Source organism: Takifugu flavidus, chromosome 10 (assembly GCF_003711565.1).
Source record: "Takifugu flavidus isolate HTHZ2018 chromosome 10, ASM371156v2, whole genome shotgun sequence".
NCBI classification, from domain to species: domain Eukaryota; kingdom Metazoa; phylum Chordata; class Actinopteri; order Tetraodontiformes; family Tetraodontidae; genus Takifugu; species Takifugu flavidus.
Window position 1 is genome coordinate 13435191 of NC_079529.1, and position 70759 is coordinate 13505949.

At 43.6% G+C, this 70759-nt stretch overlaps 4 protein-coding genes across 8 annotated transcripts in view; 1 reads left to right on the forward strand and 3 right to left on the reverse strand.

Moving 5' to 3' along the window:
• Window positions 1-659: 659 nt before the first annotated feature.
• Window positions 660-13995, reverse strand: mtmr11 (myotubularin related protein 11). 2 transcript variants are annotated; one of them, XM_057044425.1, is made up of 17 exons: window positions 13977-13995; window positions 10953-11022; window positions 9596-9732; window positions 9419-9488; window positions 8996-9135; window positions 8732-8816; window positions 7020-7167; window positions 6773-6860; window positions 6573-6661; window positions 5996-6123; window positions 5296-5374; window positions 5087-5157; window positions 4369-4541; window positions 4083-4253; window positions 3575-3793; window positions 3074-3391; window positions 660-2070 (listed from the first exon to the last, which is right to left on the reverse strand). In XM_057044425.1, exons 1-17 carry the CDS (start codon window positions 13977-13979, stop codon window positions 1720-1722), a joined length of 2340 nt encoding a protein of 779 aa, XP_056900405.1. In that variant the 5' UTR covers window positions 13980-13995; the 3' UTR covers window positions 660-1719. The 2 variants fall into 2 exon arrangements, with proteins under 2 accessions (XP_056900405.1, XP_056900404.1); XM_057044424.1 differs by lacking the exon at window positions 13977-13995 and adding an exon at window positions 12920-13450.
• A 344-nt stretch (window positions 13996-14339) lies between these two features.
• On the reverse strand, window positions 14340-32381 carry otud7b (OTU deubiquitinase 7B). Of its 3 annotated transcripts, none has more exons than XM_057044422.1 (12): window positions 32176-32381; window positions 25493-25699; window positions 24602-24772; window positions 24233-24463; window positions 23709-23810; window positions 22626-22753; window positions 21866-21972; window positions 21631-21758; window positions 20740-20889; window positions 19295-19409; window positions 18860-18938; window positions 14340-18434 (listed from the first exon to the last, which is right to left on the reverse strand). In XM_057044422.1, exons 2-12 carry the CDS (start codon window positions 25575-25577, stop codon window positions 16950-16952), a joined length of 2781 nt encoding a protein of 926 aa, XP_056900402.1. In that variant the 5' UTR covers window positions 25578-25699; window positions 32176-32381; the 3' UTR covers window positions 14340-16949. The 3 variants fall into 3 exon arrangements, with proteins under 3 accessions (XP_056900402.1, XP_056900401.1, XP_056900403.1); XM_057044421.1 differs by having other exon boundaries at window positions 19295-19412; XM_057044423.1 differs by lacking the exon at window positions 25493-25699 and having other exon boundaries at window positions 19295-19412; window positions 32176-32371.
• Window positions 32382-32714: 333 nt separating this feature from the next.
• Window positions 32715-35193, reverse strand: rbm8a (RNA binding motif protein 8A). Of its 2 annotated transcripts, none has more exons than XM_057044427.1 (6): window positions 35043-35193; window positions 34575-34634; window positions 34426-34503; window positions 33849-33985; window positions 33207-33343; window positions 32715-33125 (listed from the first exon to the last, which is right to left on the reverse strand). In XM_057044427.1, exons 1-6 carry the CDS (start codon window positions 35101-35103, stop codon window positions 33077-33079), a joined length of 522 nt encoding a protein of 173 aa, XP_056900407.1. In that variant the 5' UTR covers window positions 35104-35193; the 3' UTR covers window positions 32715-33076. The 2 variants fall into 2 exon arrangements, with proteins under 2 accessions (XP_056900407.1, XP_056900406.1); XM_057044426.1 differs by having other exon boundaries at window positions 35037-35155.
• Window positions 35194-64045: 28852 nt separating this feature from the next.
• ntrk1 (neurotrophic tyrosine kinase, receptor, type 1) overlaps window positions 64046-70759 on the forward strand; it is a 17324-nt gene continuing 10610 nt past the window's right edge. The window contains exons 1-5 of the mRNA XM_057045370.1: window positions 64046-64451; window positions 67580-67654; window positions 67777-67848; window positions 69445-69513; window positions 70054-70208. Coding sequence (XP_056901350.1) covers window positions 64255-64451; window positions 67580-67654; window positions 67777-67848; window positions 69445-69513; window positions 70054-70208 — 568 coding nt within the window. The 5' untranslated portion in view covers window positions 64046-64254. The remainder of the gene's footprint in view (window positions 64452-67579; window positions 67655-67776; window positions 67849-69444; window positions 69514-70053; window positions 70209-70759) is intronic.

The window sequence follows — 70759 nt, forward strand, 5'->3', positions numbered from 1 at the left end:
ATCGAGGGCCTGTCTGACTATCCCTGCCCCATGTGCAAGTCCATCCGCCAGCTCGGGGGCTTCGGACCGTCGTCCTCCGGGTACTTGAATGGGTCCTACAGCATCCTGCAGCAGCTCACAGAGACGGAACACGGCAGTGGGTGGGGATAGAACCGCAGCCCTTTTGTTGAAGCCTTTATTTATGGGCCTCATTGGCATTTCATGCTCTTTCTCCACCATCATGGCGGCACGCTGACGTGGACCATCTCCGATTGCTGCACCTTTTTGGCCTCTTGTGTCTTGCGCTTATGGACTCCAACACGGGAACGCATGACCACAACATCCTCTAATGGTCTTAGTGCTACAACATTGCTCTGTGGTATTTTTTCCTCAAACATTTTTCAGTGTAGGGAAAGAGAAAATACACGTATATATGATTTTATATGCTTCTGCGTGGATACAGGTCATTCTGAAGCTGGAGAGGCCAGATCAGAACATTTGCATTTTGCACTCGACTGTTTAGAATATTTTATTGTGACTACTGTAATGTCCTGAGGGTTGGATTTCCCCTTCTTCTCTTGTTAAGTGCCACAACTCTATTTAATTGTCCTAGATCATGTGTAAATATTTATTTTGCAAGAAAATAAAGTGGATGAGCCGCGTGTAAGAATTTCCTAGCGTTTGAGTTCACAATCAACACCTTTATTGATCAGAATCAGACATGGTTATGTAAAAATGTACATCTAGTGAAGCGTGTGTACCAAAAACATTCAATTATTCACTGATAAAGACCAAAAAGATGAGATCAAATGAGATGGTTTGGGAAAAATGATCAGGACAACCTTATTTTTCTCTCCTCCATCATGGATGTTCAATACAAAATGATCCTAGTGGATCTAATTTGGCCCACATGACAGGAAGGAGAGCCAGTCTGAATTTAACCACCTTTTCAGCCGTCAAATACTTTCAAGGCCTTGAAAACCAGCAGGAGACCGAACGAGACATCATCTTCCACCTCCTTATGGTTTCCCAGTCCAAAAGTGGAACGGATACTTTTTCCAGTCTCATCACCAGTAACAGGAAATAGGTCAGAAATCAGGCTTGGCTGGACGGCGCCAAAACACAGATCACACCGAAATGATCTCAATTATTGTTATTGCTGCAGCGAGTCAGGCCGCATCCTGACACACACAAGTTAACATAACACTGAAATGAATACTGTCGGCTTCTGGCTACGACAGCAGTACCAAAATAGCAGACATGCCCTAAATTCCACCATCAACTCACTGCCCGCACCTTCTGGAGCTCAAAACAACCTTGATCCACATTCTCTTTTCAATACACAAAAACGACACAAGTCTAGTTCTGAAGCAGCTAGCTGAATAAAGTGTGCATGTTGCCGTGACAACCATCTTATCACCGCGCGTTAAACGGCCGTCTGGAAGGATGACATTTAAGCATCGGCCAAATCTTGAGAGACCTCTTAAGTTATTTTAGAATGCATTACATCATTGTTACATCAAAGATATACATGAATTTCTAATATTGCAAACACAGAGAAGAGTTAAAACATCTGTAATATGATGATGGGCAGCAGCAGGAACAGCTGGTGGCCATGAAGTAGCTCAGGTACTCTTCTGACCAGGACCAAGACCAGGACGAGACCTAAGGAAGGACCCAGAGAGCCTGGGCAGCTTGGCCTGGTTGGTTGCTGGGTGACGGTGCTGGTGGTGGCGAGACTCACGGTGCTGCCGATGAGTGTCCGAAGAGAAAGGTGTGCTTTTTGCTGCCGCTTTTGTCTTTCTGGGTGGATGTGTATGGAGGGCTCTTGGAGTTCTGGAAGCTGGTGGACGTCAGAGAGGCCGCAGGTCTGGGCGCAGGCACGCCCGCAGTTCTTGGCGCTCTGAAGAGGAAGGTGCCGTCGCCGGTGTTTTGGTTCAGGTTGTCATCGGACTGCTTGTGCTCACCATTCTTGGAGGACAGAGATGAGTTTCTAGAAACCTGCGCCAGTTTATCTTTCAGCTGCTGCAACTCTTGAGTCAGTTGTTCCATGGGGTGGGGGTGGTTTGCAGAGACAGGGTGGGAGAAAGCCTGAAGACAGGGTGAAGGAGGATTAACTAATTAACCCATTAAAGATTTTGGGAGCCACAAGAAAACCAGCACAGCTGGGAGCCTTGTAATTCAGGAGACATGTTTTAAAGTCTATTCTGGATCTCATGGGCAGCAAATGTCCTTTAACAGAGGAGAAATATGATCATGTCAGGACTCTTTACTGGATAAACTGGAGGTCTGTTTGGAAATGATGAAGAACATTAAAGTAACAAAGGTAAATAAAATGTAAATGAAAAAAAAAGTGCTCACAGAGACAAGATATGAATTAAGGGAGTCAAATTTTAAAATAAGTGAAAGGAATCTATCAGATAAATATGATCTGAGTCAGCTTCACATTGGCCCTTTCATCCCAGAACCAGCATATAAACCAGTCTACTGTCTGAGAGGCTCATAAATAGTTTTAACAAGTCGTCTCTGAAACGTGTTTGCTGCACACTGGAACGCATAACCTGCAGCTAAACCAGAATGTGTCTGACCTATGATGTTAAGATGACTGGAGGAGTTATTTATCAGGATGACAAGGTAGCCGGCGGCCATCAGCACAGTCTAGGTGAAGCTAGCTGAGCCCCAGCCACAAACTTGTCTTGGCTAACTGGTGCAGCTCCAGAAAAGTCCATAGTGTGGAGCCAAGCCTCCAACTCACTGAGCCTCGCCTCCAGATCCATGAATCAACTGCATCCATTACACTGATTGTATCATAAAAAAGAGGCTGGGGAACATTTCAAACACTAAACAAAAAGAAGCCATGCTAGTGCCAATGCTACAAGAGAGGTTTTTTTATGGTTATGTAATTTAAAAGTGTGCCAATATATAACAACAGCAACAAAAATAACCAAACAATTTCCTTAAAGTTAGCTCAGTGAGCACCAACCAACCACACAGAAACAGGAATTGACACACTACCGCTCTCCTTAAAGCCTTTCGAGGAAAAAACGATGTTACAATTCTAATGAAACCTTTTTCCCTTAGACTTTTGACATACCTGTGCATGGAGCGCCCCCCGCAGGTAGCACTCCCTCCACAGGCCCATGCAGGGCCCCATGAGGAGGGGAATTAAAGGTTCGTGAGGGTCAAGTTGTCCTTGATGGGCGGATCTTAGCACGAGACCTTGTGGCGACTCGGTTAGGTTCCACGCCTTCAGCAGCCTCTCCAGACCCGGCACATTCTCAGACGACGCCACCCTCCGGTGGCTCTTCTTGTAAACCCCCGAGCTGCTGCTGCGCCAGGGCAGTAGGTTGGCAGGACAGGAGAACGTACCATGAGAGAAAAGGAAGACGGAGCCTGTGATGCTGTCCAACAGCTGAAGGGCAGAAAAGTGAGAAGATGCCGTCGGTCAAAGCTTCCTAAAGTTCTCTTATGCTTTAGTCGAGTATAAATTTCAACACGACGTCTCAACAGGGAAATTTAGGGGCCGGTTTGATGGTCCTTGTTGTCATTTCCTGTGAACAAAAATATCTCGCGTGACAGGATGTGGCTGTCTCACCCTCAGCGTGTCCGGGTTGGTGTTCAGGTTGCCATTGAGTAGCGGCTGCAGTGGTGGGACTGGTGAAACCGGTTGGGTAAAATGATCCCGCCTGTGCTTGCTGTACTGCAGGGCCCAGTCCCAGACCGGTGGAAGCGGAGGGTCAGACAGATCCGCGAGAGCGTCTGGATGGAGCGTGTCTCTCCAGCCGTTCACTGGGGTGTATGACTGCCCGAGGTTCTGCACGGATCAGACAGTTGGGCATTTATCTTAGAGAGATTTTCTTCCTCTGAGCAACAATAAACTGATCCGCAAATTGAAAGCACGTTGATACGGTTGATCAAAGTGGGTTTCAGGAGGCCGGGTTAGGGTCAGACCAACCTGTCCTCCTTAGTTCACCCACTTTTATTACCGGTGTTGTTCCCTCAGCCACCACCTTCAGCTCCCAACCACAGGTGCTGGTCCCAGAGGTGGACTAACCAGGGTCACAAGGCTACGCTAACTGGCCTATTTGAAAAGACACCTTCACCTGTGACCGTTTGCATCTTTCGCGCTGACAGTTGGCCATGAAGCTCGAGAAGAGCGGCAGGTGAATGCTGTCATGCAGCGCCAAAAGGAAGTCGCCCGTCAGTTGGAAGTGAGAGGGATACTGGGACAACAGCTGCCAGACACAGTCCAGGAAGAGCAGGAAAACCGGAGCCTGCGGGAACAAAGGCAGATACAAGGCAGAATAAACAGACCGTGTGGAATTAAATCAGACTGAAAGCAACCAAATCACAATGAGACGCAGAGTTACAGGAAGCTCGAGCACTCGCCTCCTCCTTGTCGTTGTCGCGGTGGTAGTTCATGCGGCTGTAGAAGCGGTGACCCGCCATCACCCACTCCTTCTGCACCAGGCCCTGGAAGCCGTGCTGGGTCCGGCACTGCGGATCACACATCACCTGCACAAGGCTGGAAACCACGCAGCTCATGTCCCGATCGTCTGCTTCTATAGTGTCAAAGCAGCAGAAGGCGAGGGCTGTTCATCCAGATTAAGTCTTTTATGATTACAATACTTCATCTGATTATAATTTCTACAGCAATTAACACATGTGCAACTCACAATGACACAAAATCCCACAGAACTAGGAGCTCTCAAGCTAAACTAGCTTAACCACTCAGCTAAGGATGATATAACCATCACGCCACAGATGTGGTGACTTTGCAGAGGTCCAACTGCTGGGTTTCTGTGACGCAAAGCTACAAAACTGTCACGGATGTGTGAAGCCAGAGCGGACGTCCTGGCCACAACATGAAGCCAAGCAGTTTAGAACTGAAATACTTTGTAATTATCTAATAGCAACAGTTTCTTTGTATGTTATTCTTTATAAAATACTGATACTCGATTCCTTGACATCACACGTTCGACATCATTAGATGAGGATTTCACTGAAATGTTGAATCAAACTGTGTCGTAAAAGATGGGTTTAACGCCTTTGCCAGGGCAGCAGTTGAGAAGATGAGTCTGGGTCTGGTTCTGGTTCTGTGATTCACCTTGCAGCGCAACAGTCAGGTGACCTCCACGAAGAAGACAGGCGACCTCCGAAGCCTTTTTCAAACAGGACCTATCCACGGAGACACTTTAATCAGACACTCACATTTTGCTATTTATACTGAAAATATTGATGTAAAGTAAATATAAGTAAACAACAACAGTGGAGCTTATTTAACCCTATGTGGGGTTTTTAATAGACAAGCGTTACCTGATGTAATCCAGCCAGTGAGTGCTCTCCAGGGTGGACAGCCATTTGTCATCAGGCACGGACACCGAGGTGGAGATATCTACGAGGAAAAATGGGGTTTTGGGATGTGTCTTTAAAATAATGTTCTCTAGTGGTCATTTGTCTCAATGTCTTTTCATCCGACATTAATCAACAATTTCCCATAGCAAACAGATCTCAGGGGGAGGCGCTTCAGAATCACAGCGAAGTTAGTGGATCCCTGGAGTCTAATCTAACAATGGGAGAAACGGACAGACAGAGAGACAGAGAAAGACAGACAGGCAGAGAAAGAGAGAGAGATGGACAGAGACAGACAGACAGACAGAGAGAGAGAGAGAGGGAGAGACAAAGGTGGACAGAGAGAGAGAGGCAGAACAGAGAGGCAGAACAGAGAGAGACAGAGAGAGGCAGAGACAGAGAGAGAGAGGCAGACAGACAGACACAGATGAACAGAGAGAGAGAGAGGAGGGGAGAGCGTTTTCCTGAACAGGACAGATGTTGTGGACCACCCTGGACCTAACCCACCCAACTCTGGTTTGTGCTGCGTGTGAAAACGACAGAACTATCTGGGATCAGGGCTGAAGCAGCTGTATGAGGCCGGACGGTCTGAACTGCTTTAGTTTAGTCTCTGCAGTGTTTGCTCAGAGATTGTGGAGGGATGTGTCCACTGATTCAGTCCCACCTCCCAGGCAGAGCGCTCGCAGGCGGCTGTGTGCCAGCTGGATGTCTGTAGGTGAGGGCAGCTCGTCGCCCAGCTCCACCACCACACACAGAGACGACTGGCAGCCAAACAGGATCAGCTCCAAGTTCCTGCACGACAGAAACGCCTCTGTCAACACTGGATCACATGGCTGCATCACTTCAGCTTCATCTTTTTCTCCCTGCAGCTCCGATGATGAAAAGCTCAGCTGAGAAAAATGTGATTGTGAGACACATTTCATACGTTCTTTTATAAAGAAAGAGGTGTTCAGGGTTAAAGTAGAGCCTCTTTCAACAGTAGGTTGCTTCTAAACAGCACTGCGCAGTATTTAGGCAACAGTTAGTCCTTTTTAATTCTGTTTCACAACCATTACTGTATTTACAAACTCAATAAACAAATCAGATGTGCTGTTTTTTATTTTATTTGGGCTCTGGTTTTGTTAAAGCAAACCCTGAAATGATTAGGAGCCACTGATGTCCTGTGAAACCTACAACAGTTCACTCATATTTCCCTAAAAGTCCCAATGGAAACCTGCACACACACACACACACACACACACCTGATGTCATCTTTCTCATGATAGATGTTGTTCTGAAAACTGGCCATCCGCAGCAGATCACTGCCCCAGGGGTGTCTCCAACACCAGCGCTGCAACACAACACAACACACAATCTCTGACGTAACACAATACAGTGACCTTTTGGATCTAGATGATGAAACTGGAAACCAAAAATGTCTGTGGAAGCCCAAAATACTCACGGGGATGCGTCCTTCGTTAAAGTGTGCAAAGCTTTTCTTGAGCTCCGTGTCTAAAACCCTCTGTGGAATCACAATGAACCTCGAGAGGCTGTTGGGGAAGGATGCTCATTATTCTTTATGGTCTATTTTTAAATCGCTAACAGTCGGTTTTGCCTGAAAATGTCATTTTTCTTGATGCTTTGAGAAAAAACACAAACTCAACCCCTGCTGCTGTGCATATTTTACCAGTCTGAGGCTGCTGATTTACCTCGTGGACATCTCAAAGCGGTCATTGACTGAGCTGACTCTCCATCCCGTGGCCCCACATCTATCCAGCTCTTGTTCCCAGTCTGTGGCAGACTCAAACCAGTTCATGTGGGCTTCCCGGCGACGGTTGCTTAGAAACTGCTTCATTTCTGGTGAAGAAACATGATTCATACACATCAAACCTCAATGTGCGAATGCATTCTGATGCATACGCTTCTGGAGCCATTGGTAACGAAGGGAGTGTTTTCATCATTTCTGTGCAAATGTACTTGTCAAAATAAGACAGAATCAAATAAATTAGTGTGTGAAAATTGAGTAAAATATTGACCCTCAATCACTGTGTAATTAATGTTTGACAATATGCAAGTGGGACCAAGTCTAATCAAAAAAAGCAAAGTGCTGAGCCAGGGACACTTGACCTCTCAGATACATCTGAACCAAAGGACATCTAAGAAACGTGCCCCCTGCATTATTCATCCAACTACTGACAAATGTCATCCACAGCCTGGAGCAGCACATGGACTGAATGAGCAGAATCATATTACTCTTTAATAGACTGGACAGTCACACAGCTGGGATACACCTGCTCCTGCCCCAAGTGAGACTTAGTGGTGGATTCTGACCAAACCTGGGGACCTCGGAACCGTATCAAGCCCCAGATCTGGGGGTAAGAGTCCGCTGCACTGTTCACAGATTCTTGGTTAAAGAGATGAGCGAGCCTCAGATACACTGAGTGCAGGCTGCTTATGCCAAGCCTCTCTTCATCAAAAGACATGTTAAAAGCCTCAGCATCACGTTTAAAGCAAACCAGAGACAGCCCATCTGCTGCCCAATAACTCCAATCAGCAGCTGGGACAGGGAGGATGGACAGGGTTGACTGGAAACTTCAAGAAATCCTGATCCGAAGCACCTGGGACTGGGCCAGAGGTTCCCCCTCCAACACCACAATGACTCTACACACAGCTGAGGCCACACAGGGGTGTTTTGGGTACATTCTGCTCGTGGCCTCATGCCGATAATGAAGGATGGCTACAGGGTCTGAAAATCAACTGTTTCTTTTTCAGTGCATTTGTATAAAAATCTAAAACTGTTTATTAGTCATTCTGGGGTCATGAGTGTGGATGGATGAAAGAATATTTGCTCTTTTAAAAAGAAACTGGTAAAATAAGTCTCATCTGTAACGATAAACCCAGTTCTAAAGTGGCATATTTACACACTGGCTTCTGTAAATGTTCAAGAAAAGATTTATCTAAACCAGATGTGGGCTGGGCCCAAATCTGAGGGACCAAGGCCGAGGATTTCAAAATACATTTGTGACATCTGGCCAACTTCACAAAACCTATTTGTAGGTTGTTTTAAACCCTGCCAAGCAGACAGCAGAAGGTTTTATCCGTTCTAAAGATCTACACAGAAACCAATATGTTTCCTGTATAGTCTTTCTAAACATTATCAGATGGTTGACAGGCGGGAGGAAACAGAGACAGATGACATCAAGTCCAGCAATGGATAATTAATAAACAGCTTGGAGGACATTCTGTCCCTGGAGCGACTGGATCAGAAACAAAGGCAGATCTGATCTGATTCATTTGCACGGCGGCCTAGAATGCCTGAAATTAACACACACACACTAGAATGCCTGAAATTAACACACACACTAGAATGGCTGAAAATAACACACACAATTCATAAAGGAACCTGCGGCAGTCAACTCACCTACACTCCCAAGAGCGGCATTCTGGAAGGATAAAACGGAGCCCGGTTTGGGAGGCTGGTAGGTTCTGGCGATAGTGTAAGTTATCTGAAATCACATTGAAGATTAATGTAACTTCAATGCGTCACAAGGGGCAGATCTGTTAGGAACAGGTTAGCGTCTCTATACAACTGAGAAGGGCTTTAAATCTGCTCAAACAGCTGATAGCGACTAAATATAGATAACAAATAGAATCTAGAGAGAGAGAGAAAGAGGACGAAACTCACCTCTATGACCTGCGCGTCGGGAGTGAGGCGATCAAACAGGAAGCAGACGACTCGCAGGTCCCGACAGTAAAGTAAAAGCTCCTCTGGGGTAAATTTCAGGGAGGAGTTGGGGGTTACCACCTTGGTTCTGTTTGGGCCCACTGCAAAACAAGGAAGCCAGAACAACCACTCAAACCAGACACCGAACAGGCAGATGTGTGCGGGTCAGACATACTCTACACCAGCTGGCATCCACAAGGACTGCTGCACCGCTTAACAGAAAATATTAGAATCTTTCAAGACTTTAAGGTCCATTATCATTGATTTGATCTCAGGAGATGATCGAAGATAAACAAGTACAAGTCAATCTTCTTCACTAAGACCCCTAGAGTATATGGACCAGTCAGTAATTAATCAGAATATATTCTTTTAGGTTTTACTTACCAACCACAACCTTTTCTATGGAGGCCAAAGCCACATCATGATCACCTAAAAGCACTGGGTCGGCATTGTCCTGCATCAGAAGCACATAAACAAGAAAATGCTAAATAAAAGTTCTAACTGCTATAATCACAAATGATCTCATCTGTACATTAGCGGGGGTGCTCAGACGGGACTTACGTCGGGTTTTGGGCTGTCTTCGGGCACAAACGCCACTCTGAAGTGGGTGCACAAGAGGGTCCCGGCGAGCCAGCCTCGTCCTTCCCTTGCTGTCAGTTTCTTTCTCACCATGACAGCCCTCTGAAGGACACACTCGCCTGTAGTGCAGGCAAACCACACACACAGCTGCGGTTAAAGGACTGAAACATGTACAAGATGTTGGATCGTCACAGGGTTTAAGTTTCCACATGTCACATGTTTGGAAAAAGTTCCAAGTGCAGTCATGGACATGTAGGCCTCCGGTCCGGATACATAACAGGAAGTCTACAGAGAGAAAGCAACAACACCTTCAGAGGGAAGGCTTCTATGGTATCAGAGGCCAGATGTGGACTGGATATGGAGAAAACGGGCCATTTGTGTCCAACAAAAGAGCGACAGTGGCCCAGAACGCTGCTGAAGATCAGCTTTACATTGACCGGCATCTATGTCTTTGCATATCAAGTACCAGACAATGTCCTGTGAGTGGCAATATGTCCGTCCGTCCCCCGTCCACTCTCCCCATCTACCCAGCCTGACCATCACCTCATATGAGCATGGTCCTGCTCACGGTTTCTTCCTGTTAAAAGGACTTTTTCCCTGCCTGTTGCATGTTTGGAGGTCAGGGTCTTGGGTTTGGGTCTGACCATCTCGATTAGAACAGACTCTGTAAATAAAGATGAATGGATCTGAACCCAAGCATAAATCTGTCCAGATTGGTTGGCAATGAGGAAATATGTTGAAAAGCAGAGCCTGAATCACACGCTCTGACCTCCGGTCTGAGTTGTTTTTAATCACCATTTGTTCCTCATTTTTCACTCAGCAAGCGTGCAGGCTGAGTGGTTTCTGCACCGCTCATTTGCATTCATCATGTCCTCAATAGCAACCTTTGCAGCTGTTTAATAGTTACTATATTAATCATTTAATAACAAACCCCACATAAATCCTAAAAAAAAGTCAAAAAGGTCCTGTCAGAGGTCCAGCACTGAAGTACAAAGCAGCTGGTAATATAAAACGCTGCAGTGGATAAATATTGGAGTTCCTCTGGAGGGGGTCCTGTCCTCAGGCCCTGACATTGTGAATGAAGGGACATCGTAACCCCTCCTCCATTGAAAAGGTAGACAGCTCCACCAAAGGCTGCTGTTCATATCCCGACTCGTTTCCCTCCTGCGGGTCGTCTCAGTTTCTACAGCCCCGCGTTGGCCGGGTCATATGAGATTCCTCTGCATTCATGGGTGTGATTTTGTCTCTTGGTTGCGCATCTCTTCACCATCTACCCTGGACGTGGGTACGGTCAGGACGCCACACGTGTGCTGTGCATGTCAGGTGAAGGCAGCCTTACCTGGAAGGCAGCGTAGGCCAAACACATCTCGAGCCCGTGAGTTCCCCCCACTCTGGTTCAGCATCCTCTCCTGTTGGAGACAAACAGGCAGGCGAGTTAAAGCCAGCTTTCCGTCATCTTCCTGCTCCTTAACAAAGGAGTATCTTCGTTCTGTATTCATGGAGTCAAGAAACGAGCTGATTTAAATAAATAACTACGTTTATGACAAAGTAGCAGCAGTTTTGTCTCAGCGGGCTCATTGGAAAAGAGAAGGAAGCAAAGCCAAACCACACAATGTTCCATGATTCTTGTTTTCCATGTTGCTGCTCTTCCTGCTCTCCCTATAATGGTTAAATGTTACACGCACAAGCAGAACCAAGCCCCAACACACTTCTATAATCAGACTGCACACCCGCACATATGCTTCCAATCAACCCTGCTTGAGAGTTACACTTATCTGCCTGCAATCCCATAATAAGCCACGGCCTGTAATGTAAAAGACATGCAGGTAGCTGTGCTCTAAACTGAGAGAAATAAAGGTTTACAGCCTCGATTGCGGCTCTCAGTAGTGCTGACCTGCAGTGGAAGGATTGAAAAACTGCTGTAAGCGGCAAAAACTTCATCTGCAGGAATGTGGGACCAGAGAATCTACGCTCACCACTGTTCCCAGCTTTAGACTGGGAGAATCGTGCTAGCAGACTGAGCTTGAAAACCTGATTTGTGGTAAAAAAACCTGCGGAGCCTTTAACAAGGAGGACCTTTGTTCCACCAAGAAGGCTTAAACTGTTTTATAGGAGGGAGAGGCAGCGTCTGCCATTACTGGTTATTCTGAAATAACCGAAACAATATCCAGCATTGAAAGGTTTGGGATTATTTGCTTAAATGAAGGCACTGATATTAAACCAAAAAACTGAAGCATGTCGTTTTTACTGTTTAAACCATCTGATGGAAACATAGAAAACAGAAAACTGGTTGAAAAAAAGACAACCAAAGCTATACACCAAAGGTTGGTCTCCATCATTCTGAGATGGACAATCGGAGCAATGTGGAGAAAAGGGTCTCAGCTGGAGAGGCGAGGAAGACGCAACGCAGCTTCCCTGACTGCTGTGGCGATCTGAGCTTGGTGATTGGAGCCTTGCGTTTGAAGACCGGAGGGAGCAGAGAGGACAGGGAGAGAAGGTAGAGGTGGCAAAGGTCAAACAGGGGAGGTACGGTCGACCTGTGTGCTGGACAGTGAGGAGGATCTCTGAATCTCAGACTGGCCTCTCAGTCTTCTCTTGGCTCTCTCTTTGGCTACTGTTTCCATGGTGACTGCCAGACGTTTTGCAGCCCCCCCAGCAATCCTCAACAAAGGCAGATTACAGCATGGCTACTAAAAATAACCACAGAGACAAAATTCCAACACAGAATTGCAGCTTTCCCCATCGGAAGCAGCAGCTCTGCGCACGCTGGTTGTCCAGGGTGCACGGGATGACTTTGGTCCTTCAGAAAGTTAAAAACGCTAAATCATCACAAACTGTCCACAGTTGCACCATTTCCTCTGGAACAGAGCAGCCAGAAGCACAGATGAGAGGAGATAAGGATCAAAAGTGCAGCTTTGGCCTTTATGATGGAGCTTCCTGCTTCTCCATGGCGGCTGCCAGGATGGACACACTGTCACGACGAATGGCTCCCGCATCACAAACTGGGATCTATCTTTACCCCCTGATCAGTCCCGTTAAATCACCATTAAACGACCATTTAAATCCCACTGGGGCTGATATTTGAGTGGCATCAGGCACCAAAGCGCAGGGCGGAATATGAATGGCAAACTGGGCAGGGTGCTAATTTGCATCAACATCAGTTTAGAAATTGACACCTGATAACAAAGAAAACGCCGACACGGTCTTTCAATGTGTCCACACGTGTTGTAAAATAAGCGAATAAAGGATCAAATAAGTTGGCGCCCCCTCCACCGATGCTAGCATGGCTAGCCGGGGCCAGCTTACCTTCATGTCTGGGAGCATTTGTCTGACTTTGAAGGTGGTTTTAGATCCTGTCAGCATTTTTGAACCGCGGATAAACTCCAGTGAAAACGAAGGAAGGAAGAAACGAGCAAAAAAAAAAGAAGAAGATGGTTACAACACAAGCTAACGGGCGTTAAGGCTCCATTTCCAGACGGGGGCTTCGGTGAGGAAGAGGCGCCCGCAGCCCGGTCCAGCGGCGGCGAGAAGCGGCGACAACAGCGGTCCCAACAACACCCGAGAGCATCGGGGCCGAGCAGCCAGCAAGTCCCCCTCTTCTCATCGCTGTCGGCACCGACTGCACCCGCCTGCTGGTCCCCCGGACCCCGGCAGGACGCACGGAAAGAAGCCGCAGGGCTGCGCCGGTTGCTATAGCGGAATTCTGCTTCTTCTTCTTCTTGACAGATGTTTGTTCTTTCCTTCACCGCTGGAACATATTTACCCCAAAAAAAGTGCAGCGGTGGAGCTTCTTAAAGGGCCACGACAACGGAGGGAGGAGAGAGGGGGGCGAGCACGCGTACGTGGCCCTGCCTGGAGGGGACATTTATTACACTTTAGAAACGCAACATAGCCTTCAATTTTTTTCTTCTATGATACTCGGGAGGCTAGAGAGCTGCAGGATTGTGTTTAATACTCAAAACTTTTGTTTATGCCGAACAAAGTGAGGGGAATGTCATTTTTTCGTCTCTTATTTACAGAGCTATAGTCCCGGGAAGTGGAAAAATGTCCTGCAAGCCTCAGGAGGACTTCGTTTTGGACACGCATACAAAGAAGTGGAACTTAAATTAAGCCCTAGGCTGATTCAGAAGTGAGTTATAGGCGTTCTTAAGGATGTTACTCTGAGATATGAGTTGATGTGGAGGCCTGGAGGGCCAAAGACATTTATGAACATGGTGAGAGGATGCAGAGGACAGGACAGGGTGGACAGACGTGACCCCAGAGGGCAACAGCAGAAAAGACATTTACATTATAGGTGTAAGTCCACCAATAAGCACAGGACTGGAATTTCAGCAGCCACAGCAACATTACCTGCAGCACTCACCATGGAGACGGCCTCTTTGATCCTCTCTCATCCAGAGATCTATAACTTTCTTTTTCCTCGACGGAATCCGGGAATGTCTGGATAATCCTCAGTGACAGCGTTCCGGGCTGCAAAGATGCAGAACTGACGTGGACTCCGATGGAGAACATCAGTATTTTTTAACCCCATGGGAACCTTTTCAATATTACATAAGGGTGTCCGGTTTCTCCGGTACCTTCGGGCCCAGCGCTCTGGGAGAGCTGCAGTTGTTCAGAACACAGAAAATGACAGATCATTTACACTGAGAACACATCAAAACTGTGCCCAATTCTCTATAAAGTCACTCCAAACACATTCTGTAGTGATGAAAGACACGTGACACTCTTGAAATACAATAAGAATTTATTCAAACTGTGCAAAAAATATGATAACAGCCCAACACGAGATCGATGATCCTTCTGTTCTTGTCGCTTCCTCCCAGACGAAATAAAGCAAAAACACAAAAATGAGACAGTGAAAGTTCAGTAATGCACAAATCATGAAAAAAACTGGCTGCCATTTACATGCAACTCAAAATGTTTCATGGTGAATGTTATGGGATGGTGAAACTTCTGTCCACACCGACATTTGTGTTGCACTATACACAAATATGTGTCATGAGGAGAATATTAGGGCAGCTGTGATGGGGAGGAAGAATCATTCTGAAACATTGTTCTTCCCGTTTAGAAGAAATCTGTTGGGTGGACGTGAAAACCGTCTATTCTCGAGCAGAGCACTGGTGGCAGTGAGCAGATAAAACCAACATGGACACAACAGAGAGACTTCCTGACAGTCAGACATGTGAGAACGGACATCCCAAAATGTAGCTTCCCAACATTCCAAGACAAGCTTTTCCAAATTCTTCTCTAAGCCGACACATGGTTGGTTAGTGTTGAGGAAACAGGTCCCGGGGGATCACCAGGCCTGTTTGGGAGCTAATTTAGCATTTACTCATTAGCATGTGTTCTCCTCTCAGTCCACACTGTCACAGACATAAATACAATGAATGCACAGATCGCAGCATTCAGCAATATACATTCTTACCCCTTTAAATCACTACAACCTTGGGCTTACAAAAATAACTCACAAACATCTATACAGCTCTTGTTCTATTTAAATAAAAAAACAAAAAAGGTTTTAGCCAGTAAAATAATCTTTTCCTTGTTTCTGAGATAAAAGTTGTTTTTTTCCCCCTCGATATAAAATAAATTAAAAATCTCTGTATGAATTACTTTGGAGTTAAAGCAACAATGCAAACTTTTTTTTTCTTTGAGAACATCGCCTTCTGACAGTAAGAAAAACACTCACAATGGGGTTTGGTCTGAAGTAAGACGCTTGTGCATTGACACAACACAGAAAATGCTCTTTTATCAGGTGTAGTGTTACAAATGAAGGTTTTATTCTCAGCAGCAAAACGGTTCTGGTAACTAGTGTTAAATAGAAACTGGTGGAAATAAATCCCCAATATTTTGGTTATTTTGTAGTGTGTTGCGATGGTAACGTGAGGAAGAAATAAATAAAAGACGCGCGCCCCCAAACGGCCAAGGCCAGGAACTGCACTCGAACCTCTACTTCAGAATTTAACTTCTAAACAGGACAAAAACTGAAATAGATTACCTGGTCAGGGAAGGAAACATGCCTAGAACCAACATTGGCATCGGCCAACTGCTCAAAAATAAGTTTCTCAAGGAGTATATGCAGTAGTAAAAATTGCAGGACTTAATTACCTACAAATGCTTTGAAAAGGCAACGAGGAGTTCGATGGTGCCGCCGACACCATTAACTGTAGTTCTGGTTTCATTTTAGGAAATCAAAGGAAATCTGAACGGTGCCACCTGAATCGTAATAAGCAGACGGGGCGAATGTCAGGGATTCCAACCGCCATTGGGGTTTGAAAATCATCGCAGTGTGAACAAAACGCAATAATCAAGCCAAAGCAGAAAAGAGCGGAAGGTTTTTAAATGCATATTAGGAGGCGCTAGATTCTGTGCAAAGAGATCATTTGAGGAGTTGAAGGCCTAAATGTATGATCAGCATTCTGTGGTTTTCATATTAACTACTTACTAACATGTACTCGACCTTTAAATATTAACAGAAGTACCAGATAGTACAGATAGTGAAGTGTATTTTTTTTTTAAAAATGTATAGAATTACACATTTCTCTGGCATGGCCCAATTTAAAGAAGTCCCTAAAGTCAAACAAAGCCAAGATAATTCAATTTGCTGAAATAATTGTTTCAAGTGCAGAGCAGCTGTGCTCAGCACAGACATCTGTCTTTTTTTTTTTTTTAAAGATTACTAGAACCCCAGAGGTTCACAGAATGCTGAACCCTATAAACTAATTATTTTAGCGACTGATGACAAAGCTATCTAACAAAGATCACGACACAATGGCTGTGTGGTGCTTGAAAGACCTATGTGACCTGGAACAGATCCTCTAGCATCCCAAAATAATGGAACAGAAAGCAACATAGGAGATGAGAGTAGGTCTCTTCTGGTTGTGCTTGCTTCGCTGTGTTTAGTGTGTCTAAGCTGGGCCCTGACTGGATGCTGGATGGTGTCTGGGAGCTACATTCTCTCCGCAGGAGACAGAAGCAAGGCGTTAAACTCTGATGGAGGAGGAGAAACAGCAACCCAAACACACAAATACACTCATACGTATAAACTGCATAAGAGCCACAGCAATATGTTACACAAGTGCAGCTAGTTCTGATCCAACACCACACATGCCTGACTCGCTTAGGCAGAAACCCTGTTTATTCTGTAGCTGGATACTGGTTTTTCAACGGGAAGACGCAGCTAAAAAATAGAGGGGGATTGTTTGCGTTTCCTTTTTGGCTATTCAGAGAGTGAGAGAGAGAGAGTGAGAGAGAGAGAGAAAGAGTGAGAGCGAGCCAGAGGCCGTTTTAACAGAAATAGGCCTCTCGTCAAATTTAAACCAATATGGAGGTGCCGTCAGAACCTGTGGATGGCTGCATCTGGCTCCCTCTTTTTCAGCTCCTCTCTGTAGCAGTAAGAGCAGTAGTTGCTCGTCTCTGGGTGTCCGTAGTAGGAGCAACTGGGCGTCCGACAGCGACTCGACTGCTGGTTGCTCAAACCACTGGCACTCCCGAGTGAGTAGTGTCTGACTGGGGGCTGCCCAGTCTGAGTGTCCACGCCGCAGTACGTGTCCCGCAAGCCGTTGTGGTAACTCACAGCTGCGGCCGGAGCCGATTCAGCTCCGGGGTAGTCCGGTGGGTCAATATCCAGAGGATACGAGGGTGCAAGGCGACTCAGGGAAGAGGGCCCTTGCAAGGTACTGTACTGGGAATGGGAAGGGCCCCGTGCTGTTGGGCAGTGTCGGGGAAGAGTGGCGTAAGAAAGGTGACCAGAGTAGGAAGTAGCTGGGGATCCAGTGGGCAACTGGTGCTGACCGCCCATGTAGCTGTGGATATGATGATGCTGATTGAGGGGTGGCACTGCTGTAATCTGTTCTATGAGGGAGGGCCGAGGAATGGGGACGACGGCAGCGTACATAGACGGGCTTAAAGGGACCTTCATGTGGCCGAAGGAAGTCGACGTGTTCTCCAACAGTTCTGCTTTGGGCTCGTACGGTGGGTATGTCAGCTCTGTGCCTGCCGCCGTGTCCTTTTTCGGGAGCTGGACCCCGTTGGTGACGCCCTTCTTTTCCGGTTCCCGGTGCTGCTGGTCCTGTTCAGCCTGAAAGCGCTCCTCGGCATCAGTAAGGTAGCGCTGGATCATCTCCTCCTGGAAGGGGTGTCGGTTGCTGGTCGTGAGCAGGCCGGCAAAGATGAACTTCCTCTCCCCTTGCATGGCAGCTCGTAGGATGCCCAGGCTGACTTTGACGTCGCTGCTGTATTTGTAGGTGTCGCTCTCGGTGCTGCTCCCCCCGCTGCTGCTCATACTGCTCCCAGTCCCGTTCAGGCGCTCGCTGCCGGAGGAGGGCGAGCCTTTCCCTGAATCCTCTGAGGTCTGGGCCGAAGCCGAGTTCTCTTTACTGCCCTTCCGCACTCGAAAGGAGCCCTTCTTCTTCTCCCCCCCGCCCTCCTGCTTGGCTCCTCCGGTTCCAGTGTTTTTGCCCGTCATCAGCCCGCCCACATTTTTCTTTAGCTTGCTGCCCAGGTTCTTGCCAAAACTGCCAAGCTTGTTTGCCACAGAGTCCGCCCTCTTCTTGTCTTTCTCCTTGTCCTTTTCCTTCTTGGTTTTGTCCTTCCCTTCGCTGCCAGTCGCCGCTGACCCACTGCTGGAAGAGGTAGATGAGGAAGAGGAGCTGTTCTTTGCCAGGGACCCTCCTCCATTGGCTGCTGAGCTTGTGGTTGTGTCTCCGTTGCCATTGGAGCTGCTGCTGACGGACTCCTTGTCCGACTCCGAGTCAGGAGGAGTACGGGGTTCATCGCCCGCCGATGCCGTGGGAGACTCGGGCTGAGCCAGAGGGGCTTGCTACAAGAAAAGGATATGATGATGCAGTTAGTGCAGAATTAAAAGTGTTAACCGGGTAAAGGTATTTTCAGACCAGCATCTGTGCAGACAGTAGCCGCTAATGGAAAAACAAAAATATCACCAGACAATGTCAAGAAAAAAAACCCACGTTGGATAAAAATAGAAGGTTCCTCTCAGAAAACAGTGACTCAATGTGCAAATGGAATTTCACAAGTACAAGCCAGTTACAGTCACTAAAGCTTTATTTGGAAACATTGTGACCTATGACGGATGATCCTGCTCATGACAACATTTCTTCATCTTTCAGCAGTTGTGGCTGACTCACAGAAATAAGGAGATCTATCCTGTTATGCGGAGCCTTGAAAACAAAGCACCGTGCAGATGAACAAAGAGGACTGAGAATGTGTGTGGGCTTCCATCTTTACCTCACAGGGCAGAGGAAGCCACGTGACCGTCATGTAGGTGTGCAGCATTTGGAGCTTGGCCTCCAAAGACAGAGTCACGCTGGGGAGAGGAGAGAGAGAGCACGTAAGAGGAAAAACAAAGTTCTGCAAGGTGAAACCACAACTCCTGCCCTGCCGTCATCAATGGACATAAATGCTTTTCTTATTTTAAAGCAAGCTGCTATTTTAATGCTCTACTACTTAGAATTTAGAGGTAATCTTGTTGTCACTAGTGCTGGTGCTAATCTGGTGTCAGAGGTCAATCCCCGCGCACCACGCTGAAAGGACAGGGATGTGCCACTCTTGCTTTTATCTATATTGGGCTCTTCCTGTAACAGCGCTTCAGACGCGCCCACTTAAGCCTGCAAACTAACTGGCATGTTGGAAATGGAGAAAACCTGTTTTAGGAGGACACACCTTGCCAGCATCACGTTGTTGGTGTCATCTTTTCCCCACTCCCACTCTTTGCCAGGGTCCACAGCAAAGTGCAGCGGCAGCATTTTGTGCTCCGAGTCAGTGAGGGGGATCACAACTGCTGACAAAGAAGGGCAAGCGTGAGAGAACCAGTCACAATCCAGCTGAATAAGACTGGACCAACACCTGTGTTTAGCTACCGGGTCAAGGACTAGAGTGCATGCTTCAAAGAAGAAAGTAGTTGGACATTTTCATGCTCACAGCAACTGAATTTGCTGCTTGATGAACAAAATGCCAAAATTTGATCTCCCACAACTTCACATATAGTTCAAAGATTTAGGACACCCCCATAAAATATTTTTATTAAGAACTTTTCACATGTAGATAGTCTAACCTTGCTTTCAAGTGTCTCTGGGAAAGAAAGGGAAATAATGTCTGTGTAGATTCTCAATCACCCAGGTCATAGTTATCCAAGGTAGTTTTCTGTGTCAACTGGACTGTTTTTCCTCTCTTTTGAAGACGTGAAATATTAGCACATAAACAACATTAAAAAATAGTGTAATAAAAGTGAATGAAACCAACCAAGGCCACTCTTCCCCCTAATTAGCTTGTGTTTGCTCGTAACCTCAGCGAGATGTTTTTTGGAGCATCTACCAGTCTGACAGCAGTCTCAGGAGAGGCTGCCCCACCCCCCCACACACAATGCTTTCCTGTGAGACGTCTGAGGGGCTTCTTCCATGTCAGGCTGACCCTCATGTTGCTCTTAGAGAAACTCTTAAACCTGTGTGGTTTCTTTCTGATTGTAGAGGCCCCTTCACGTCCACAGTTTTGAGGACCTGAGATAACATTTTAGGAGCTTTGGAGACCTCTGGTAGCATCTTGTGGCCTACTTTCAGGGTGAAGAGACTTGGAGAGTCAGACTTGGGCATGTTGGCAGGTTGTTGTTTTGAATGCTCTCCACCTATAGACTATTCTCCAGTCAGTGGAATGGCTGGGTTCAAATTATTCTTCTTAAATCCCTCACCAGACTCATAAGCCGCTACAATCTTCTTTCTGATGGCCTCAGACAGGTCTTTCGACCTTCGCTCTCTCTTCAACAGTCAGGAGTTCACCACGAAACTAACTAAAGGTTTAACGAGGGAAAACCTCCTTCAAACTGCTGAGGGACGATATTATGTGATACACCTGCACTAGTATAACTAAACAATTACAAGTGACTCGTTTCATATTTCTTCAAAAGTCATGTGTACTTGTTTAGTTTTGTTAGTAGAATCTCTCAGCATTAAATATTTCATAGCGGCCATTATCATTAAAGTTGATATTAAATATGTCTGAATTTTAAACACACACACACCAGACAGACTTCCATAGCCTGTGCTGTGCATAACAGGGAAATGCAACTATTTAAAAAAGTAAAGAATCTTTAGATGAAGGATTTAGAGGGTCACCTTGCTCTCTGGAGCCATCCTTCTGCTCCATGGACACCAGGGCAGAAAAGTGAGCTTGGTCATATGCCAGGACAAGTGGTGAGCGGTGGCACTTGGCAGCTGGCACTTCCAGTGGTAGGTAGATGCCCCCAAATGGGATGGGAGCAAAGGCTAGATTTTAAAAAAAATTAAAAAAAATCAATCAATAAGTATCAATCAACCCCGAAATGGGTTTTTGAAACTGAAACATCCTAGAAACATCAGCGATATTTAAGAAATTGTGCATTTGAATGTATTTGTGCATAGGCTGTGCATTGTGTTTATTTATTCAGGATCCTACTTGCCATTTCCTCTCCCAATAGCAAGACAGCAGTTATGTCGGACTAACCAAATTAAATCTCACGTGTGTGTGAAAAGAAACCAAAGCAAGAAAAGGAAAATGAGTTTCTGACACCGTCCTGAAAGCCTGTCACTCAGCCCTTAGCAGGAAATTACATTCTTTGTTTCATCCTCTCTGAAATTCCTGATGGGCGACATCAGGAGCACAGTCACACCTGAGATGAACTTTACTGACAACGCCTAACATTGTTGCAAAGTGGTGCATTCAGGTCCATATGGACTGTAATTGGAAAAAGTAAATAAGTTAAAGAGAATATTAGGAAATAACAGAATTGTCAGCACAAGATGTGGAGACCAGACTGTGGGGTTGCTCAAACATTTAATGACGGACGAGACTGAAGCAGTTTATTCAGAATTTGCTGGTTGGCATATAAATGGGACACTGGTATCATCAGAAACACCTTGCTTTCAATTGAATACTGTGCGGCTATAGGCAGTAAAGTCATTCAATAAGTTACACAAAAGTCCTTTTTAAAAAAGATTAAGTATCTTAAAAGACAAGTTAATGTTTACCTTCTCCTCCAGAGTCCCTTAGCATGGTGTCAGCCACCACCACAACTGGCCTTCTGAGAACGTGAGCCAAGACAAAGACATGAAACTCCTCTAAACTCTCATAAACAGGTTCATCTGCGGATTCCACCCTGAAGACATAAAGACAGTTTAAAGTCAGATTTAAAAAAAGTTAGGGTTTACCCATAGGTGAATGAAAGTGGGTGACCGAGTACTGTACTGCGAGAGTTCACCCTACCCGATGGTGCTGTTGGTGCTGTAATGTATTCGTGGCTCACTGGAGGCGAGCTTCAACAGTTCATTCCACTCTTTCTGCCATTCCTCTTCTGTGTACACCAGACCAGACTGAGCAGAGAGACATTCACAGGAACAGACACTCAGAAACTTGATATGGAAATTCTGCCAAACTTGCACTGGTGCACATTTTACAAATGTCACAAATGACACGCGGAAATGATGGGTCGAACTGATTTGAGGGGGGCGTCGCTGCAATACCGAAAACTGGAAGGTTCTGAAGTATGAACATACTTCCAGAGTATTCACGCCTGTCAGTACTTCTCAGTACTGAATAAGCATAGCAATTAGCCAGAACAACAAGGACGCTTATGTGGGTTTTTTTTTCTAGTTAAACCACCACTGGCTGTAATTAATAGTATGAGAGGAATGCTAGAGCACTGCCTTGCTGGACCAGGCAGGGAGGAACTACCAACCCAGCTGGAACACCTCATAGAGCTCAACAGATCTATATGCTAAACGATGGTACTGCTCACTATCCTGGAAATTCAATGTAGAAAACGATACATCCACTTCAAATATGTTATGGTTTACTGCATGTGGAAGCAGGTTGACAGGTGACAACTGGAAATACAGTAAAAAACAAGTGCAGGCTTTAAATTGTCTTTGAGTTTCATCCAAAGGCCACCTCCCAGGCCGGACAAGAACCTTTCTCATACGGTTTCAGAGAAGACCCAGAGCACTTAAACAGGTCTGGAACAGACCTCTTTATTCTGCTGAGTGAGCTGCCACCTCCACCTGCGCTTCAGAGCATCTCTCTCCAACCCATGGTCCATCAGTGCATGCAGAGACTTCCGCAGCATCAGATCCCGGTCATGAAATCCCCACATACCTGGGTTAGCAAACAGAATAAGTCATTTAGGCACCAGATGTGTGATAAAGGTGTAACTTCAAACAGGCCATTCAAATTAACAGTTGCAACCTGATGAAAAAGCTGATTTTTGGCCTCTGTTTAAAGTGCATGCTGAAGAAATATAACAATTTCAAAAGATAAGACACTGTCTAAAACAATTTTATCAGTTTGTTTCACATTTTAAATGCTGTCCCTTTATGGAAATGTCCACAGATGAGGCTCCAAAAGGCATCACATGAAACACCGTTTTCAATATTTTACACATTATCAGTGTAATCTTTTTTTTGGTTTTTGTCCAAACGAGAAACAAGGGAAAGCAGAACTCTGTAAAAGCCCAGAGCTGAGGCTGGCCCACAGTGGCGGTGGGGAAGGCTGCAGCACCTCAGGATGGACCATCCATCTGGCCTTAAACCTCTCAGCTAACTATGACTAAGTTATCACAGCCTAATTTGCCTGTTAGAGTCATGGATTTACAGTCAGGGTTAGTAAAGTCCTGGTGGCACTCTGGTAATAACTGACAAGACAATATAAAGAGAGCAAAGTGTGTTCAGCTCCTAATTTCCTCTGCTCACACAATGTAATAAAGAAATAGCATTTAACAGGAAACAGTGCAGGTCAAGATAAGGACTGGAAGATGAACAGAAATAACAGAGCACTGCTGTAGGACTTGCTTTACTAGCATAAAGCAAGTCAGAACCCCCCTTTGAATGTTACAGACCTCAGGAACATAAAGCTCCCCAGAGTTGTGGTTCGCTGTTAAACCATTGAGAAGAAACTAAAGATTCTGTTTAAAACATAGAGGGAGTATGTTGTCTCTGATTTACTGTCTTTGCAGATCATATCATGATCCAACTCTTCGCATGAACAGAAGTCTGACCCAGAGGGAGCAAACCTTTGATGCCACCGTTGAATGGCTGCTGTGACCTTGACTCACCAAGGGAGGCTGCATGTAACAGGCAATTTCCATCTCCACTTGTTGCGAGGGGCAGCAGATTCTGACAATTCGAAACCACTTTTGTCCACCAGTTTAGACGTCCTGCAGGAAGAAAAAAAAACCCCATAAATGTTTGTATTGCAAATACAGACCAGTGTAAATCCTAAACAGCTGAGGTTCTATCTTAGCAACAGTAAATATTAAGTCTAAACTGGCCTCCTAAAGTATTAGCAGTATTAGTATTAGGGGCTAGCATGATCTTTATATGAAACAATGGGGAAAACAATTATTAATACATTCTAAGCTTTTCAAGTAATATACTACATTTGTATGAGGCTTAAATAGGACCTGAAAACAAGGGAAAGGGTACAATATAGAAAGAAGATAAGGATGAAAAGTGCCTAGTTTTAAATATGTTAGCAGTATTGTGTAAATTCAGCCTGAAACAAATGGGTGTCTGCTGGTCAGGGGGATTCTATTAACATAAATGTGGTAGGTTGGTTTTAAGGTGGACCTATTCTCACCAGCGTGCTCCAAAGCCACCATCATAGACTGCTCAATGAGGTCCCTCTCGATGAAGCTGCGGAAGTCCTCCCTGTAAACGGTGAGGTCAGGTAGTTGGAAGGTGCAGAGGGGCATGTCCAGGAGGGGTTCGTTACTGGGACCTCCAGTGTTGGAGACATGAGAGCGGGCCAAGGACACGATGGTTGAACTCGCGTGGGAAATGCCCCGCGACAGACGTTTCTCGGTGGCAGCTGAAGACACAGAGATGTGATTGAACTGGTTCAAATGGATTCTTGAAAGCCGTCACAAGCTAAACTAATTTGCTATATTAAGTAAAGAATCAAGCCTACTGTAAAACTATGTTCTTGATTATGTGTTGATGAACTCACCTTGTACCACCTCATTTTGGCGGTGGAGTAGGGGCCGCCCAACTCTCGCCATTTCCTTGTCAGGAGGCGGGTATGGACGATCTTCTGTGCTAGGATATGTCAGGTTTCCTGCATGTACCTGTCGTAGCTGCTCGAAGTCACTGAGTGCAGCGGTGAAATCCCAATTCTTGCCTACAGATACAAAATATGAGAGGATAAATTTGAGGCACCGGATCAGGGGCTAATGTTAAACAAATGACATCCTGAAAGGTTTAAAGCCATCCATGTTAATGCCAGCAACTTGTTCTACAACTCATAGCATTATATACTGACTTTTAACCCATTTTATTCACTGTAACTTGGCTGCTGTTGCTTAGCGACATAGACCAGGTTGACTTGACATAAAGCTTTTGTCTCCAAGTATAAATTTATCTGTATTAATCTTACATGTGGAATAACTAGTGAGAATACAGTTTGGGGAAAGATCATACCATAAAAAAGTGTTACTAAATATAAAGATAGTATAGAATGCAAGATAAGGCTCTGACTGAGTTTAAATGAGTTTTTGTGAACGGTCTTTACAGCAACGGTAACCAACAGGTATAAAATATAAGGAAATCAAGTGATTGCAATTATCTACCAAAGTGAGGACGTTCAGGGTCAACTCTGAGTTCATACAACAAACGAGTGCATTTAGGACAACATCCTTGGCAGAAATGTACTAGTTTATAGCTGAAACACTTGAGGACACAATGCTTTCAATACTGGGAGGCCTGATTTTGATCTGCAAGTCCAAGTTCTATCACCAGTGCTACCAGTAAACCACCACAGCAACCAAACAGCGTGAATGTCACTTGCTACACATTAGTTGTGCTTTACATCAAAGATTTAACTCAAGATGTAAGAATTTACCTTCTAGCAGGTCTCTGGCCAATCCCGGTTCAGCTCCAGTGGAACGGACAAAGTCGGACAGGACTGCGTCCATATCCAAAGTCATGTGATCATGAATTCACAGGTTGATGGGTGATGTTCATACAGGAAAAAAGAAAAATCCCACACAACTGGTGTAATTTGACAGGATGCCCCGTCCTCTACCTGGTGCTAGCCAAATGGCCCCACCTGCAAAACAGATCAAATAGGATTAAACCTGGAATCAGTCTTTAAAACTAAAGTAACTAACTCAATTGTAGAAGTCATAACAAGAACATGAATATCAAAACGATGCCACCTTCAACACCCAAGTCTATAAAGTTAAGCCCAACACTCAACAGACCTACTTCTGCCATTCTGATATGTAATTGATACCTAAATCAATAACCATAAAATCCAGGGGTGATCCGGTAAAATCCCGGGTCACTTGTTTAGAGTGCACGGGTAAGTAGGAAAGCCTTACGATCACTTGTGCCCCCCACAGCAGCAGCGGGATCAAAGCAAAGAACAAAGCCACTGCTGCTCTTGTACTGTTGACTGTTCCACATCAGAATGCAAGTCATCACAAATACACTTCTGAGTTCTCACTATAGTTTATTTTTAATGTTTTTAATGTTGTAGCTACAATAAAGACAAAAAAAGTTACAATTATAATAGTCACACAACACAGTTCCTGGATGGATGCATGACTGGTTGTTATGAACATGTTTACTGGTTTATTATTGTTATTATGGTTTCTGCCACGAGGTGCATTCGAGCCTTAATGTTTCCCAACATGATCAGACCTCAGCTGGAGGGTGAACAGAAGCAGAAAGCAGCTCATTTATAGCTGCAATGGTGAATATTTCCTGTGTGACCATCTCAATATATGAGCCAGCATGGAGATGCAATAATTCAGAGGAACATTTAACGACATGTTTCCTATATAGTGCACTAAGTAGGGGGCAGGAAACACTCAATGTATCCAATAATGCACTGGAAAAAAGTAGTGTAGAACTGATGCTCCCTAACCAAGCAAGATATCCCATCAGTCAGTCCCATCAGCGAGATCTGATGTTAATCTTTAATTAATATTGAAGTTTGAAGGGCAAAGTACAAAGAAATGATCACTGAGTGTATTAGATTTGTTAAAGAGTAAAAAAAATAAATTGCTCAACCAACACCGATGTTGATCTGGGACACATTGATTATGCAACATAGTGACGCCTGTTTTATTGCCTGAAAAGAGATTGTCGGCATTCAACACTAAAGAGTGCACTCAGCCCAACTCCCTAACTAGTGAGTAGAAGAGGAAAGGAGTGTTTCTGGCAGAGATGAAGCATTTCCAGAGCAGTGGCTCTCTGGATAGGACAGCTGCAGGCAGCACTGAGGACTCACAGCAAACACCTGGAACAAAGAGTCCAAACCAGAGGTCAGAGGTCAGTCCATCTTTGTGATGTCAGCGCACTTATCGTGTGACTGACTGAGGCCCGTCCTTACAAGACTATTCAAACTGCCTCTGAAGGACGCACCCTAATTCTGACTCAGTGTTGGAAAATGGCACGGATACGATCGGACCCTTTCACTTTTTCCAAACTTCATGAAGGTTTTGTGGCCGTCTCCAGATCGGTACCTCCGTGTAACCCTGTGAGTGCTGGAGGAGGATCTTTTGACCTCATCGCTGAGTTTTTAATCTCCATTATCAAATTATGAGACAGGAACGGGTGTTTATACTCAAGGCCTGTCCACTGTGGCCTGCATCAATAATAATAACACCTCACAGATGCACAGAGAAAGGCCCCCGGAGACAAAGGTCAGGCGTCACAGTAAAGAGTCTGAACACGGTTGTGTAATCAATAGTAAAGGTGCTACTGAGTCACAGGATGTTCAGGTGGGACACTGCACAGGGGACAAAGTCCACATCTGCATTTGAAATACAGTAACCGCCCAGGATCCCTTCCAAACTACAGCACCGGATTGTTTGGTAAAACAGGTTAAACCTCATTAGTTCGATTTGAATCCTTTGGCAGCTCTAATAAGAGGCAGACTACAGACAAGTCTCTTTTGGAGTAAACTGAAGCTTTGTGGATGAGTGTCAAATCTGTCAGAAATAAAGGAACAATGTTCTTGTGTCTGTCTTTATGATCTACAAGGGTAGGAAACGCAAACATTCTTCCTCCTGACTATTTTCAGGTTCAGTACGTGAGCTCATCGCTCCCTGAGTGCGTCACAGCAGGGCGGCTAGCGGTCACTTAGCTTGAACCTTCCTAAAATCAGATAAAATTGTTCTGATGGCTTCTGGAATTGTGAATCATATTCTGGGTTTATGTGCTTAATTTCACACCAGGGTAATGTGGGTGGTCCAGTGTGGGTGAATAATTAGGAAGAGGAATTTGATCATTGACTCCTCGTGATACGGATGACGCTGAACTGACTCACACTGACCAAATATACGTGTGTTTAAAATAAAAATGCATCGGACAAACTGAAATTAGGGGAATTCAGCGTATGTATCGAGTGAGGCTTCAACAGACGCATAACACTGCCACTATGGCAGCGCAACAAAAAGGAAGCAGCCAACAGGACAACATTTAGTTGAGAATTAGCACCAATTAAAGGACTGTACTGATTATTATACTCTGCTGTTGTCTTGCTTAAAGGGTCAATAAGCCCACTGCCTGTGTGAACACCATTTTGTCCAACGCGTCGAGTACTCGGGAAGTAAATCACAGCGTTGCTTCTTTAGATCTAAAGTTGGGTTCTGGTGGTCTTCAGGTGAATGCTGTGTTCCACTCTGCTGTTCCTCTTCCCTGGCTGGAGCCTTTTATAGGGAGGGAAGAGGCCAGGATTGAGGTGAACAATGAGCCGGTGATCGATCGATGGATGATCCATCCATCCATCCATCCATGATCCATCCATCCATCCATCTATGATCCATCCATGATCCATCCATCATCCATGATCCATCCATGATCGATCCATCCATCCATGATCCATCCATGATCCATCCATCCATCCATCCATGATCCATCCATGATCCATCCATGATCCATGATCCATCCATGATCGATCCATCCATCCTTCCATCCATCCATCCATGATCCATCCATCCATCCATGATCCATCCATGATCCATCCATCCATCCTTCCATCCATCCATCCATGATCCATCCATCCATCCATCCATCCATCCATCCATCCACACACCCACACACACAGTGTGTGACATCATGCTATAGTCCAGATAAAATTACACCTTTTCATCCTGACATAGCGATTTTTTAAAATCCCTTCCATCCAAAATTTCACTTACTTTCACGAAATACCCATTTTTTTTTTAAAAACCACCTAACAAACTGAGACAAGAACTTCAAATGACATATTTTACATACAAACTCCTGCAACAGTAGGCCAAGTGGAACATGCACATTCTTTTCATTATGAAGACTTGCCTTCCAGCTGGTGTGTGTGTGTGTGTGTGTGTGTGTGTGTGTGTGTTGGGGGTTGAATGCCAGTCTGAATGCACACACAGCTGATGTCAGAGATTTCACACTGCAGTCTCAGAGGCCAGGACACTGAAGATGGTGGAGCATAAAAGCCATCCAGTCACCACACAAAAATGTGCCAAGTCTGCCTTCCTTCTTCAGGCCTCCCCGCTACTGTTGTCTGCCCTCCAACACCCCAACACCGGACTCATGCAAATGCTATCTTTACATGCCCTTGGAAAGTAGGAACTTCTCTGGGTTATGAGGATAAAAGACGGGGGATCTATTTATGATGACTAGAATGAGAGCATACCTCTCATACCTGGTAAAACATGCCACAGATAATTACATAATGGCGGATGGACACGCATGGTGACAGACAAAATGGGTTCATATGACCTAATGAATTCCACTGAACTGTGTGTGTGTGTGTGTGTGTTACTGAACGAGAGTTGGAAAATGTTCCCGATGTAAGATAAATGAGGTTAACTCACCAAAATGTGATTTTTTCCTGTCAGATTACCACTCCAAGTTGTTTTTTCCCCTTACTATTTACATTTAAATGTAATATTTTTCCAAATGGGATTATTTTACTCCTCCATAAAGTAGTTTCCACTGTTTATGTTGCAACAGAAATGCATTTAGAAGCTGTTGCCCTACCAAAAGAGATGGTCCTATTATAAAACGTTCACACACGTAGATATTCAGAGCTTTTTCCATGTTGTTCACATCTTTATAATCTGCTTTTCTAGTCATTTTCTGACTTAAGATGTGACCCTTTCACACAGGGAACATCTAAACATGCAGCCGTTGGGGGTCCAGGTTCTAAGGACACAGATCTGGGATCTGTTACTAATGACATCATTCACCCAGAATCTTACAATTGAAGGCTCCCAGCCTAATCTGGGTTCAAGGATTTGAACCCTCCTCCGTTCCGAGCCCCTGATAGAGCTCTGCGTGCATGTGTGCATGGATGGAAACTGAAAGGTCAGCCATGGCAGAACAATGAGGAGCGCTGGTAAATATTTGATCAAAAAAAATACATTATTAATTCCTTAAAACGATGGCGGTGTATTCACTGCGCAGTATCTCCGCTCATCACTATAATCCCAGATCTTTTTCGAAAGTTTTCCAACTTTTATAATCCCATATTTAAACTGTTCCCTGGGGAGTTCCCAGCTGGCCAATAAGACAGACGTCTGAATGATTATGGCCACGGGCCGGGTCAGAACCACTCCACAGACACCACAGCCTAACTCTGCTGCAGGGCTGCTGTCGGCTATCGGTTCCATCTCCACATAAAGAGTCACAAGCGCCGTCTTGTTGCTGTCAAAGTAAAAGCTGGGGGGGGGCCTGATGGGAGTCTGTGAAACAGAGATGAGACGCCCCCGGATCACAGGCTTCTGCAGCCGCGTGGGGGAACAGCAGATTTAGATTTTATATCATAAAGGTTGAGAAACTGGGGAGATAAATGGCTGGGAGCTTTATGGCATGTTGCAGGTGCATCCCAATACCCTAAAGAAACATTTGCCTATTTGCTTATTAACTCAGCCCGAGGTCAGCAGACGTCCTGTGGGGGTGCTTACATCGTTAACGGGTCTTGGTCTGAAAGCGATACTGGGTCCGTAACGGACACGTACACGTGTACTGAGCAGCTGTTCAGGGGATCCAGCGAGGGACAAATATAACTGTTGACACTGGGAGGCTATATTCACCAATGCTGACATTATTTTACATTAAAGACCCCCAGAGCAGCTCAGGTGGAGGAGTCACTCCACACAGAGGTTGTTGGTTCTATTCCAGGCCTCTGCACACTGCACCTGTCGAAGGGTTGCGCAATTCCCCACACCGCAAAAGGGCCGGCGAAGCTGCGTCCCCTGTGCAGGAACGATTCTAATAGTAAACTGGCCATTTGTATCGTGTAAAGGTGAACGTGACAGGATGAATGCACGCGTGTCGTCTAGCGTGTTCGGAAAGGGAAGTAGAAACCCACAACATTAACGCAGTCAATTAAAACTCTGATGTAATGCTGAGAGAAAGATGTCATCGAAACCTTTTATGACTTTGGAGACCAAGGCTTGCCTCAGAGGGATAAGTCACTCTTTTATCAAACAAACATGTTAATTACAAAGCTAAAGAAGACATAATGTTTTGGATAAAATAAATAAATGTGGTTGTCTGGAATTTAAGATAAATGTGTTATTAAGTTAGTGAATACCTACTTTGTAAGAATGCTGTCATAACTCTCTATAATGACCATCTGTAGCGGTGTCCCGGCAACAACAGCCCATAACCTCAACAGCCTAAATAATTCATGGCAAGGTGTAATGCAACTCTCTTTGATGGAGGAGATGACCAAAATCTTACTAAAGTTATGAAGCATCTACACTGGGGGGACGGACCATGACTTGGGAGAGGGGGGGCACAGAATGGAGGGCACCAACAGAGCTGCACCTGGGGGTCCTGTCCTGGCTTCATGGCTTCAGTCCAGCAGGGTTTGGGTTCAAGTGACCTCTGCTGACACACATTCGTGCAGGAACAAGCCTGTAATGGAAGCCTGACCACGCCGGGAGGTGGTAGCACGACAGAGAAGCTCCGTGCATGTGATGGTGATGGAGCAAATGAACGCATCAACTTGTGCACTGGACTGGCTTCCAATGGGGAGCGGTGCGGTGAAAAGGTGCAAGTTTGGGGGGAGGATTAAAGCGAAAAGGAGGCACATCGGAGGCGCAACTTTAACACACACCATCCACACTGCGCTGACAGCTGACAGCTCACAAAGGTAAAGTTATCCATCAACTGCTCTCCCACTCACCTCCCTTCTGTGGAAATCAAAAGATAACAAGTGGCCACGGCCGTTTTCATGACGTAGTGACCAAAAAACCCAACTATAATGGCTACGACTAACTGTTGTGACAACATATCAGCGAACAATACACATGCTTACATAAACGCATTACAGGCTTTCAAACGCATACTTCATGCGCTGCTTGTTTGCTACAGTAACTGCATTGTTGTACAGTATTCAGATGCCTTAAATAAGCGCCTTGCGTGTGCACAAATGCTGATGACGGGCATTTTAAATAATCATTTGAGTTGTCCGAACAGTCACGTTTGGCTAGCATGAAGCTACTTCAAGCCAAGCTAATAAGCAGCTAACGTTAGCTAACATTAAAGCTCGTGTATCCCCTTGCTGCTTACCTTTAGCGACCTCGTAGACGTCTCTTTCATCACCAAATTCACTTTCCCGGCAGTATAAACTTGTCAATAGCACGAGATCTCTTTAAAGCGACGGTTCTTAACTTTATAGCATCTTCACAAATTGAACTGAATGTGAAATTCCAAACCTGATCACCGCCGACAAAGTAATTTCTCCACCTCTGACGCCGTCAACCCCAGGACTGAGCCCGCCTCCAAGGAAAGGTAGCCAATTGGGAAAGGCCTCGCCTTGATTGACACCTCAGAGCACCTATCGTCGTTAATTCCTGAACTTGGACTGACATAACCCGATGGAGTAAACACCAAATGAGGATTTCAGGATCCTAAACATTCGATGCCATGTTTATGGCTACAGAAAGATCAGCGGGTTTTTTACTTAGGCAACTTCTGAGCGTCCACTCACGGGCACCGCTCATTTGGACAGAATAAGTGGGTCAATGCCTGGGTGGGGTCACTCTGAATGATGGAAACCCAACTTCATCTTCATGGCCTGATTAAAAACGGAAATAATGAAGGCACTGTTCTTTCAAAAAGGTTTTATTCTTGGCCAATACAAATCAAAGCACTGCAGCACAACATTAGAAAGTGTTAGATTGAAAAATATGCTGGACAGGTTAAAACCATAAACCATCAGCACCCCTACATCTGGGTAGACCCTTTTCTTAAACTGCAAAGATTTACAGCCAGACTATTCTTGATTTTATTTTCTTTATGGAGAAAAATCTGTTCTCTCACATTTGGATAGTTGTACAGTGAAGCAGTGTTATACCAAATACAGTAAAAATTTAAAAAAAAAAAAAAAAAACAACAACTCTGAAAGACAGCTAAAGAATTCAGAACGGTGGACATTGAAGTCAATCTGCCTCGTCGGTGAAGCCGGACTTTACCGCCGCCTCCTGTCTGGACTCCTGCTACGTCTGCGCCCCCCAGTTCTGCTCCAAAACAAACAAACAAACAAACATGTCACAACAAAGCAATGTAATACAATGTAATAATAAAAGCTGAACACTGACCTGCGCTTGTTCTTGGGGGGCCCTCTGACGAATCCCCAGTCAACGCTGATGGGCTGACCCATCATATCCTGACCATTGAGCCCTTCCATCGCTGCTTGGGCCTCTTTGTAGGTCTCATATTCCACCAGTGCATATCCCTAAAACCGTTAATTAATGAGATCCTTAACGATAGTGCATTCCACAGTTAAAATCTATAATACATTTGTTACTTCAATGACTAATCGAGCAAAAACTGGGGCTTAAAAAGTGATGATTAAGCCAATATATGCGCTGTGACTGAAATACAAAAGCCGCCCTTTAGACCGTTTTTTGTGCCTTTCCGTTTACAAGTCAAAGACTCTGTCGGAACAATCCTGCCACCTTGTGGGTGAAAGAAAAACTGTTTTCAAGGGCCGATTCACGTAGATGTACAGTACCACAAAACCTTATTAGTGACATCTTATTTACACTCAAATGCTGCCATGATAATGTCTGTGTAAATTCTCAGTCATCCAGGTCATTGTATCCAAGGTAGTTTTCTCTGTCAACTGGACTGGGTTTCTTCAAGAAAGAAGAAGAAGAAACCCAGTCCAGTTGACAGAGAAAACTACCTTGGATGCCATGATAATATTAATTTCTATATTTATGGTGGACATTATTTACCTTCAGGTAGCCTGTTCTACGATCCAGATTAAGATTCAGGTTTTTGATTTCTCCAAACTCAGAAAACTTGTCATGGATGTCTTCCTCTGTGGCTTCTTCATGTACGCCGGTCACAAACAGGATCCAGCCCTCCACAGCTGCAAGCAGTTATGAAAAGGCTTCAGAAATCAGAAAATAAATGTGGCTACAAGTGGCAATCGTCAGTCCAAGCAGATCCAGTGTTAGTAACAATGTAAAATAAAAGCTCAATCAGTCTTCTACAACTGCATCCTTATAATCAAACAAGCCCTGCAAACACAAACACACACACACACACTCAGGGAACCAAAAGAGGGCAAAACAAGTTAAAGCAGCAGCTAAAGAGCCACTGATCATTATCATTATTCATTACTGAGGATTTTAAAAAGCACACTGTAGCTTTGTGAAGTTTGTGCATGATTAATAAATGACTACTGTATATTACTCATGGTCAAACCACATATTTGTAATTAATTCTGCAATTCCCTGTGACAAGCATGCAACTGCTTCATATATTAGGACCACTTTGATTCACATCCATTTTTTATTGTGAACTTACATCTCTGAGGCCCTGGCTCATCCCCATCCTGCTCTACAGTATCATAGTCCTCTTTGACCCTTGACCTGGCACCCTCCTCTGTGAACAATAAAATAATATCAATAATATCAGCAGGTAAACATGTGTTATTATCAGTAGCAGTAACTCACCAGGACCAAAGCCTCGGCCTTTTCTCTTCTTTGCTTTCTCCTTTAACTTGTGGATGCTTTCTAATAACGAAAAATTGGAAATTGGTCTTTTAAACCATTGAGGCATCCAAGTCACCAGCACAGACATAAGAAACACGTTGGGTTATATTAGCGTCCAAGCGGTGACTGAAACACGCCGGGACGCCCGTTTTACTTTAATGTACTCAGTGCAGCTTCCATCATTAAATTCATCGACATAAAAATGTTCCACAACAATGACGTGTCCCTTTGACAGATAATATCTATTCTTTCTTTAAAAGAGTTTGAATAACCGAAGCTACTGTTAACTATTAGCTTGTTAGCTTAGCTCAGGCCTTCCAAGGTAGCAATGCCACTTTTCTTTTGGGTTTCTTCTGTAGGGTTCAGCCCAAAACTAAGCTCGTTTAAACACTAGATTAGCTACTATCCGAATTATCGAAATACCATCACCATCTTCGTCCATAGGAAAGTCCTCGCCTCCCGCCTCATGAAGATCGAGCACGTCCGCCATGATGCCTGTGAGTTTGCGCTATTCGCTTGCTGTACATACACCACAACAACCACGTGGGGGCGCACATAGGCTTATTTTTCTTCTTCTTCTTCCTCCGCTTCTTCCTTTTAAAAAAAAACTTTATTAACAATGACATAAAAACAACACTGTTTAATCAGTGTTGTTATAAAAATGATATATACAGCGACTTGTGGGGGCTGCACAATATAATGATGATGTTCTCCAATGTGCTGCAGAAAACATGCAAAGACGCACAAAGGAGAGCGCTTCCACCAAGAAGGTTCCATCTGAACCCACTGCCCACCCTGCACCAAAATACGTGGGTTGGGATCGGCATCTTTGCCCACCTTAAGATGCACAAGGACTCTTTCTTCCAGAGTGAACAGACCAGCACTTTAATATTTATCTAAGAAAACCTTAAGGCTTTAACTATTTTCTGTTCTCTGCACTAAAGTTACACCACAGTTATAATTGGACAGGAAGCTGAGGGAACCAGTATAACCTGTATCTTTAAATGCAATATTTACAAGTCATATTACATTCCTCCACTTTAGACTAAATTGCTCTAAATAAAAACTGGTTTCACAAATATAAAAGCCGCCGAAATGTGGGTAAGATTACTGTGTAAATTCTCAGTCATCCAGGTCATTATATCCAAGGTAGTTTTCTCTGTCAACTGGACTGGGTTTCTTCTCTTGAAGACGTTTCGCCTTCTATCCAGAAGGCTTCTTCAGTTCTGAAATCGCTGGGGAGAGAGCTTGAAAATATATAGCCCCTGTGGACCATTTGCATGCTAATGATCCGGGTGGTCACCTGAGAGTCGTTAGCAGGGTCGTTGGTCGGGTCGTTCACCTAGTTTCTGTTGGGGTGTCTCCCCTTTGTCTGCTGGGTCACATGGTGATGAGTCACTGGGTCTCCTGGAATGGTGTGAATGTTGTTTTGCTGTTGGAAGGAGTGGAGGACTGCATTGTATGTGGGTGACAGGAAGTGCCTCAGGCCACCACCTCTGTTCAAGGATGGTTTCTCCAATTTAACATGGATAGCTTCCTTAAATGGAGTGGTTTGAAAGGGGGGTTAAGGAAGCTAAGGAAACCCACAATTAAGGCAAATGAAGATCTTTTTGACTGGGGATAACTGACGTGCCAGGGAGGCCCTCGTTCAGCAGCGTCTTTATGCAGCCTGAGGCACGAACTGCAACGGAAGACTGAGGTCATTTGTGATGGCTAGTAGTGCACACAAGGTGGCGCTGTGCGCAGGTGATTACATCCATCATCATCATCCATCCATCCATCCATCCATCAATCCATTTATTAAATCCTTTAAAAATATATTTTTAAAAAGCCTTTTACAATCACACCAATATTTCATAAAAATAAAATAAATGGGAGTGCCCCAGCTATGGTTGTAGCATTTTTACTTGCAAAAGCATTCATCCAGTGGTGGATACAGCTGAACAGTATACAGACAGTGGTAATTCAAGGTCACATAACATAGGTTGCTTTATGATCAGAGTTCCTTGACTTGGAGCCTTGGAAGGACATGTCAGCATGCCTCCGGAATATGGACCGTCACCACATTTGAATCATCTCCTTCTTAGCCAGTAACCAACATTTCCCCAAGACCTCATGAAAATCTGTAAGTCATTTAGAATCAGACAAACAATCAAATGCCAGCTGTCACATAAGCTCCTTGGTGCAGGTAATTATGTTAAAACACATAGAAAATATGAAAATTAAACTGGTTAAGATTTATTTCCAATACATGTATATGGTTTTATTGTGGTTTACAGTACATTCTTGTTATATTTATTAAAAATGCTTGCAATGATTGACTGATTTTTTAAATCCATGGATGTTATAGTCTGTAACATTGTTGCAACGCTGTTGGCGTGCGCTGTTTAATGTGATGCAATCATCAAATCCTTAGAAAAACATTCATACACATATAATGATATTAAGGGTATTTTTACTGAAAGCAGGATTCCTTTCAGGCAAACGTCCTAATGTTAGTCATGACAGTTTAAAGTCGAGTTTACTGGATGTAGTTACATTTACAGTGTGTGTAAGTCCTTGACCCATGTCATGAACCCTGTAGTAACAATCAGCAGAAAATCTGCTGTATATACTCAAATGTGCACTTTATTTTCGCCACATTGCCACACAGGTGTATTATATGATTTGTCAGTTTGAAGTAGTTAATTTAAACTGCTCATGAGAATTAAGCAATTGGTAAAGGAAATTCAAATACATACAGAAGAATTTTTTTTCATTTATTATGCACAAAATAATTAACAGTTATATCCATTGTGTGCTGATGTCAAATTATTTCGGAGTCATGCAGAATTCTAAATGCATACGTGATGTACCGGCTTTATGTATTTAGCAATCACAATTTGCTAAATATTTCCTTTTTTTCTGTACCTTCCACAGGACTCAAGGAGGACAGCGGGGCTGGGTCTCTGGTTCTGCTCCAGTCTCTGCTGCTGGCCTCCAGGCTGCAGGAACAGGTTAAGCTCTCAACCCTGAAGACCACTAGACTAATGACTTCACTGCTCAGGCCAAGCTGATGTAAAACCATGTTTATGTCAGGGTTCAGCCTCTGGCCAACATAGCTCCCAGTAGCTGCCTCTGGCTTACAGCTGTAAGTCGTGTCTGTCATGCTCAGCTGAGTTGTTTCTACCCAGAATGCACCACCACTGTTTGTTTGTGATGTGGTGATTGGTCATTAAGGAAATTTATGATTTTTTTTACCGACCTGTTGATTATCTTTATTTGTTAAGTGGAAGGATTTATGGCAAGTCAAAAGGAAAATCAAAATGAAATATGGTGCAGCAGAATGACACGAGTGCACTCGGTGAACTCGTGATCGACATCAACGTTACCTCTAACCTTTGATCCTCTGCTGGCTTCATCATACGGATCATTATTCTGAGTCAATCTGTCAGAGGTTGAGATTAAGAGTTGAAGGCATGAGGCAGCTCACCCACATGCACAGATGGCTAAACTTTAATGTAAAATAAGAGACAGAGAGAAATAAAAAGGAAGTCCCATTGATCACAGTCATTTTTAATCAGTTTTAAGACCACAAAATCAGCATCATGTTCCTGATGTTTTACAGATGTGGCTTCTGTCCGTGCTTCGGTCTCAGGGCCGGGAGGAAGACAATGATTTGTTGTGATTTTCAACACAAAACAACAAAATCACTAGTCTTCCATGCTGCTCTGGACAAAAAAGGTGCCGAGTTCCTGTGAAATATGTATAACATAACAGCTTTTTTTTCATGCTCTAACAGAACCACCATCAGCCTGCTTCAGTTCGCGCCAGGTGGCCATCTTGAGCTTATGGTGGAGTCTTGATTCAGAGGCTGGGAGGCAACATGAGCTTTGGGGAGGAGAGAGAAACATTTTCATAGGTTGCAGAAACTTGGAGGCTGTTTTTCAAAGAACTCTTAGTCTTGGGTGACCTTCCTGTAGAGATTCAATTTGTCAGATGGTCCATCAGGTACCCATCAGTCAAGGTGCGCAGCCACGTGCTGGAAGGAAACACATGAACACATTTATGAAACTGCCGTTCTGCAGGATAAACAAAGCAGATGGGCAGATAAATGAGGGGACAAACTGATGTAGGCACAGAAAAACCGGCATGTTGGAGCAGAGAATTAAGAAACGGTTTGGTGCTTTTGATATCAGTGGCAGCCAGGTCAGTCTCAGCTGGCCTCGGCTGCCACTCACCTGCTGGAAATCAAATGGGAATTCTGAAACAGTATTAGTATTGTCCTGCTTTGTTTAGACTAATGATTGGCTTTGTTATTAGCGCTCTTGGTCATGAAAGGCAGGATTCTTACAATGGCTGATTTGCTCCCCAGTGAAGAAAAATTGACCCAGCTAACCACATGTTGGTTCAATTTCTGCTCTTCTTTATCCAAAAGTTACATTGTAGTAAAATTAAACACATCTGGCTTTGATTTCTACAAGAACAAACACACAAGTCAAACAATGATTGGTTTTCCTTTATCATCTCATCTGACTGGTCAAAGCTTAGAAAACAATCTACCGAAGGCTTCAGAAGGCTTTAGGATGGATTTTTTGTGTCTTCTTTAATTAGACACTCAAGCAAAATCAGCTCTTTAAGCAAACACTTATTTCTATTGAATCTAAATGCCTGTTTGTCTTTTATCCATTTACGCCCACGTCCGAGGGACCACCCGCTGGGAGGAGTCATTCATCCACCAGCGACTCTGTCCTCTTGAGCAGTTTTGGGTTGCGAATAAGATACACCTCAGCACTGTGAAGTGTGTGTGGCTTAATGGGTTAATGAGCACATGGATGTCACACAGAAACTGGATGATTAATATCAGAAATTAAAAATACTTGTGTCATTGAATCCTTTTTAGAACGTTGTCTTTTTAGAACATTGAACAATTCTTTTTGCTGCTGCTTAAAGAAAGTGTTAATGTACACACAAACTTACAATAAACAAAGCTGATACTCACTGCATGTGAGTTTTATTGAATTTAGTGAAAGTTGATAGCGTATCGGCCAACAGTGCTGCCATCCCACCGGCCCCTCAGACAAGGCTGTGTGTGTGTGTGTGTGTGCGTGTGTGTGTGTGCAATGTACAGACAAGATGAAACCTTACCTGCTTTGTATGGATTTGCTGGGTAATTGTGTGTGGATGCATCTGCAGCGTATTTGTGTATGCACCAGATTTGTGCTTTAAAGGTGTGTGTGCGTGTGTGTGTGTGTGTGTGTGTCTGACAGAGAGCGATTGCCCAGATTTCTTCTAGATTTCAGATGCTTGTGCAGTTTAATGTTGCAGACATTGTCTAGGCAGAACCGCAAAGATACACAACTGCAAAAAAATCAATCTGAGAAAGGGGGAGACACAAACAGGCAACGGTAAAGACGGACGTGAAGTACAGACAAACATCCATGGTCACAAGAGGAGAATCGCCACAGTGAACTGAAACACTCAGTGAAAAAGTGAAATTCGTATATTCTCCATCAAAGTCATTCATGGATTGACAATAAAAATACAAGTGGCTGGGAAAATGTTGGTACTTACCAATAAGGCACCTGGGGTCGACTGTCGGGGCACGAACACGCTCGTGTTAAAAGCGCAAAGAGAATGAAGAGCCTTTGTCCAGAGGGGGGAAAAACACACATGAAAAGCATGTTTAAAAAAATTGCATAGATTACAGGAATAAGGGAAAACACACAAAGAAAGAAACCAAAAAAAAGCCTAGATTTCAAAATAATTGGTGTTGGTTGTTCGAAAATGGTCAGAGTCTGTCTCCGCTGGCTGGTGAAAAACACTGACAGATATGCTTTTGTGCACGGGTTGTGTTTTTAGTCAGAAGTGACAGCCCCTGTGCCACAGGTGCTATTCAAGGAAACTGTTTAAAAGTGACGTCACCGAGGAGAATGCTAGCCTATTACGCTTATCCATACTCAAGTCCCTCCCACTACATATTGCTCTTTTCCTATTCTATCCTTTTTCTCCTTTTCTCACTCTTTCTAATGCTACGTGTCTCCTTTTCACTCTTTGTCAACGTGACCTTTGAAATCCACAAAGCAGATAATCTAAAGTATGCTTCAACAAACAACTGTTTTAAATCTTAAAAACACATCCGTTGCAAGTGCTCAAAATCTCCAATTTCTTGCTGATTTACTTGGTTTTTGGCATTTTCTGTGTGCATGGATGGGTGTATAATAAGCTGCACCAAGTACAATGTTCAGAAATTGTTTTCATTCATTTATTACCTGTAGAGCATCTTTGACTTTTCAATGGTGCACAATTCCTGATGTAAAACCACCATATGCTTTTTGGGAATCTCTCTCTCTCTCTGTCTTCCTCTCTCTCCCCCTTCCCTCTCTCTCTCACACACATGCTGAAAAACCACTTTGTAAAATTACAGTACAATTTTGAAAAGTAGAAACAGGCAGGCAGGCAGCCTCAGCAACAATGGAGTGCTGGCCTTGGTGATGGTTGCTAAGCAATGGAGGAAGTACAATAGGGTTCTCTGAAACCAAAGGCCTTTTAAGTGGACTGACAGGAGGGAATGCACACATATACGAAGTGAAAACCAAAATATTGCAATTGCTGTTTCGAGAATGACGAAGAATGGTGCTGAAGATGATTGGGATTTGCATTTTTTAAAAGAGATATAGTCAGTTTAAGTCAGAACATGTGCAAAGATGCTTAAACGTGGAACTTAAAGAACTCTTGACACATTCTGACGGTAAAGGAAGATATTTGAGATGGAGAAATGTTATTGAAGAGTCATGAAGAGAAACGGCTGCTTATGTCTGTCTGCCAATCTTCCTCTTTCTGTCTTATTTTCCTTTTAATTACAACACTGTATTTAAAAAGGAACTAAATCTAGGTAAAAATTTAGCCTATCGAACCGTTAGAGTTAGAGAAATTTCTAGAGGGAAAATACATTGAAAAAGGCAGGTGAGAGGCCGCCTGTCGATCTCCCGTTCCATCCTACCCTCACTTGTGAACAAGATCCCGAGATACTTGAACTCCTCCACCTGGGGCAGGACCTCCTCCCCAACCCGGAGAAGGCACTCTACCTTTTTCCAAGCGAGGACCAAGGACTCTGACTTGGAGGTGCTGATCCGCATCCCTGCCGCTTCACACTCGGTCGCGAACCGTCCCAGCATTTGTTGGAGGTCCCTGTTCGATGGCGCCAGAAGAACTAAGTCATCCGCAAAAAGCAGCGACAAAATCTTCCACCCACTCGACACCCTCCACCCTCCGGCTGCGCCTAGAAATTCTGTCCATAAAAGCTATGAACAGAACCGGTGACAAAGGGCAGCCCTGGCGGAGTCCAACCCTCACTGGGAACGAGCCCGACTTACAACCGGCTATCCGGACCAAACTCCTGCTCCTTTGGTACAGGGACTGGACGGCCCTTATCAAGGGACCTTCCACCCCATACTCCCAGAGCACCCCCCACAGGATGCTCCTGGGGACCCTGTCATAAGCCTTTTCCAAGTCCACAAAACATGTGGACTGGCTGGGCAAACTCCCAACTCCCCTCAAGCACCCCAGCAAGGGTAAAGAGATGATCCGCGGTTCCACGACAGGGGCGAAACCCGCATTGTTCCTCCTCGATCAGAGGTTCAACTATCAGTCTAATCCTCTTTTCCAGCACCCTGGCATAGACTTTCCCAGGGAGGCTGAGGAGCGTGATCTCCCTATAGTTGGAACACACCCTCTGGTCCCCACTCTTAAAAATAGGGACCACCACCCCGGTCTGCCAGTCCAAGGGCACTGCCCCCGATGTCCACACAATGTTGCAAAGGCGTGTCAACCAGGACAGCCCTATAACATCCAGAGCCTTAAGATACCCCGGGCGGATCTCATCCGCTCCCAGAGCTCCACCGCCGGGCAGCTGTTTCACTACCTCGGCAACTTCCACTCCGGAAATTGGATGGTCCACCTCCTGGTCATCCGACTCTGTTCCACCTTGAGGATACGTGTTGGTAGGATTGATGAGCTCCTGAAAGTATTCCTTCCACCGCCAGATAATTGCCCCAGGAGACATCAGCAGCTCCCCACGCAAACCTAACACGGTGTGGGTGAGTTGCCGCCTGCCGCCCCTAAGGCGCCGGACAGTTTGCCAGAATCTTCTTGGAGCAGACCAAAAGTCTTCCTCCATAGCCTCACCGAACTCCTCCCATGCCCGAGTTTTTGCCTCCGCGACTGTTGTGGCCGCAACCCGCTTAGCCAACCTGTACTGCCTCCGGAGACCCACAGACCAGCCATGACCTGTAGGCCTCTTTCTTCAGCTTGACGGCTCCCCTCACCTCTGGTGTCCACCATCGGGTACGGGGATTACTGCCACGATCAGCACCAGCGGCCTTGCAGCCACAGCTCGCGACAGCCGCCTTGACAATGGCGGAGCGGAACATGGCCCATTCAGACTCAATGTCCCCTACTGCCCTCGGAACACGATCAAAGCTCTGTCGGAGGTGGGAGTTGAAGACCAGCCTGACGGGTTCCTCCACCAAGCGTTCCCAAAAGACCCTCACTAAGCGTTTGGGCCTGCCAGGTCCGCGCGGTGGCTTCCCCCCCACCTGATCCAACTCACCACCAGGTAGTGATCAGTTGACAGCTCTGCTCCTCTCTTCACCCGAGTGTCCAAAACATATGGCCGCAGATCAGCTGACACAACTATATAGTCAATCATTGACCTACAGCCCAGGCAGTCATGGGCTGTCATGGTGGTGTCATGGCCCCGGTAACTCTCCGGGCTGGGTACGCGGCTTCCCTTTTAGATGTTCCATGATGGGTCTTGAACCATTCTTTGTCTGACCCTTCACCTAGGACCAATCTGCCTTGGGAGACCCTACCAGGGGCAAACTGCCCCGGACAGCATCGCTCCCAGGCTCGTTAGGGTACGCAAACTCCTCCACCATGATAAGGTAATGGTTCACGGTGGAGTTAACAAACATCGGTCCTGCTTAATTTAAAAACAACATAAAATAACAGAAAACCATAGAAGTGCCCATTGGAGGGAACACAGCAGTTTTGGGGCATAGGTGGGAAGAGTTTCCCAGCATGCTTTGGGACTGTGTGTTTGTGGATATAAGTTCACGTTACTTCTGTTCAAATTATTAGTTTATTAGTTTTACAATCTTTTATATTGTTCTAGACGCTACTTTTACAGTGTTCCAATGGTTAACAATCACTTATAAAAATAAGCACTTTGCCTTTATGAGTGAAATTATTGGTTCGGTCAGTGACATCCCTTCACTTGTATGAATTCTGAAGTTGATAAACAGCACTTCTTGTAGTTGAGAGGTGTTTGGGGCCAGAGACCTGCTTGCTCCTATATCTCACACTGTATTTAGCTGCATGACATGTGTTTCTTAACCCAAAGAATCAGTATCTTTACTGCAATTCCCCCTTCACCTCAGTTCACTTCTGATTTTGTCTGTCTCCCTCATTTGTGCAGGATGGGCGTTGCTTACCTGATCCTCCAACCACCCTCCTATTGATCCTCACCTGGTCTACTCTCAAAACTGAATCTCACGGTCCCTTCAAGCTCCTGCTGTATTAAACTCCAGTTCACTCTCCCAGTCTCCTTCAGTTCATCATTGTTCCTGCAGTGACCCAAATTATCAGATCGGGCCCCGATATCCAGCCTTTATAATAGTATCTGACTGAGGAGGAAACACACACGGAACACACCAAATGCCATTTGTAGTATGTACAGTGTGGCAATGACATAATGGCGGCCAGAGAATGCTTGTCAAGCTAGCTTGAAAGATCATGAAGCTTACTTTAAAAAACTAACCTTAACAAATGGCAACTGGTTCAAATGACCATAAAAGCAACAACTTGACATGTGAATATTGTTTACAATTAGATTTGGTCCTGCTTCTTGGCCAACATGATCAGATTATCTGGGCTCTTTTCGAGAACAGTCTGTACAACTCAACTCAACACAGCTAATACAGCAGGTCTCCAGTCTCTGATTCAGTCCAATCTGTGGTTTTAACTCCTGCAGAAGCACCTGTAAGTTCAGGAAGAGACAATCATGGAAGTGACCCTGACCTATTATTGGGGAATTTGATGAGTGCTGAAGATTTTTACTGCAGTGCCGTATGGTTTTCAATCAACAGCCACTCTCTAGCCACTTTCTTTTTCCTCAGTCAGCAAAGATTCATTATGTGCTTGGACTGCTTCAAGACAAGGTGTTGGTGTGGGCAGAGGCTGTGATCTCTGGAGTTAATCTGAGCACCGTTTCGTTTTCAACCCATAGCGGTAATGCTTACAAATGACTTCTTAGTCTCCAGCATGGATATCATTCTGTGGCCGATTATTCTGTGGATGTTTGGACTTTGACAGTGGATGCCCTGTGGAATGACTCATTTTCATCAGGGAACTTAATTGGCAATTTAAGGATGAGTTGGCCACCTGCAATGATCCCACCAATTCCCTCGTTTCCTTTGCTATCAACATTTGCTGATTAAGAGCAGGCAGGTTTCCTGTCAATTAAGTGTGAGACAACCGGGCTATACTCTGGAACATTTGAACAAAGCCTCAATGGAGGAAACACATAAGACGGCACCTGTTTTCTCTGGTAATCTCTGGTAATCACCATGAATCTCTCTTGGTTCTTCTCAAGTCTTATCAGACTCCTCTGGTTTTGGGTTACCCCTGGCTCTGACTCCATAACCCACGGATTCACTCCATAACCCTCTACCTCTTATTAACTCGGCATGAGTCTATGTAAGGATCCCAAATATTTTCCAAGTTGGATCTATGCAAAGAAGACCATTTGGTGCAATTATGAAGGGGATGACTGCCTTTAATACCCATTTATGAGATTTTTAATTATGTATTTAATTATGCTTAATTAATGTTCCTGTCTTCTTCCAGGCCTTTAATAATGATGTCCTTTGTGGTTTCTTGAAGGGATATGTTGTTGTTTATACATTTTAAACTTTCTTCAGCTCAACTGAGGAGCATGTCATGCATATCTGCCAAGGACTTGCCTGCTTTTTGGAAAACAAGCCGTTTTTGAAGGCTATGAAATGTGAATTTCATGTTGACACAGTTTCTTTCCAGGGCTTGGCTATTTGGGATGGGAGAGTCAGGGCAGCTCTGAAAAAGGTCCAGCAGTGGAGGTGTGGCATGTACCTCAGCAACTGAAAGAGTTACAATCCTTCCTGGTGTTTGCCAATTATGTTTCATCTGGGACTACAGTATGGTTTCCTCACCTCACACTCTCTTCCTCCAACGTTATTAGGTTGATCTCAAGAGGCAGATGAGGTTCTTGAGCACCTAAATGGGCTGTTCAAGGTTGCATCAGTTTTAGTCCAGTCCAACCCCAACATGCAGTTCATAGTTAAAGGGGCTGCTTCCGATGCTGATGTCAGGGTGTAATCACAGTTCATTGGCTCTGATAAACATATTCATCCCTGTGCTTTTTTCTCCCATTATCTGAGTCCCACAGAACTGAACTTTGATGTGGGTAACCATGAGCTGTTAGTTGTCAAGCTGACCTTGGAGGATTGGAGACATTGACTTGAAGGGACAGAACAACCATTCCTCGTCTGGATGGACCACAAGAATCAAGCTGGCATCTGGCATCTCCATGCCAGACCACATTCTACCTCCCGGCCAAGTCATTGCTCAGCTTACCGAGGGACTCAAAAAGGCGATTCGAGATGTTAGCCAGAGACTCATTGTTCCACCGAATCTAAACCGCAGGTGTGAGGAAAGGAATGGTGTGATCAAAAACATGGCTGGTCCTGCACCTGGGACTGCCAAGCACACAAGCTTCCTCACGGCCTGTGGTCACCTGGCAAAAGACATTGGTCAAAGCAGCAGAAAAGCATTCTCGAGCCCTGCCAGAGAGATTGGTCACCCTGGAGCATTTTGTTGCAAAGGTGGCAGGTTGTAATTCAAAAGTGGAAAAAACAGAGCCAAGGAGCCATGTCCTTTTAGTATGAATAGCCAAGGCTTATAGATGTTCATAAAGTGACCAAACCCCAGATCCTAGGCTGGAAATAGTCTGTTCCAGTGGTGGGCGGAACATTTCCTGAATCCCCTGGGCTTCCCTCTCTGCTGGGTCCATCAAATCCAGATTAAACTGCAAAGGATGGAACATGTGGGCCCAGTTGCAAAATAGGGAGCAAGGCAGAATAACCTGAATGCAAAATCTTTAATCCAATAGGAAGCAGGAGGTCACAAACACAAAATAGCTAGCAGAATCAGGCAACCAAACAGGCAAGGAGCAAGAAAAATCCAACAACAACAACAAAAAAACAAACAAACAGTCATACACAAGAAAAAAGACAGAAGTAATACATACAGGGACACAAAGACAATCTGGCAAGGAATACACAGTGGGGCAGGTTTAAATAACAGGACAACAACACACAGGTGAAACATATAAGCAATCTACTAGGATGGAAAAAAAGCAACAAAGAGGAAATAAAACTGACTATCCCGAGGGAAGACCAGACTTTCAAAATAAAACAGGAAGCATGCAAGAAACATACACTACAACTTCTGACAAATAGATAATCAGCCAATCACATGGCTGCAACTCAATGCATTTAAACATGTGACGGGATCAAGACAACTTTCTAAAGTCTAAACCAAGCACCAGACTGGGGGAAGAAAGGGGATTGAAGTGAGAGGTCAGAGAATGGGCAGACTGGTTCGAGATGATAGAAAGGCGACACTAAAAAATAACCACTCATTACATCCAAGGAATGGAGAACATCATCTCTGAATGCACATGTGGAACATTGACAATGATTTACAGCAGCAGAATACACACCAGATGATTTTCTTTAAAAAGAAACTAACATATTGACAGTGAGACGAGGAAGAACTGATTCACTTTTGGTGATATTCCGGATTCCGAAGGGACTTTGGCCTTTGATCTTCCAAAGATAAAACCAAGGAGCATTAATCATAACGCTACCTTACTATGTTATGTAACCTTGCATTACTATTGTCTGTACTGTACTATTTGTTAGGCACAATATGGGAGCAATGAGCTACATGAGCCTGCGCTCTCTTTTTTCTTCTGTTACTTATGGAAGACATGTTAGTACAAAAAAATGTTTCTTCTATATAAACCTATATTTTTGAATGTCTTTGTATTTTATACATAAGAATGAATGCCTAGCAAATATTATTTGGTTTGACCTTATACATTATATTATATTATATATTAGGTAAAATTAAAATTGGTTCCTGGTTTGTTTGGATGAATCGGGTGTTTTGTGGTGCATATGAAATGTCATAATACTGGCTGACTATCTGTTACAGCACAGCAGATGTGGTAGTCTATCCATTTTCTGTTTTATTGTGGTGTCTTGTCTTCACTTATTTCAGGTGACTTATTTTCCTGCCCTTGCGTTGCATCCTTGTAATAACGTTCATGCCATTCCCTCAAAGTGTTGGAGTAAGCTTTTGTTCTTGTGTTTGAAGTTTGGTTTGTCCTTGTTTTAAAAGTAATTTTAAATTTTCTGAAGTCTAGCTTTTGTTTGGCTTTTTTTTAAAATTCCTTTGAACTCTTTTTTTTTTTTTTTTTAAATATCTATGATTTGAACTTTTGCCCATCTTGTGCATTTGTCCTACAGCCATTGGTCAGATGATGGGAGATGACAGTGTCACAAGGAGAACTCACAGGCAGCTCTCATCAACCTGGACACCAGAGCAGCCGCAGTAACCAGGACAACTCCTTCTGGCCCAACAGTGCCACCTACACTGAGTGTGCAACTCGGAACTCCACTTTCAATGTGAGCTATTACTGAGCCTCCATTCCAGGTGATAACGCCAAGCTTTCCTTCATGTTCCGCCTAGAGGGTGGAGGCAAACTATGGGCCACACTCAAATGTGGCTTGACAGACACCAGTATGCAAGTCACTGGGAGCCTTAACATGTGACCTAACTGCTCTGAGTGGAGAGCTGGTGTAGGCTCTCTTCCAGATATTGTAGAGCAAACAAATTTTCAAAGACTACATCATAAACTTCCACTATAATATTTGATTTCTGACTAACAAAGTAGGACAACGAGAGAAACACGCAACCTCTGACCTACAGAGGACCTCCTTCAATCCTGCAACTCCTACTGCTGCAGGAAAATTGGACAGTTCTGGGCGTCAACAACAGCCGCTAGTAAGACTGTACCAGAAGAGTGACTCTGAAAGTGGAGGGAAAGACCATGTTGCTACTGACAGGTCTTCTGGAAAGTTCAAGAGTGGTGAGCAGAATGAAAACAGTCACTTTAAAAGTTCACCACATTTAATCAGAGTTTGTTACCAGGTGGTCTGTCCAACACAGCAAACAAAGTCCAATCCAGTAGGCAGAATTCAAGGAGGAGAGGCAGATGGGGAGGGAGCTGGGCTGCAACACATGAGGGTAATCAGCCCAGGAAGGAGGGGGACAGTTTTAAGATTAAGATTAAGATTAAGATGAACTTTATTCATCCCCGTGGGGAAATTGAATTATAGTAGCAGCGTATGCAGAGTAAAGAGACAGAAAAAAATAAATAAATACAGATAAGATTAGAATGTTATAAGCATATATACAGCATATATTATAAGCATATATATAATATATACATAATATATACATATTATAAGCATTATAAGCATATATACATAAATATAGAATAAATTAGAAATTAAATTACAACATGAACATTGCACAGTTATTGTTATTGGCTGGGTTTGGATGAGTTATATAGTCTGATGGCGGACGGCAGGAATGACTTCCTGTACCGTTCCTTAGAGCAGCGAGGCTGCAGGAGTCTGCTGCTGAAGCTGCTCCTCAGTTTGTCCACTGTGTTATGGAGGGGGTGGGAGGGACTGTCCATGATTGTCCGCAGTTTCAACACCATCCTGTCCCTCACCACCTCGTCCTTTTCTCTTGTTCACTTGTTCACCTTTTCTGAATGTTTATAAGAAACCTCAGCACCATGACACTGCACGATGGTATAAGGTCTAATCCTCTTTGTTCTTTTTTTTGAACAAGTGTTGTTTTTGTACTTTCTTTTGTTTTTATTGTAATTTTAGTTTTTATTTGTTTAATCAAGTATCTTTGATTTGAACTCCTATCCTGCCTTAGGTTGTGCCTTTGATTCCTGCATCCTTGTGTTCCAGTCGTAGCACTGGGGGATGAAGCTGCACTCTGTTGCGAATAGTAATAATAATGGAGAGAAGTGATGGAAAGGATGTGGCTTTGCCAGTGGTGGAGTTTATGCTTAATTTACCCACTAAAGTCATGTTATGTACTGAAATGAGAAATGCATTTATGCGGAGGTGTGATTAGTTAGAAAAAAAAATCACGCTATTTTCTATACAAAGATATTTAAATTCAAATGAGTTAAAAGGAAAAATGTATTTACCGTCTGGTACCAGTGTGTCCAAAGAGGACAGTTTCATTCCGTTCGCTAGAGATTAAATATCATTGAATTGAATTGAAAAAACAAAAATGCAAAAATCACCAACATAAAATTCTCTTGTTCACTTGTTCACCTAATGCTTAACCTGTTGATCATGGCAATATACGCACACACGCACACACACACACACACACACACAGTGTGCATATATTAATCTGTCTTTGGCGTAATCTTTAGGGAATCATTTAATCTAATTTCATTACTCGATTATTTCAAATGCAAAACTAAAATTGCCTCCGTTGCAGCGGGAAAAAGGGTGTGTTAAAAAATGACCAATGTTAATGTCTTCATGCTTTTCACAGCAGCCATTACAATTCTGGAGCCACGACTTGGATAATTACAGCTTGGTGGTGTGGGCTTCCTGGAATGACATAAATCTATGCAAAAAAAATAAAAGATGGAAAGAAAAATGAGTTGCTAGGCACACAGTGACCTTTTCAGACATTTCTAATAACCCTGAAAATAATAGAAAGACCAATATGCCTCTAAAGTACTCCCCTTCCCCTTTCAATCTCATTTACCCCCAGCCTGCACATCTCCCTCATCTGCTGGAGAGAGTCTCAAGCACCACTTCAAACCAGAGCTATTATTTGCTCTTTTTGGGGCCAGGTCCCTGAAGTATCGCACTCAGTTAGAACCTGTAATGTAGAATCCATTTCAGCTGCTATTAGGCATCATCCGTTACGGCAAACCAGCCCGTTGGCTATTCCTCCACTGCTCTCTCCATTCTCAGAGATGCACACATCTCTACCTCTGCATGTTTTCCTTCTGCCATCCCTCTCCCATCGCTCTTCCAACATTCTTGCCATCTTCAACACTCATCCAGCCAGGCCGGTTTCCACCTTCCTTCCTCTCCTCCTCTGTCCACATCATTCCACTCACATCTCCTCCCTTGCCCCCAGGGGAGCCCTGTAAACTGCTTATTCAACAATTGCCTACCATAAAGATATGTAATGACATTTTCAAAGGCAAAGAGGCCTATGTGGTTTTTAATTCATATTTAATGGCTGTCAGGCTAAATAGCCCACTATCCTAAATGGGAGACAGGCTGCTGCTCTTCCACTTAAGGCTGAGAGCTGTCTGTACGAGGATGCCGGCTGCCTTCTGGAAAACTGTTTGCTAAAAACAGTTGGTAATGACGCAGGATGGAACTGGGACACAAGCAAAATAATTCAAGAAAATATGTATTGTTATATATGTCATAATTTGTCTTATATTTATCATGATTTTTTAAAAAAAGGGATTATTGCTATTTAACATTTTGTAAACAACTTTACATATGTAAAATATAGAATTAGGTAATTGGCATTTATCTGATTACTTTTACTGTTAGGAAGTTTATGAATGGGTATTATAGATTATGCCATAGATATGCTTAGCCACATATTCACCACATGAAAAATAAGGTCAAAATAATACACATTTTAAACAATTCAGGCTATATGGAGCTATTAACCTAATCATCCAAAAGAGTTGTAAAATATCCTTTCAAAAGTAAATTTAAAGGTAATACAAGTTTTATTCATTATTTTTTAATTTTTTCACCTCTCAATTATTAAAGTAACACCAATTTTCCACAGGGTAAATTATGTACATACATGAAGCCAACACTAAATCTGGCAAGCTTGATTCGATTAATAGTCAGCCAGTCACATTCGGTAAGTTTAGTGATAATTAAAACAAGCAGAACTGGAAAATTCTGAGGGACATTTGGGGTATTATTTACAATGGTCTTCAGAATTCCCATACCTGTGGATTGCTGTACATATAGGAAAAAACAAAAGAGAACAGGATACTAGCATATTATTTAAATAATAATAGATACTAGATTTATTTAAATAATAAAATGGATAAGCTGATTTTTTTAAAGCCGTCTGTAAGCTGCTGTTGCTTTTAGGAAAGCAACAATGAAAATGTTTAGAGTGGAAATACGTGATAATTCCGTAATGATCCAGGTGATGACCGAAAGTGTTGTCTTGTTGGTCACTTATATACAGAAAGTACTTAATTAAGATTGCATTTGGGATTCAGTTCCCGATTGTAATAATTATGGATTACAGAAATGAAAACCACAGTGGCTATTTATAATTCTGAATTGCACATTTAGCCGTTTGGCTCAGTTGCGGTTCCGACCAAATTTAACTGTCATTTTTGAGTCTTTTGAAATGACTCGTGCTGCAACAGATGAAAAGTACTTTTCTACACCAAATCAGGTGTCATGATTCAATCAGCACATAAAAACACTCTTTGATTATATGTTGAGGTTGATTACAAACAAAGACTTAATCCTTTGCTGTCAAAGACTTGCTGTGATGTCTTATTTGGAATTTTCAACATTAAGCATCCAAATGCAGGTTACAGAGGCCAAGAGCTCAAATAAAGCATGAGAACAACATGCAACATTAAGATTATTGCTAAGAAGCTCGGCTCATTACTATAGCAATTACTAATGGGAGTCAGCTAATGGGCGTCCTTCTTGTTCCCAGCATATGAACTGCTGTCCTTCATTGTTTGCTTGTTTTTTCCATCTACCTTTCCATCATTTTAATCCTAATGGTCTTTCGTTACAGTCACCTAATGCTTTCTAGTCCCCCACAGCTCTACTTTTATGTTCTCGCTACTACTCTTGGTTCCTAATAGCTCACAAATGCTTTTCTGTGAAGTCTTTCTTAATAAGGCATTTATTGAAATGACATTTCAAGACAATTTCTCTTTTTTGCTAAACCACCCATCAACTTACTCATATTTTTAGATTTGATGCTGGCCCCAGGATCTTTTGTTAGGTCAGGTTAGATTCAGCGGTTTCCAGAAGAACGTCTGGAGTCTTGTTAAAGTGTATTCAGCATCCTGCATCACTCAGTGTTGGAGTGCTCCTGCTTGACTTTGAGTGTTCCGTGTGAGAGTGTGATGCAGTGGAAGGCAGCAGCCCCCCCCGTTCATGTTCGAATCTCAGTAGTTCCATCCTGCTGCTGTAGCGTTTAGTGTGGTCGAGCTACGTATGTGGAAGTGAATGCTGATATTACATCAGAACTATAAACCGTCAGACAATATTTTAGAGATTGCTCAGGCGGGATGAGACAGGACAGGGTGGGAAAACTGGCCAAATATCTCTCCAGAGGTTAATCAAGATAATGGGATGATACATGGTGCGATCAGGATGTACATAAAGCTCAAAAGTTTAAGAACTTCACAAAAAACAAATTGAAGAGCGACAGGAACCTGATAGGGTTGGAGGCTGAAATGATTTCCTCCCTCAAGATTGTTATTGTCTAATATACACGTACAGCAGGACAGACGCACAAAGCCTTTACTTTGGCAAGACCTCGAATCTTGCAGAAGTTGCAAATTAGTTTAGGGCCGACTCAGTCGATTCTCCATCAGACGAGTATAAGAGTTTTTACTCTGCGTACCTGAATTTACTCTTTTGTGGTGAAGAAATGGATTTGCTTTTATCTACATACTTTTTGAGCAATTCAGTCTTGGCTGAAACAGTGAAGAGCTTTTTTTTCAGAGAAGAGAAAAGCAGAATTTCTTTCCAATTGAGTCACTGGTGTGGATCCTGACCAACCATACGCTAGGTTTTACATGCATTAAACCATATTGACCTAGCATCGGCCAGCATCAGGATTGTCTCTAACTGCCCAGAAAAATACATCAGGAGAAAAAAACTCCCCTTTTAAAAAGAAACCTTGTGCCAACCTTCTTTGCTAATCAATTTAAATCCAATTCTACTTTATTTATTTAGCGTGTCTTACAGTCTAGATTGTCTCTTGGCACTTTACAGAAACCAAGAGAGATTCTGAGAACCACAAGTCAGCCAGCACTCTGAGTGCGGAGTGGCCTCGGGACGGTGTGGTGCCTTCAGCCTCGCAGGGCCTCGTAGGTCAGGAGAAGGATTCTAAAGTCTATTTTGGAATTTCTGGGCAGCCATTGAAAAGTGGCCTGAATAGGAGTAATGTGATCTATCTTGCTGATTCCTGTCAGCTGCAGCCTTTTTGGATCAGCTTGAGGCTTCTCAAAGTATCACTCAGACATCCTGAGCCTCAACAAGGAGTTAGAATCCAGAAGGAGCAAACGATGACACGCCTGACACTGATCTGTCGGGCTGAGGCTCTGGGACAGAGGTGAAACCACAGTGGTTGGCGGGTCACGGTAAAAGCGGGAGCCATGGTTTGAACTGACCCCTCCAGAGGTTTCAGTGATGAAAGAGTAAATATGGAAGCATGACACTGCAGGACAATTACATGTTACTAGCATGAATTCAACAGGAACTTATCTCCATTGGTGTAAACGGACATGAGAAAAAAAGGTACAAGCTCCTGTAACAGCAAATGGATTTGTTTGGTTTTACATGTAAATAGTGAGGTCGTGATCAGGCAGTGGTGCAGTTGATATTGGAGCTGATGTCATCACGTAGTGACTGGTGGGAACTCAGCCAGTAAAGCCTTATTATTAGCCTTATTATTATTATTTAATTGTTGTCAGAAATATTAAAATGAGCTTGGCTTTGTCAAGATTCAGGATAAAGGTTTACTATCAACAATGCATATGTGCAACATAGAATAAGACAACAATTGCTGATTTTGGGCAGCTGTGACTGAAGATGAATCGTCCAGCTGTTTATTGTAGGATTAAGAGTGCTTTATTGTGGAAAGAAGGATTTTTTTTTCCTTTACAGAATTAAAAAAATGAATAATCAAATAGAAGATCCCTTTCTTTCAGTAAACACGTCTTATCATGTAGGATGCGATAACCTGGATTATTTCACTATGATGCCACTTTTTTGGGCCAGATTTTGGTGCTTGCCTCCATGTCTTATTTGGTAACATCACATATAGATTGTTTTGTGGTAATTTACCAGAGGTCACCAGCTAGCTCACCAGAGGTCGTCCCTAAAGTGCCTCCCGGTAACTGCATGATGATGGTTGGTGGTAAACAAGCTCAGGCGGCGTGCAGACAATTAAATCCGCTCTTTCCATTGTGGAGCAACCTTCCACCTTTATACTGGAGGTCTTTAATCACATTTGAGAGAGTGCTGGTTGCAGCTAGGATGAGGAGCGCCTGGTGGCCATGAAGTCACCTTTTGACTAATTGGATGGGGTGTAAGGCTTGGTGGGTTCTTTGTAGCTTTGCCATCTGTGTTTGTGCTCTCTGAGCCACAGCAGTTGTCCATTGCTAAAGCGTTAGATTTTTTTTTTCTATGACTCTGTAGTGTATCAGCCATCTATTATGGGATAGTCTGCTGGTCCAGCAGCATCACGGACAGGGACAGGAGGAGGATGGACAGACTGGTGAGGAGGGCCAGCTCTGTCCTGGGATGTCCCCTGGACTCAGGGGAGGTGGTGGTGGTGGGAAATGGGAGGATGATGGCTAAGCTGTCATCCATGTTGAACAACACTCCCCCCCCACCCACGGGACACCCTGGCAGCACTGGGCAGCTCCTTCAGTGAGTGGCTGTTCCACTCTCGCTGTGTGAAGGAGAGGTATCGCAGTTCTTTCCTGCTGGCTGCTGTCAGACTGCACAATAAACATAATGCCCGATAGCACAGTCTGAATATTATATATTCTGAGATGTATATTGTATTGATATGTATATCGATGTGTATATTGTATACCTCTGTACCATGTACAGGTATACAAGGGCCAATTATCCATTTATCTTGGATTATTGTATATATACATCCTTTTTCTGTATATCCTACCCCAAATATTATTTTATTATTTTATTTTACTTTTTCTTTTGCTGTTGCGCTGTAAATTTCCCCGTGTGGGACAAATAAAGGAAATCTGAATCTGAATCTTAGCATCAGCCATGTTTTTAGCTGAAGTTGTGTCATTAATATTGACCAGTAAATGTTACAGTTTCCTTGTCACCACTTGATTGGGATTGTTTTACATTCAGTTGTTGGAGTGGATTGTGAGTATACAGTTGTGAGTATATATACTACTGTATATACGGATATAGTTCTCCAGGTTTATTCTGCTTTAGGCCGCACACATGGCATTTTAGAGATGCTGCAAAACATGGATGCAGAGTAACCATTCACTCAATTTGCTGTGTATATTGTACCCTCAGAAGGGTCTTCTTTTCAGGACTAGGCACCAGTTGCCATTCATCCTACCAAAATGGCAGCTTTACAGCCTTCATCCTGGTCAATACTTAGGGTAGCGTAATATCTGCCTGAGGACAGGGATGAAGAAAAGAACACATCTAACTGATAAATAAATCTGTTCACCAGGAGTTGATGGTTTTGTCTGTAGACCCACTAATTAAATAATTGGTCAGCTGTCCTTTGTGTGGCTCAGTAGTACATCTCTCTCTATTTTCAGGATATTACTGAGTATGACCAAAGTGCTTTTATTTATTTATTTGTTTGTTTGTTTTGCAGATTGAATCCAAAATACTTAGTGTTTGTGATTGTGCAGTAGATTATGACAGTAAATGCAGTTTTTAAATTTTGAGTTTTTCTCTGATTGCTCCTCCTTGAAGGGTAGAAATGGTCAGAGCAACATTAGGTATCTTTTTGCCTTGCAGTGCTCTGTTTGCTGCTGGATTTCCCTGCTTGGCTCCAATTTTGGCTAAAATATCAATATAACAATGAATTTCTGATGAGAAAGTAGTCTCCTGTCGCTGATCTCCACAGTTCAGTCTTCATGTTCTTCTTTAATTTCTCCACATCATATAGTACTGCTTTGCACTGTATGTTTAACGTTATATTTTCACCAATCGTGTGTTAACTGATTTTGTATTTTCCTTATATTTCTCCAGGGATGTTTGCAGCCTGCGTCATTTTTGCAATGTTTCTGCCCCATCAATCATTCATAACAAAACGGTTTGAAAATCAAGCAGTACATTATGAATTTTTGTTATCAATACTATGTGGCCAGAATAGCAAATTTACGAACGACCCTTCTGTTACTGCTGAGGCACTGGATAGACCTTTTCTCTGTTCTGGCTGGTTCTTTTTCTGTTCGTTGCAAACTCAGAAATGTCACCAACATCTCTTTTAATCAATGAGCGGTGGATTTCAGTAAGTTTTGTCTTCAATGGCTCTTAACATGATGGAACCATGTCACCAAAACCACGTCCATGGCTGGGAAGACACTTACCGAATCACTCCAAACACCCCTCACAACTGTAAACAAGTTTGTCCACTTATGTGGACAGTGAACTTTTAAAATTTAAATTACTCTATTTTCTAAAAACCACAGCATTATAGAATTGGGCTGGTACACAATTAAAATGTTCCTGCTACATTTTCTCTGGCCAATTGACATGTTCCATAGCATATATGGAAAGCTTACACTATTAATATCAGAGAACATAGAGAACAGAGTGTATATGAACCTAATTCCTGCGTTAATGGCAGATGGGGATGTGCGGTTGTTTTTCCTAATGTTGAATAGGGAGGACCAGAATATACATTCTGCTTACAATGTTTTTCAGCCATCGGAACATTCTGGTTTGTTCTCACCATTCTAATGTTTTTCAGACTTAGTTTTAGGTTAGGGTTAGACCTGGCTGTATGTTAGGGTTAACCCCCTAATCCTATTCAGGGTGGCATCAAGAAGTGATGCTAAAGCTCTCCTACCATGTCTTCATCCCTGGGCACGGTCTCATCAGTGCACCATTATCAGAGTGCTTGGGGTCCAAAAGGACTCCTGCAGCATCTACGCGCTTGTAAATTTCTGTAGCCAAATTTTTTTCCTCTGTTCTTCTTTCAGCCTTATTCATCAGTGTTTAGTAACATACAATATACAGTTCTACAAAGGGTAAATATGACTAACATTTAAACATAAATAACAGTGATTGTTTGTTGACAGGAGTGAAGAAATCTGTTCTTTAAAACCTCAGCTGCAGTGCATGAAATAAATACAGGTTATGTCCATGTGCTGTGAACAGAGTGGCACTTCTCTCTGATTTGTTTAATTTAGATAATGGACAGTGGTTCTTTATGAATATGAGCTCGAGATGTGGCGACTGGGAGTCAGGCAGAGTAAGTGAACCACAGGCAAACAAGGAATTCATCAATTTTTCTTAAATACCTTTCATTGACTTGGATTTGTACTGCATACAGTTCTATTAGCACATACAAAATAACTTCAACAATATGTTGTGAATATAAATGTAATTTTCTCTCAATCATTCTCTGCTCAATACTGGTAGTTTTGCTATGGCCCTTAGCTCTGAGAGCCCTCTCTTGATCATCATTGGAAGGTTTCTACACCTTCATCGGTGTCCAACAGTGGGAAGAAACGATATATTGGACATGAATGACAAACTTGGACACCGTCTATATTTGGACTTTATCTTAGTTTCCGAGACATTACGGATTTGTAAACAGCTACCTGTCGCCCTGAATATTCCCAAGAGCACAGTAACTTTCTGAAATGGAAGACCTTTGCAATAACCACTACTCCACCATGAAGGATAGAAAAGCAAGGACTGAGCCTGTTGGTCACCCCACATCCTCTTCATCAAGCATTGGAAGGTTGAACTTAAAGCCACAAAAGTGTATCGAAGCCAGTCTTAGGCATACCCTGTTCTACCACAGGTACCCGATGGTAACACCTGCCTAGATCAATACTTGCAAACCAGCTCGACCCAAAAAGACCTCAATATCTCCTGATCTTATCACTGAGGTCAGGGTAGTCCCGACACAAATGTGGGCCACTGTCCCAATGGGTACAGCATATAGACTATTGTTGTTCTCCCTCACAATTATAGGAGTAGCTATGGGGCAGTAAAGCTCCTTCACAGAATTTTAAAATCCAAAGGCTAGACTCTTTCTATTAATTGTAATCAGCGTTGGCAACCCCTGACCACATCAATGGTTGAAGCCAAATTGTTCGGTGTGAACTCTTTGTGAGTTATCATCCCATTGTATGAGTCTCTTGCACCACCTTGGGAAATGCTTGAATTGGGGGTTGTCACCTAGGAAGAGATTGAAGAATTTTAAGCATTGTAATGTGCAAAGAGTCATCTTAGGACACCACCTCTGTACGTATAGAGTCAGTTGGACAGGGTTAGCAATTCTGGTTAGATGGACTTGATAATGCAATGAGGTAGTGCAGGACTATTTACAAGGAAACAGAGGTGAACTAAAAATAAGTGAGCGACTGATCACCGTGGGTCATTTCGGCAATCTGAAAGGGTTGCATCCACGGTTGGAAAAACCACTACTCCTCCATATACAAAATTTGCGGCTTGCCTCACCTGCAATTTGAAAAGAGTCGCACACCCTCCCGCTTAGATACTCGACGACGTTGATGTTGTGTTCTGATTTTGTCATTGGGCAGACTGTCAACAGGCTGTCAGTTTTCCTGTTAATCTCCCTGAGACTGCGGGGCACGTGGCGCACCGAGTGGCCCCATTATTAACTTTGCAAATGAATATACACCCACACTGGCTCCAGCTCAGCTCCAGCGCCACTGATGATGCCAAAAGAGCTGTAGTGCATTTTTGTCCCACTGCACAACACTGACTGAAAACAAGATGAGACAATAACATATAATGACAATTTAGTCTTTGTTTATTTAGACTTTGTGAAACTTAAAGCTGTTTGGATGAACATAAAGTTGATCCCTGCAGAAATTTAAGACACACAGACACATTATTTGTGAATATTTTTTGATTTTTCTGAAGTTACTCTTTTGCTGAGTGGCCTCATCACTGGAGCAATTCATTAGAATAAAATTGTCATATTTATGCGACATTTGAATATGATCCTTGGGGCACTCTGCCATAAGAGCCAATAAGGTCTCGTCTCCTCCGCCTGTAGCTTCTACCACCCCTCTCCAGATTAGCCATATATTCCATCCACCTTCGCTGCGTCAGAAACGGATATTGTTCAATGTGTGCTGAGTTTGTATGAAATGCCCTTAAACATGTATTAATGACATCAACATGGCGACTTTTGAAAGGGAGAAAAAATACAGCCTCTTAGCGGAAGGTCTGACCTGCGACTATTGGCAATGTGAAAGTGTCCAAATGCTGAACAAAGGCAAGTCGATCAGCTTTAGAATATCCCACATTAACGTGCTAATTTCAGTGTGAAAGGACTATGAGAGGGAGGGGCAATAAGGGAAATAGACCTTTATACAGGTTGGCGAGGCAGAGAGCCGGAAGGACCTGCAGCAGGTCAGGATGATCAAGCATGGAGATGGAAATATTATTAGAATATTGACATCTCATTGCTAATGAGAATGTGGGGAAACAGAAACAGCTCCACAGTTGGGGTTTGCTGTTGGACTCTGAAGCTGCAGGTAAATCATTGGTTTCTTAAGGTAACAGCAGCTTCTTCACAGTGCTGGCTCGGGTTTGCGTGGTTGGAAGATGGTCTGTTTATTCCATTTCATCAGGAAAACTCTGTCCAACCAGGCTGCAGTTTATGTCACATTATATTTACTGCTGTGCTCTGGAAGCTGTCATCACCTTTTAATTTCGACCTCGGGGATCATTATTTTACAGTCTCAGAGTCTTGATGTAAGTTTAAATATTGAATATTTCCATTTTAAATGAACTGAGGGAATTATAAATATGGGGGTTGCTTGGTTGTATCTTGCCCCTTCTGCAACCCCTCCAGATATTTGATAGGGTTCACTCCACATCAGACATGGAGACAGCAGCCCTTAAGAGCATTCATTCTAATGGAAGATGATGTCCAATGAGTACCCTCTGATAAACAAGATAAGAAGAATGTAGACATCACAACTGTCTTTGTCTGCAGATGTGATGGGAGGGGTCCCCCCCCCCACCCCCGCCAGCCAGGTCGATAACCGCCAAGCAAATCATTAGTATTGGGTGAAGCATCACAATTTTCTCTCCCTCCAGTCCTTCTTAGTTTACACTCGCATCTGTGCCTGGGTTTGTGTGCACTCGTGCGTGTGCATGCACATGTGTATTTGTGTGTGTCCAAGTGTAAAAAAAAAAAAAAAAGCAAAGTTGTATGCCAAATAAATGTGGAGTGGCTAAGTATCAATTATTGTGTGCGTGTTCATGCACACATGTGCACGCACGCGCACATGCCCGCGCGCACGTGTGTGTGTGTGTGTGAGAGAGAGAGGTAATCAGATCGCTATCTCGGCCTCTGGTGAGCAGCCAGACTATGGACACCAGAGGCCTCTGAAACCTGAGAGGAGGTGATGGGAGCTGCTGGGAGACGGGCTGCTGGATTTTTAATAGAAATGCTGCAGTAAATATTAGCACGCAATCATTTAATTGTACATACAACATTACATCATATTACATAAAGAAAAAAAAGTCATCCCTAAATACATTCAGAGTGATTATAATGAATCCACGCTGACGTATTTTACGATTCGGCTCATTTAATACCAGCGAGTGATAATTCTCCCAATAAGGTTCCTGTTTCAGTAAGTTTTCTGACATCATTTTGATATAATTTTGACATTTTCCCAATCTTACTTTCTGTGTGACAAGCATATTTATTCTGATAGCATTTTCATAACCAGCATGTGTGATTGTTTCTGATGTACAAATTAATTATTGAAAAACCGTTTCTGTTCCTTTTATCAAACATAATTCATTTATCTAATTAACATCAACATATACATAAATTAAGGTCTTTTAATTTAAAGCCATATTCATCAAATTGTCATTGATCCTTATGATCCTTGTTGTTTAATCAAGCTAAACGTGTGAAAGTTTAGATTTTATATAGTTTCTATGAGCTGAGACAGCCAGCAAGCAAGGTTCTGCATTTATCCTTCAAACTGGGAGACTTTTTCATCCCCTTCTTCTCTACACCTCCCTTTTTTTCCCTGCCACGACTCTTTTTTGTTCCAGAGCTTTGTGGAGTTGATTGATCACTGATGAAGAGGCCGGCGTCTTACAGCTCCCTCTGCCTCCTTCACACAAATCAAACTGTGGTGAAAATGGGTAATTTGATATTAATGCAAAAGTTTCCTCTCTCTCAAAAACCGTTTTGATTGGTTGTAATTTTTATCTTTAACTTTTGATTTTGATGGAATTATCATTTGTTTTGAGATTAGATTACCCCCTATATAATTACATATTACAATATTAGACATGGATTTTTTTTTTAAATTCATGTTTGCATATTATTTAGTTACATTTCCTTAAACACAGAGAGAAAAGAGGGCATAGAAACACAAAACAGTTTTAAAATCAAGGCAGCATTTAAAAGTGTGATCATTACTGTAAATGTCATCTTTTCCTAATAGAGGAGGCTTCAGTTACAATTATTACTCCAAGATTTGTTATGTTCCGATAATATCAATATTTACCTATTACATATATATAAAAAATAAGCAATATCAAAACCCACGTTGCTGTGAAAATTACCATTTAATGATATTATTGCAGCTCTTTCTCCGGAGATCATCGTCTGGCCGTCAGCGCCACCATTCCTCCAGCCCTCATCAGTCATATCTGAATATTATAGAATTTCCCTTTAAATCTGCATAACTTACATCTGTGCACACGCGCATGCACATAGATATATGTTCCAGGCTGAGGTTGGAGATAAGATGATGCTGGGAGTCTGCAGAGCCAGGATGTGACAGGCGGTGTCTGTTCTCTAACCCATACATTCATCACCGATGTGACAGCGGGAGATTGATTCAAAAGCCAAGTGTTGCAATTAACCCCTTCCATGTCTATCAATCAAAACCAGCAATCTAATTAACTACACAGAGATAAATGAGGCAGTTATTATCTGTCCACGACCACCAGATGATGTCTTTGAGATAGTTGGATAAAGGAAATTATACATATATATATATATATATATATTATATATATATATATATAATATATATATATATATTAAACAGTGTAGTATTTGCAAATGATATATATGCTGCATAACCTTAAACCACAACAGCAGACCAACCCCCCGCCCCCCAACCTCTACAGTTAAAAGCTGTTTTCATTTCACTGTGTTGTCATTGTTGTTTCTGTGTCTGTGTGTAGCAATGAGGAATTGGCATAAGCTCGCGGACAACTGGCAGCCCTGGATTATCAGTTTGTTGTTGATCATTGCTGCAGGTTATAATTTACAACCTCCAGCTCGGTCCTCTCTGAGTGCTTCATGTTTTAACAAGCCTACTTACGCAACACATTTCCTCTGAATAAGCTCCTTGTTCTACCTCGCTCTTTGCTGAGCTAAGTCCAGGAGAAATGGATGCAAATGGAAAGAGTAGTTAAGCTCCCAGATAATCCTTACAGCAGCAGCAAAAATGGCTGTTCACCGTAATTGCGGCCGGGACATTATGACCTTGCTCGTGCGCAGAGTTGCTAAAAGATAAGAGGTCAGGGAAAGCGTTTGTCCCAGGGGTAGAAAATGGCTCCGCTTACACAAAGATCATAAATGTGATGGAAGCATTGAGCTCCTGCAGCGAGTGAATCTCAGCACCCCAAAACCAGAGCCAGTAATAATTCCAGTTAATTGGCCAACAGCTAAAAAGTTCAGTCAGCTCTTCAGTGTCGCAGCGGATTGGATATATAAAATTTCGGAAAACTTCATCAAGATCTTTTAAAGCTTTCAGACCAAGGATAGGTGGCTGAAATAATAGGATTTTTATGTCTCGTTTTTATTTAGTCCTTGGTTTGTTCTGCTTGCATTTGTCATTTGTCAAAGTTTCCCAACAGACCCAAAAGATAAAGAGACCTGCACAAAGTTCCATTTCAGACTTTTCCTCTCTGGTTTCCATTGGGGGTTATTAACTAGCATCTCTGATTCGATGCCCAAAACTTTCTGGCTGTGTTTGTGTGTTGGTGGGATCGAGATCCGGGTTGATTGATCAAGGTTTTATATCTCATCTCTTCCTCCTCATCGTCGGCAGCAGCATCTTCATCATCCTTACCCCGGCCCACCCTCCCTTCTTTGCCACTCACACTTCCAGAGGTGTCTGGTGTCTCTGACCCCTGTTATGGTGCCCCTCCCTTTCTCCATGGTGCAGGAGAGAAGGAGGGAGGCTCCAGCCCACCACCACCGTGTCCCCAGAGGCCCATCGCTCGCCTGCTCCTCCTGCTGCTCCATACAGCTGCTGCTCAGTATCAGACCCAGACCAGCTGGGCTTGGCAACTCTGTCAGGGCAGAACCACTGTGACTAAGAGCTTCTCACCATCCTCGCTGCCTCTTTGTTGGGTCAACCGCAGAGACAGCGGCTCCATCTCCAGCTGCTCAGCCTCTCCGTTCCCGCTGACAAGATCTGATTATGGCCAAGGCACCTCAGGCCCAGGTATGTGTCCCGTTCCTGTTGCTTTTCCTGCTCAGCCTGGCACCAGCAGCTGTCCTGGGAGGCTGCCCGTCATCCTGCAGGTGCTCCTTTGCCATGCTACAGTGTCTGGAGGCTAACAAAATGACCAGCATTCCAGTGTTGTCACCCCAGGAGAGTGAGAACGTGACGGAAATGTGAGTATGACAGATCCCTGTTTGCTCAGTAAACCTTTGTTTGTCTGATCGGGATCAGAGTTGTTGTTGCACATTTTTAGAGCATCTTTCTCTCTGTTTTCTAGTCAGCTGGCACAGCAAAGACAACGGTGCTTTTTAACGCTTAATTACTTGCTAACATCACATTACTGTATGCTTTGTTGTTGGAATGCCACAATAGCACTTTAGATGTGAGGAGCTAAAATTTATTTGATTACTGATGCATGAATCATCCAGGTTACTGGAAGTCCTGGATGGCTGCAGACATGGGCACAGCTGACGGGACCTGCTGCTGCACCAACCAGGATTTTGCAAACTTTGACCGCAGCGTTGATGAAACCTGCAAGACCTAAGTGGTTTTTCTGAGTGCTGTTTTGGATTTGGATGTTTTTAAACTCTGGTTTTTAACATCTACACTGAAAAAATGATAGCGGAGGCAAAGCCTCATGGATGGGTTGGTTCTTGATTGAATGAGATAGAAAATCCACCGGAGAGACGACGTTCTTGTGTTCTCAGCCAACGAGGAAGCAGATCAATTATGAGAGACATGCAGACTGCATCAGAGAAAATTCATTAAGGATCCATTTTTGATGCATGTCAGGTTGATTTGGCCCAGTTGAGCTTCCTCTGCTGAGGTTTAGCTGGTACCTGCTGGGTCACATGGATAAGATTGGCCGTGATGCTGAGTGGAGACTGTGGATTGAAGGCTTGTTGCTAGTATGTAATCCCTTTACAGCCATACATGTCTTCCCGGGGGAGACGTAGAGCAGATGGACGTGTCTTTTAGCTGCAGTTAGCAGTGAAGAACTGTTATTTAACACTGGCCTTTTGAAATGTTTGATGGAAAAAGACAGAATATTACCACATGGGATTTGAATAGTGCTGCTTATTGTGCGGCTCGCCATCAGCTCCTGCCTGCGAAAGTAAATGTCAATCTCTGCACCTACATGCTGTTCTGTCTTTGTTCCTCCCCCCAGATAGGAGCAATTAACCCTTGTTAAGAAATAAGAATACATCTGTGAAAAGCTGTCTTGTTAGATGGAGGCAATTTGCTGCTACTTTTCCCTTTTTATTTAACACCAGATTTACCTCCGCTTTGCCAAGGAGTACTTTTGTCTTCTTCCTGTGTTTGTAACTGCGGTTATACATGTTTTATGGAGTTTGGAGTAAGACTTGTTGTTCCCCGAATTGTTCGATCAATAAGTAAGCAGGCAATTCGCTGCTGCGCGCTCGCACGGCGCTCAACATGCCAGCAAACGGCAGTGCTGGTCTGCTTTGGAAGGGCATGAGGATAAAGTCAATATAAGGAACAAACAAGGACCCATTAACTGCAGAACAGGGCCTGAAATTCATCATTTGCTGAGTTATAAATTCAATTTTGTGAATTGCCCATCAGTGCTCCCACCCTGGAACAATAGATGATGTACAGCCCACTTGGCTCAATTCAATAAGTAAAGGCACTGGGCAATCCAGGCCCACCTGCCCTGTAATCACATTACTGCTGCGCGGGTCAATTAGACCTGAATAAAAAGGTTTGTGCCTTCTAAATGATGAATCAAGACTGTGACGCTGAAAGAAAAGCGTATGCAGATACTGACTGTGAGCACTTAGAAATGGCTGCACATATTCAAGAAATAGTGTCAAAAGCTAAAAAAAAGGAGCAAATTCTCCCTTTAATGAGCTGATAACCAGGAAACACTCAATTAACGTAAATATACAGTAAACAAGAAGAGCATACAGTAAATAAACTAAACTGTATGATTAGACTTGAGCAACACAAGAGCAACGTGAACATTCTACAGAAGTCCAAAATGTCCAATTCCTGTTGTTTCAACAAAATATATCGACGTTTTGATAAATCTTTTCTACATGTTTTGTGTTTGATGTAGTTTCTCTGTTATTCCCAATGACTTGATCCGCACGTCTGTGACGTTCCTCACATCCCCGGTTGTCTTGGAGCTGCCTGGAGACTTTCTCCATCTCTGTGGTGCGTAACTGGCAACCGATCAACCAGTCACTTGACCCCTGTGGACGAGTCGCTGCATCACTCCATCACATTTACTGTAGGGATGAGAACTTATTTCCTATTTTATATTATTCATAATTACTGTAAATACCTTTTATTTCTTGAAATGACCTTTTCATTACCGTAATAAATGCCATCACCAAAAAGCCAATGACACAGATGGTTGTAGGAGCACAGAGATATGAGCTCCAGTGTTGTTGGTGTGTATAGTTAGTTGTGTTCGTTGACTTCAGTGAACTTGTTCCATTTTTTCAATGCCTCCGTCATTGAAACGTCTCTTTTCCAGATAAAACGAGATAGTTTATGTTTTAAAAACAAGTTTTTAAACAACAACAAATATAATTTTCTAATACCGTGGAGATAAAGACAATTCAAAGAAATTTATCGATAATATTCCCGAATAATTGGAGACATTCCTCGTGACAAATGACTGAATTGTGTCCTCAAAGATAAATGGACCGGTTGCTATACAGCTCAGGAGGCCTTGCAGTGAGGGGCCTCGGAGGAGGGTGAAAGGGCTGGAGATGTCGCTCATGGCCGATCTGTCCCAATATCTCATGAAAAGCTGTTGTGTTTGGAGTGCTGCAATGATCTACAGTGCTCTGATAACTCTGAAGGGCTTCGTCCACAAAATGCAGCCTTGGGTACAAGGTAACTGCACTGGCAGCTGATTGAGTCATTTAAATGAATGTTGTGGGTTCAAGAAGTTCAGATGGGAGTCTGTTTGTTTTTTGAATGTTATCATAAATGCATTCATGTTTCCTTTATAACACAAACAGATTGCACTTCCACTCCAGCTTGTGATTGATGGCTCCTTTTCTGTGCCATTTCTCGCTTTAATCCTCCCTTTTATAGTTCTTTGGTGGCTTTGGAAATCAGCTGATGTGCAGCTTCAACTTCAATCTGATGTTTTCAGTGTTACTCTGACCCTTTTGTACGGTGGAAAAATATAGTACGTCGTTTTGTGGTCAAGGTTTGCCTGTAATTCCTGGTTTTGTCTCGTTATCCGTGTTTCTCTGTTGAGGCTGTGAGCTGAGGCACCACAACTCTCAATGCAACCCTCATCCTGTCTTTTATTCATTAGATACATTGAGAACCAAGGAGGCCTGGAGAACCTCACATTGATGGATCTCGCACACTACAGAGAGCTGAGGAATCTGTAAGTGTTTCACTGCAACTGACAACATGAACAAGGTTAAACCACTGAAGTAGGCAACACGTGACTCAGGAGACGTGCTTTTAATTGTGTTTTTTAACGGTGCATTTGCTCCCCTTTCCCAGCACCATCACGTCGTGCAAGCTGAGGCTCATCTCCGCTAACGCCTTCCAACAAAACCTCAAGCTTCAGTATGTGTGAGTGTCCTTATCCCCGCAGAAGTGGCCTCGCCGATGTGGTGTTCTGACGTCTGCGCGGCTCATTTGTCACCGTCAGTCACAGAGGCCTTTAACACCAGCACACCCACGGTTCTCAGAACGACACAAATCTGTCAGCATAAACACAGAAACCACAAAAAACACCTCAAACCATGAGGCTGCGATGCTCGGTTGTTATTACACCAGAATCTCTGCTGAAACACTACTATTTAAGAGGGGGTGATATGGGCTAAAAATATCCTTCTTTCTTTAAGACGTTTTGATAATTCTTTTTTTTCCAAGTGCAAAGTATCTTTATTCTTCCGAGTCAGCCCGTGTTTACAGGTGAGTTTTCCAGGACCGGCGTTTGGGTCTGGAGGCAGATTAAACCTGAGAAATTTAAGGAGACAACTTTTACTCTCTCACTCTGGCAGATTATTGACAAGTGATGCAAAATAAATACACTCCACTAAGGGTGCATTATCACTTAATCAATATCTGACTGTGAGATCAGGGTGCGGCGGGGGTCTGAAGCACAGGCGGCTTCTGTGGGACACATCTGCTTGTTAGAGGAGCAGACCCGACCCACTAGCAAGGCACACTATTTTCCATTTTCCCCTTCTGTGGATCTGAGGCGTTTTATCAGATTATGTTCCTGCTTCCACAAATGGTAAATAGAGAATAAGCTGCTGTTCCTGGCTGTGATTTCCCACTGAGGCAGGAATCGAGCTGTAATGGATCAGTCCCAGTGGGTAACCCCATCTGACATGAACTTTTGGGAGCAAGGAAAACAAATAATTGAACCTTGGCCTCACGTATAAGCTTTCATACGTTCCCATGTGGTCTTTTGGAATCTTCTGAGCTGAGTTTATTTACAGGCTGGTTCTCTGACAGCAGCTTCGGTGGCGCTTTAATAGCAGTGTATATGGGTTCATTCATCGTTGCTTTACCAGCTCAGCCTCACTTATACGGACAAAGTTGTATGGACGATTGATTTTAGTTAAAAGAAATAACTACTGTTCTCGGACCATTGTCCCCACTCATGCTAAAGGGCGGACCTATATGCTCAACCTGAGTGCCTCTCATCATCAAACAGCTCTGTAAAGAATAACGATTTTAAAGTTCGGCAAAGACATCCTCATCAGCTGCAGTGGTGAGCACAACAGACGAGCTGAACACATGAAAAGTCTCCATACCATAGGATCCAAACACAGTCTGTGTGGCTCAGCAGCATCAGCCCCTCCCCTCCCCGTCATTCTCTCTCACACACACACACACACACAGCTGTGCGTGTGGTTCTGAAAGCAAGCAATCAAATCGCAGCGGGACTCAACGCATGCACATGATTAACCGACAACAATAAAATACATTTTCCCTTTTTTCTTTACACCAAGTCCTTCCCCTTTTGTTAGAGGATTTTACCATTGCAGAGCTCATTTTACTGGAAGCAGCCCAGGATGGGAGCTGCATTGACTGTTAGATATTTTTACTTCTTTGCGAAGTAGCAAACAACTACGGAAGTATTTTAAAATGTTATTAGAAGCTCATATATGAGGTGGATCGTTTATTTACCTGCATGTTTTTGATGTTTTGCAGGAACTTGGCCTTCAATTCTCTGGAGCACATATCCTGGAGGGTTTTCCATTTCCTACCCCTGCTCAACCTGTGAGTCCCACCTAAGTCATGAAATCTTACAAATAAATAAGTGTGTCGCTGAAAACAAGGAAGCTAGTAGATGGAGAAGTCCATGGAGTTTGGTTTTTATCTACCGGAAGAGACTAAATTCTACTTTAAACCCATTTAAGGGTTTTCAAAGTTCTTTGTCACATGTTTTATGACACAGCTTTCAAAAAAAAATATTTGTCCGCCTTAAAATCAGTGCGCTTTCTGACTATTTCTACAAAGACCAAGCTATGCTTTTAGTTCTCTGGGTGAAGGTGCTGCTGCCTTTTGTGCTCTGATTGACATCACTTCAGGGCACAGCAACAGCAGCCGTTTTCACAAGTGAAAGAATCAGAATTGCAATTTAAGTATCTGATTTTTAGAAGGTAGGAAAGGTAATTTTCTGTACAAGAATAATTGAAGGATGAAGACAAGATCTTAATGTAATGAATGTTAAAGTTAGTATATTTTTCATGTTGTTTTAATGAGAAAATGCCTTTTGGGTATTATGTTCTCTCTCTCTCTCTCTCTTTCTCTTTTTAGAGTTTTGAGGGACAACCCTCTGGTTTGTTCCTGTGACCTCCACTGGCTTCAGCAGTGGCAGCTCACCGACCGAGGAGACGTCAACAGCCAAATGCTCTCCTGTCTCTCGGGGGATCAGTACGTTCCCCTCAGCACGCTGATCATTGACAACTGCAGTGAGTTGGTTTCAAGTCAAGTCTCAGGGCCTCGGCTGACCTTTGACACTCACATACTGTTAAGCAAAAGCTGACATCGCTCATGTCCAAACAACACGGGGGACAATGAGCCGAATGTTGGACCATAATGTTTGACCAGAGAGTCAGACAGGATGAGGTGACTCACGGTCTAAAGAAGATGAGAAGGTCAGCTGATGTTCAAAATTAACGCTAAAAATCCAAAACACAACTCAAGGCCTTCAACCTGGAGGTCATGGAGGACCGCAGGGAGACACACAACAGTCCAACCCTGCGGCTTCATCAGGGGACCAATTACGTCCAGGTGACGGGGGTCAGGAAAGACACCACAGGGAGGAAATCAAACTCAAGTTGGAACACAATAAATTCCATGTTTCTGTTTTTGCTGTTTGAGCTGGTAGTTTGGCTCCTGTTGTCCAGGTTGTACTTGTGTCCAACTTGTTCATGAGGCAAGAATACCATCATTGATTGACTTTTTTGACAGTTACAAACACAAAATGACCCATTTGTTATGTTAAGGTGCCGTAAAAAGC

Coding starts and splice junctions, on each gene's coding strand:
- otud7b (XM_057044421.1), bottom strand. CDS start 25,577: ATGACTTTGGATATGGACGCAGTCCTGTCCGACTTTGTCCGTTCCACT. Junction 24,773..25,492: donor GGCCAGAGACCTGCTAGAAG/GTAAATTCTTAC, acceptor TTGTATCTGTAG/GCAAGAATTGGGATTTCACC. Junction 22,754..23,708: donor GTTACATGCAGCCTCCCTTG/GTGAGTCAAGGT, acceptor TTGCTAACCCAG/GTATGTGGGGATTTCATGAC.
- mtmr11 (XM_057044424.1), bottom strand. CDS start 12,976: ATGCTGACAGGATCTAAAACCACCTTCAAAGTCAGACAAATGCTCCCA. Junction 9,136..9,418: donor CATAGAAAAGGTTGTGGTTG/GTAAGTAAAACC, acceptor CTTGTTTTGCAG/TGGGCCCAAACAGAACCAAG. Junction 4,542..5,086: donor CCTGACTGTTGCGCTGCAAG/GTGAATCACAGA, acceptor TTGACACTATAG/AAGCAGACGATCGGGACATG.
- rbm8a (XM_057044426.1), bottom strand. CDS start 35,103: ATGGCGGACGTGCTCGATCTTCATGAGGCGGGAGGCGAGGACTTTCCT. Junction 34,635..35,036: donor TATGGACGAAGATGGTGATG/GTATTTCGATAA, acceptor TTTCGTTATTAG/AAAGCATCCACAAGTTAAAG. Junction 33,126..33,206: donor CCCCCCAAGAACAAGCGCAG/GTCAGTGTTCAG, acceptor GTTTTGGAGCAG/AACTGGGGGGCGCAGACGTA.